The sequence below is a fragment of the Lepisosteus platostomus genome, chromosome 2, assembly GCF_059453375.1.
Source record: "Lepisosteus platostomus isolate fLepPlt1 chromosome 2, fLepPlt1.hap1, whole genome shotgun sequence".
NCBI classification, from domain to species: domain Eukaryota; kingdom Metazoa; phylum Chordata; class Actinopteri; order Semionotiformes; family Lepisosteidae; genus Lepisosteus; species Lepisosteus platostomus.
The window spans coordinates 3,729,685-3,801,773 of record NC_142612.1 but is presented as its reverse complement, the minus strand read 5'-3'; the positions used below and the strand labels follow the sequence as shown (position 1 = coordinate 3,801,773).

Genomic DNA, 72,089 nt, shown 5'->3' with positions numbered 1-72,089 from the left:
TGAGGGGCGTAACTGGAATTCATTTAACAAAGGTTGTGAACTGAAACTTGTAACTTAAAAAAAGACTCCCCAGTTTGTTCATACTCCTCAAAACACTGATAAAATATGGTCACCAATGAAGTATCAACCTAAAAATGTTTAAGCTTGCTTAAGAAAATTGCCCTTTTTTGAAAACAGAATCCATATTTGCCTCAAAATTTAACTTGTAGTCCAGACCAGTCTCTAAATCCTTACATTTATCCACCATTTCCACTGGTTTAATTGGGGGGTCTGAGGGTTCTTCATGAATTCAATTGCCATGTCTTTGGTCTTAGAGACATTCAGTGTCAAATGGTTTTGTTCACACCAAGTGGTAAACTCGTCTAAAGCTGGCTCATCTGCTTGCTTCAAACTAAGTGGTCACCAAATGTAGTTATGTGTCTGGAGTGGTGATAAGTGCTGAGGACATACGAAAACAGATGCTTGAAAGGTGCTCTGGTGGAGAGATACTCCCAATAATGCTCCAGCCGCCTACAGTATATGTCAATATTTTATAATATGTCTTTGTTGTAAACGTCTGTAATATGTCTGTAGATTTTATTTTACTTCTATCTTTTGTTTTGTTTAATGTAAATATCATTACTTTCATTTGCTTTGGCAACACTGATTGTACCCATCGGTCATGCTAATAAAGCACCTTGAATTGAATTGAATTTTTAATAAACAGTAGATCAGACCTTTTGTTTAAAACGTATTTTTTGGTAGATCCCAAAAAGACATTTTAAAAGTGTAGTGGTCTCCACAGTAAAACCAGGAATCTGGAAAATTCAACTTGAACCTGAACTTGATCTAAAATTGCCCACTTTAACACATTTCTGCTTTTCTATTATTTACAGTCTCAAATTCACCTGTTGATTATACAGTCCACATGGTGAAATTCATTATATAATTTTAGAATAACTGTTCAGTTCTTCGAGGCAAGGGATAACCTTCTTTTAACAGTAGTTTTAACTACTCCATTTTAATAATGGAAAGACAACCTGTTACAGAGACTGGACCTCTGTGCCGAATGTAAACTACAGCCACCAGTCAGGTCAGTTAAGTCCTATATTTCGAAACTGAGATTATACATGAATACAATGATAACAGGGACTGCTTCTGCATGTTCTACTTCCTGATATTCAATTACATTTTTTCATCCACTAACTGATGTTTTTGTTGTTGCAAAGCAAAGAAAAATCATATTAATGCACTTTCCCCAGAGTCCTAAGAGACCAGGCACTTGATGAACTCTTTGATGTCTGCCTAATTGCAACTAAGATATCTACTAATGAATCCCATGTTTGTTTCAATGCCTAGATGTACTGTATGTGTAAGCAGTTTCCCTGGCTCTGTATTATTCAATGCACCTGTGTGCTGTTGATTAGAACCAAGAGATGCTTTTTTTCAAAAACCTGTCATCCCTTGAATACTACTGTTTAATGGTTGTTCACAGGGAGATTGTAGATCGGTTAATAATGCAGTCCCATTTTATTTTCATATTTTTAAACTGATAGGTTCAATGTTTTTTTTATAAAAGTCTGAAAAATATTCAGATGTTTACATGGTGTATCCAATTCCAAGTTATGACAGCTATTCAATAACAGTGAAAGTTTCTTTTTATCATCCTATGCTGTAGGGTAAATACATTATTTTAGCTCCTGCACGTTGGCAATGTCAATGAATTATAATTTAAAAAGCGTGGTGCTGCTCTTGGCTTAACCAGTAAAAGTGCTTTTTTTGTACACATCTTAACATAATCCTGATGTGCTCAGAATAAGCTCTTGCAGAAGTCTGTGAGTGTGTGTCCACAATCCACAGTGGACAGTTGGCCAGAGTTGGCAGGCCCCTAACAGGCCAGAGCTTCCCTGACATTGTTGGCCCCTCAAGCATCATCCACCCTTGTGACTTGTGAGGCCCCCATGACCTTGCACTGCTCTCAGGAAGAGCCACAGAATTCTACAGCCCCTTTGAGGTTATCTGGGGTTTGTCGTGTCAGAAACATTAGATGGCACTCTGCATTTTTAGAATAGGCTTGGAAAAATACTAACAATCAGTGCTCTTATGGGGATTTGCTAAAACAGGATTCACTTGGCCTAGGATGAGAGCATCTCTTGTGTGTGGATCAAACCTCAGTTATCTAGAACGGCACATTGTCATAAAAAAACATGCTTAAAGTCTCAAATTGTTAGGAGTTCAGCTCTAGCTGGTATCATGACAAAAAAAAGAGTAAGGCAGAAGACCATCCCAAACCAACACAACTTGATTTTCATGTGGCTTCCTCAGAGTTAGAGCACACACATTGAAGGCCTGATCATAATTCACTGTCACCTTGTTTCATCCAAACCTGTCATCACACTACAGATAAAGGAGAGATGTGGACTGAAAAAGCTTTTAAAGGGAACTGTTATGATAGCAGACTTCCCGGCACATTCCTAAGGGAGTCATTTGAGTGGGATGGGTGAAGGCTGTATTAATGATGAAAAATATTGCCAAGATAAAAAAAGAGCAGAAAGTTACTGTGCAACTCTCAGCTGTATTTATAGAAATGTTAGAGAAACATATCTATCGTACGTGCACTTGAAGAAATGAAACAGCTATTGATCGGAAATGTGCAAAAACTTTTTTTATTATGGGGTATTTCCAGACATAGTTATTAGAAACTTCAGAAACTATTTCTCTGTCTACTGACATAGACTATAGACATTTTTTGTGAAAGCCTGTGATGTAGAGGTGTGTTCTACTAGTCCATGGTGATGAAATCCCACATTGTATTCGGCTCCTAAGGATTGCCAGAATTGTTCACTTCGTCTGGCACATGTTTATATCAATGGCTAAACACCAGTATAGATGTTCCTCTGCCCTGTGAGAGTGCCAGACAATCTGACTGCTACTGTATGTGAACTCTACATCAAAGCACTCTGAGCTCTACCAGAAACCTGTACTTCCATCCATGCCCAAAGATTATAGATGGAACATTTCATCTCACTTAAAGCAGCCTACTTTGCATAGCTAACAGCAAAGAAAACTAATGTGTACAAGACATTGAACATAAAAAGTGCATAATGTTAAATATCAACAATGAGCATTGTGTAATTATAATATGTTTAGTCTTTCATGATAACCTGGTGTGTTTTATGTTGATGAAGATACACGAAGATCTGATGGAAAAAATATTTCTAATTTGTTTTATATAATGAATGGCAAACAGGTTGTGTTGTGTTGGCTAATCACACAATTGCTTAGAGATTTTGTGTAACTATTGTATGCAGTAGCAGTATAAAGCTCTTCCACAGTTCTTACTTAATAGATGAGAAACGTACAAACATGGGTAAATTGATAAAACATGCAAGTGTACAAAACATTTTTTTTCTTCAAAGCTTTTATTATTTAGACAATGGCATTTACTAGATTATAGAACAGCAAATACAGTACAATTTCCATCTCAAACACTAATTGGAGATCACTCTATGGTACTTAATAGATATGCTTTGCTTCATTTAGACAGGTGTTGCACTTGTCTGATGAGAGAGCTCCTCATGTTAATCCACAGACTCTTGAAACGTCTAAGTTCACTGAAAAAAACCTAAATCAAAATAAAACCAATGTAGCATTCTAACTACAGAGACCATGAAGGAGTGGGTGAAGATACTAAAGTAAGTCCTTAAGTGCTGAATGGCACTTCCTCTTTAAATCTGGCTTCTTTCCATGTTATCTCTGTATTAGAGTGGTTTTCTAGATGTAGTATAAGTGGTGTTTTTTACTTACCAAGAAAACTTGGTGGGGACATTATAAAATTATAGCACGTGCATAAGCTTGGTATTATGGATGTCAGAGAGGACGAACTGCGGAGAGGCAGGAGAGCGAAAAGACCCTATGCGGAGCGGCGAGACGGGGCTTAGCCCGGGCTCAGCTGTTCGGGGAATGCCGTAGAGAAACCTATGCCCTCAGGTAGCGGACGTGGGGCGACCTGGTGCTGGGCGGGTTGCAGGACATCCGAACGTCAATGCTGAGCGAAGGCAGACTGAAAGACCTGGACGTATATAGCCCCAGAGCGAGAGAAACACCGGAAGGACGGCAAAGAACTGGAAATGAGAGGCAGGACAGAGAAGGAGCACCCGCTGGCTGCAGGGCCTTGGTGACACTTGGACCTTTTATCATACAATCTTAGCTGAAGTGTGAGGGAATACAGCCGGCAAAAGTAATAGATGTTCTTCACAGATTCGTTAAAACAGCAGTATCTCAGAATACATGCATTTATAGAGTCTTTCAATCAGATGCTCAAGAAATGACGACTTCATATGTATTTCAGCATACAGTAAAATTCAGCACATTTGCTAGCTTAAAACTGCAACTGGGACTAGTGCTACAGTTTCTTCTCCAGCTTTTTAAATGGGAATATAACTAGAGGAAGTGTGGCATTTTGTACTTACAGTAGCTATAAATTTTTGGTCCATTGTCAGCTGGGGGAAGAATTTGTGTAATGTTACATCCTGCTACCATAAAACCTTAAAGATACGTTTGAGTCTTATACTATATCTTACTGTCTTAGTTAAGCCACGAGGATACAACCAAAACCCTGACTGAATGGTTGTTGTTCAATGAATGGTTGTTCTATGGCCGTTCTGACCCCAATCCTAACCAGGAAAGTTTTCTAACCCTAAACTGGATTTAGGGTTAGAGTTTCCCTTAACACCTGGCTTCTGGTTGTCACACCTGTGGGAATACCAGCTCCCACAGCACTGTTACCACGGCAACCGCCTGGGTCTCCACGCGGTCAGCCAATTCATCAGTCACCGTGGTAACAGAAGCGGGAAGGTTATCAAAGCCGCCAGCATTTACCTCCCTCCGGCAGGTATTTAAGTCCAGCAGTAACAAAGGCCCAGTCAGGCCTTTTTCCTGCGTCCCAGCATTCCTTGTGGCTTTTTGTACAGTAGGCTTCCTCAGGTGTTTGACTCTTGCTCCATCACTCCCCATGTTGACCCCTGCCGGTCCGACGGCGGGACCTGGAGTTATTCTTAGTTTCCCTTGCGCTGCCTCCACTGCCCGCGGGAAGGAGGGGCTCCGGCAGCGGACAGCGAAAGGAAGGATAAGAGAAAGGGCAAGCGAAGGAACGACAGGGCTCTGAGAGCAGTAGATTAGACACTCGGCCCAAAACGGAGAGAGGCTGGGAGGAGGCAGGAGACTGAGCGGGTGAGATCCGGGAGAGAGAGGTGCAAAGAGAGGGACAAAAGGGCTGCAGTGGCTCAGAGCTTCTCAGAGGAAGGCTTGCTGACATCAGGAGACCTGAAAGAAAAACGCAGAGAGCATGTAGGGGGTTTTTGGTAAAAGATTTTGGCTGAAGAGGAGAGAAAGCAACTTTGGATGAATGCGATCTAAGATCTTAGAAACGTCTGCGACGAGGCCGGTTCCAAAGTGCAGGAAAAGATGTACGCGGGGCGGGGCTCGCTATAAGAAAGGGAGAACATTTCAGTGTTTAAAACGACACAATCAACATAATTAAAATCATGATGGAACCGATTTTTCACATTGTCACCATCCTACATAAAATTGTGGGACACAACCACAGACTATTAGGAAAAACTCTTATTCGTTTATAAATGCATTAAATCAGAACCAAATCTGTCAACACAGCTGCAGTTGTGTTCCTGCCGATGTTGCATCCAAACTCGAGTTATAGGTTGGGCTACTATACTAGAATTCAGCCATCAGGACCATTAAGATCACACTGCCCAGCCTCAGTCAGAATAATGTGAAACATCCTCGTTTATTCATCTTTCAAGCTATTCTATGGTTGATATATCAGTTCAGAATCCTGGCTTTCAAAGAAAGAGTTCCAGCTGAGTAACCAGTTTATTTACAAAGCCCAGATTAAAATATTTCCCTGCTTTTAAACCGTTGGCCACCTAATCTGTTTGCTTTTTAGAGATTTTTTTTTTTCAGTAGTCAAAAGTGTGTTGGGTTATTTTTTGTCTTGTAAATTGGGGATGATTTAAACTAATATAGAATAACCTAAGAGAACACATCAAATATAGATGTGTTCTCTTAGGTTATTTTTCACTGAATATTATGTATGACTCATACTTAACTACACTCTATTAGGACACTAAGCTTTTTTTCCCATTACTGCCCTTCATACTTTCTCTGCCTTTCCTTGGCTGCTATAAATACAAGCAGTCTATTAAATGTGTCCTTGGGTCCCTGCATCACACACCTGTGGACAGATTGTTCCCTGCCTTAAAATATACTTGCTAAATAATCCTCAATAATGATTCAACACGTGCTGCTTGATCATGCTCATCGCCACCAATCTTTATCTACATATTGCTACAGAAAAACATGGAATGTCACTCTTACAAGAATAAAACGCAATTAGGTTTTGTTTCCGTTTCTGCATTTGTGTGTGTGACACTATTACAGTATGTGTCAGACAGGGCTTGCTGCAGTGACTACTTCAGGTTTCACAAAACATTTTGATTTGTTTTGGGGTTTATACTGTATATGTGGACAAATCTTTCGGTCCAGCAAAAAAGAAAAATCTTAATCGGAAAATCTTCCTAACTACCAAGTGTGGTCTTCAACTTCTCGATTTGGATATGCCTTTGGTCAGAAACAATTAAATTCTGTACATCAAAGGCTGATGTATCTTGAAATCAACAATAACATAAGTCCAAAGTGTTTGTGATATCCTGTGAAAGGCCACAATTTTTACTGATAATAAACATGCTTAATGAACACAATTTCTTTTACTAATAAGGTTTCTTAGCAGGAACCATGACTCTTTTTTTTCTTTCATTGAATAAATACTGTATTTTGTCTGTCATATATTTATATTATATACAGTAGACAACTGCCACAATAAACAATACATAAATATTTAAAATAAACATGTCATTTTGTCATTGACAGCAGTAATTAGAATTAACACAGATTGTTTTTTTTATTTGTTAAAAAATTGACTGCACTTTGTTTTCAATAACATCCAGTCAAAATGGGGTTGGGATCCAGGTACTGGTCCATCATTAGCTGACTGTGACCCAAGCAACTGGTCTAGCAAAGCAAGAGCTGGGAACAGTGGAAGGGGTCATCTTATCTTCTTATGCTAGTTTACTACAAACAGTGAACCCTTTTACCTGCTACGCACAATGCAAGCTGGGGCCTGCAAAAAGACACATTCCTATTGCAAGAAATTGTATATGGGCAATAAAGTGATCTTATCTTACCTTAGTGTGGCAAATGGCTCTGAGGATGTGTGGGGTTCATCACCTCATCATGCTGGTCCGAGGTACGTAGACTCCAAACCTGTGGGATTGTGTGAGGTGGGAGTGAGTGGCTGGGAAAGACTGGCCCATTCCAAGCTAGCAGGTGCCAAGGGAGATGCCAGAGTTTATGGATACAAGTGGTTTACAGTATTGCCACTCTTCGCCTCTAGAAAGCAATGAGGCGAGGGTCTGTGAGACGCGTGGAGGTGTGAGATATGAGGGAACCTTTATCATTTTCTCCGCATTCTCCATTGCTATTTTACCCACTCCGAATTTCTAATTCAACTTTTAATGCATTTTTACCCAGAGGGTATCGGTTCTAGAAACCTCGGTTTCATGGTCATTACATTTCTAAAAGCTATTTTTTCTGTCTGTTACCAAAAGCAGAAGGGAGATTGAACTAGGTCCTGTATACACTATCGGACGATTCATATTTAGTTTTATTGGAAACTTATTTGGGAACTTCTTTTTTCTATTGTTTCTGATATTGTTTTATTATTGTATGTGTAATTCTGTTATTTTTAGGGCCTTTATATACTGTATAGTATATAATCAAGTTGTAAAACACTATTTTTGACTGATTTTTTAATAAAATACATATTTATCTTTAGATAATATACTTTGTATTTTAGCAAATGATTACTTAAACTATTCACTTCTCTTAAATTTTAGATTTATATAAAAACTCCATTTTAGAGGGTCACTTGTTAAGTTTTTTTTTGAAGCTGTTCCTAAATTATCGTCAAGTTTTGGTTTGTGAAATTACTTTAGGCAACAAGATTAGTTTTAAAATGGGTGAAACCTCGTTACTTCAATCAATTCCTTACGTGGTGTTCGGTAGCGCTGGCTAGTTCCGGAGTCCATTCCAACTTTTATTTATTTGATACTGCAGGGATTTTATCATTGGTACGATATTGACAGCCGTGGGAACTACAGCTATGCTAATGTCTATTAGGTGGTCTGTCATTAAAACCTGCAGACAGAACCTCTCCAGGCTGTTTCGCTGGTTCCCTTCTGGGGAAGACGGCAGTCTTTCCTTTTCCTGATCTACTCTGGGGTGTGGCTCACTCACATCTCCCTTGATCACCTTTCAATCGAAGAATTAGGCACTGGGGCAGGCGATCTGACTCACTCTGTTGACCCCGAGATTATTATGCTCAGTCCCTTAATCACTCCAGCAGCTTTGCTCTTCCCCCCAGCCCTTCTCTTCTTTATGTCGGCTGGGGGTCACGCCCCCCTTTTTATTTTCTCTTTTTTAAAAACGTTTTGCTCACCTTTTCCCTCCGGTCCGACCTCTGACCCTCAGGCCGCGTCCCCAGGCCACGTCACGACCTCTACCTTGGCCATCCAGACTACATCTAAAAGTGCTCCAAATCCTGTGCGTGGCCTCCGACTATATATCCTGCTGCAGAACCGTTTTCAACCTTCTGCAGAATTACAGTGTGTGGCCGTTTAACATCACACACAGGTGCCCTTGTTTTCTATGCCTTGCAGACTGTGTAGGGTTACCTGTGGCCAGTGATGTCACACTGTCAGAACCTGTGTATAACATTGAACCTTCCCCTGGCGAGAGGTCTTGCCTTTTGGCGTTTCAGAATTTCCCACTGCCTGGGGAGAATTGGACATGTCCAACCTGGAATTTCGAAACAGCAGTGAAGTAGACTTTCTAGTTCGAATAATTCTTTTATCGTGTGCCAGGGTTGTGATGTGCAAAACACACATTCCAATCCTGTATTCTCCGATTCCAGGTTTTTTCTTTCCCCAATGATATAAATGATTAATACAGGCATACAGTATATACAGTAGGTTGAAATGTATGGTTTGATACACATTATATTTTATTTGATACATGATATTGTTATGGCCAGTGTGTTAGTAGAGCTGTGGTAGCTCATATGGCAAGAGTGTCTAGCTCCTGACTGGTGGGTCCCGGGTTCAATCCCAGGTAGGGGCAAGCAACGTAGTTTGCTCTAATTCCTTCCAGATGGCTCCCGGTCCACTCAGCCTGCTTTCCAAATGGGTACCGGGGGTCAATCCTTCCAGGGGTAACCGGCTGGCTGGAGCGTGATGCTGACCAAATCCCCTCCACCTTCAGTGTTGGATGGTCAAGAAAGATGGTGTTTCCCCATGGGCTTTGATGGCCTGAAAAGGGACCTACCTACCTATTGTGTTAACATTTGCAGTTGGGGCTTCAAAGCAATGTATAGAGACAATGAACTGAAAACAAGGTCTTTACTGAGCATTAGGTGGCCTCAGAGGCAAAGATCAAAGGAGACTTCTGGGGAATTATTCCACTAGATGTTTAAGAGTCATCGATAGTCTAGAAACACAGGATATAAAGAGAGATAGGAAGACAGAGAAAGGCAGAAGAAAGAGACAGGGAGAGAGGAAAAGAAGCATGCCTTGTTTGAATCAAACTTAAATACAGACTCTAGCCGAACTGTATTTCAGTCTTGTTTAATAGAGCTTATTGTTCTGTTATTTTAGAAACTCAAATGTACTTTATAAGGAATCCCCAGGCTAAAGATGTTCTCTCCAAGTTAGTGGCGCAATTTTAAAATTGGGAGATTCCCATTCACTTTGGAGCATCCAGATTTGTAGGAAGTGTGACTTAGCTATGGATTGTATTCTGTTTTATTTTGGATGCAGGTTTATCTCTCTTTTTAGTCTGTAAGTCAATATACAGGATTTATGAGTACTTATTTAGCAGTCGGGGTTTTTCTGGATGGTCAGAACATCTGAGACACTTTGTATCTAAATACAGTAGAGTTATGTTTTATGTTGTATGTATGTAACATTGTGTGTTATCTAGTTATTGTTATTACTAATAAATATTTGTTTGTCTTAGTTTGCCCCTCATTTATTACTCTTTTGCCAGAGCTGTGTCAGAGAACAAAGAACTAGAATGCCTCTAACTATAGTAACCACTGAGGGTTGTTACATTTACTTTATTATACATATTGTGATAATTATTATATACTGGAACTCATAAAAAACAAATGCACAATGGTTAAATGATTTCCTTGCAGATAAAACCTTTGAAGTAACAGCTCATTTAAAGAATTCTTCATAGTTTGTGTCCTCTGCTGTTTTTGGAAGCAGAAAACAATTTCACAAAGAACAAAACACTGTGCTTATCACTCACAGGCCCCATGTAAATGCAAACACCAGCAGTGAAAACTTATTTTAAATGTTAATGCAAGAATTTCTTCTAAACGGAAACACATCCATGGTTATTCTGGAACAACAAAAATGTAGAAAATGGTACGATCTTGGAAATTTCAATTATAAGAACTGAAAAGACAATAAAATGGGTAATAGTTTTAATGTAAAATGTTGTTGTCCTCTTGGCTTGAAAGTAAAGAAAATTTGCTTAGCTATTTCTTGATATCTTCTGTTTTGTGCAAAAGTACAGCAGTGTGAGTTTGTTGAATACATTACATTAGAGGGTGTGTTAGACAACAGTGGTCAAATCATGGTTAGGAAGCGGTGAGATAATTGCTAAATATTTAGGGAAAATTAGCCAAAGTAATAGTGCTCTTACCAACTTGTGTACCAGCTATTTACCAAATACTAAGCAAGACCATGTGATTTTGTTAATTTTCTGTCAACAATTTTCTTGTTGACTAATAACAGGTAATAGCTTAAGGATAGTAACATTTATTACACAAAAATAAAAACACATGTGAAAGACCCCACTCTCAACTAAGATGGCTCCATGGATTAAAGATCATGGACATACAACTATTTACAGTACAATTTGATAACTTAAAAGTCTTCTTATCACATTATTTCTAGCCTTATAAGCTATACTTGACCATCTTCATGCTCAGAAGTTTCTTTGATGTTAATAAAGGAAAGGATGGCTTTCATACCATAATTAACCATCCACAGGTGATGGTAAACTACAGAGAGATCATCTAAAACACAGCTAATGTCTATAAAGTGTTATAGCTGATAGACAGATAATCCTGGTGAGTTTCAGCTGACAAATCAAAGCTGTTTTTGTTCAATTTCAACATAGATAAACAGAACTATAGCTATTTGAAAACCAAGACCCCCCAGAGCCACAGTTCCTTTCATCAGTAATTCACTTACTTCATAAACCCATTAGTATTCCTGATTTATACTCCACATCAATAGGTTTAAATATAGATGTTACAAAGTTCCACACCATTAATGGAGTTCCAGTTTACAAAACCACAATTTGCATAAAAGAAAGATCATATTTCTTTAATCAGTAGTATAATGGAAGCACATGGACTGCAGATAAAGAAGATACAGTATTACTTTCCAGTACTAAGTTTTGTTAATGAGTACCTTTGGCTTTTTAATAGGTAAACTGTGTTTTGTTACGAATGTGGAAAAAAATTAAAGCAATATAAAAAATATTAAACAAACTCAAGGACAACTGCAGTGATAAATGAATCTGATATAAATCACTTTGTAAAGAGCAAAGCTCTTATTTAGTTTTCCATGCCATATCAACCCATGAACAGAAAAACAGACTTGCAGAGTCCGATTTGCAAGAAGCTTTAGTTTTACTACTTTGCATTTTAAGAAGGATTTATTTTTTTCATCAAATTAAACTCACAAAGAGCAATAACACAGAAGCTGTTTGAAAATGCTTGGTAAAAGATGTAGCTTGTAGCAAATAAATTATATGTAAATGTCATACATGCCTTGGAAAAGTCTTCTAAAGCCTTTTATTGGACACAGTGATTAGTGGTTTTCAGTGACCGCTTGCTGATCGAGAAATTAATCCCTCAGTCACTCTGCAAGACCACTAAGTATTTATAGTAAGTATATGTTATATTACCAGGATTGAGTGACAGACTTCTCATCCCATTTTGTTTTACTTTTATTTTTTTCTACTTAAATAGCAGATTTGTTTGGGATTATTGTCTATATCAATAATTGCTACAGTATGTTGTTATGTATCATAAATTGCATTAATTTTTTCACCTTCAAAGGACCCACTCTTTTCTTTTTCTCAACCAGCAAATACATGGTCATCCTTTACAATAGATCTTGTGCTTTTCGAAATGCCATGATGGATTGATGAGTCATCTGGGGAGTGAAATGTGTGCACTTTACTGCTAACCTACAAAACAAGCACTCTGTTTTGGACAGTTTCTATTGGAATATTCTATAATCACTGATTGCGCCCGTCTTGTGAGTTAGAGCCTGTGGGCCAAAGACTCTTTTATATAGATGAAAACCTCCTTTTCACCAGTGTTTTCAACCTGACAGTTGCTGTGTTATACAAGTGACCTTAGACCAGTGACTCATTCGAACATTTCTTCTTTTTGGAAGAAAATGATTGCTTTTCAAAAGAATGTGCATTTGAAGTTGGGGGAAGAGCAGCGTGAATCAAAAGATTAGTAGCTCCTGACAGCAGACAAGATGGTTTCTCTTCCCTCTTCCCCCCCCCCCCCTTACTCCTGTGTTATTTGTTCTCCAAAATCTTTTGTTCGCACCTAATTTAAAACGAGAAAATCAAAGAGGTCTACTTCAAACTCTCCCAAATCCCAAAGCTGCTTTTTCAAACCCAGTGAAATGAATCTTTGCGGTGAAACCCGTGTGCCATCCAGATGGAACTGTTTTCAGCCTAGAAATGCTCTGGTTTCCTGAGCCTTTGCTCTGGATCTGTCTTTTTTCTGCCCTTCTACTTGTTCCAGTTCCAGCTCATGCAAGGCAAGGGAGGAAGACCTGAGCCCTCTGGCCTTGTGAAAGGACAGCGTCCCGCCCTGCCTCTCAGTGGCTTGGAAACCCGCGGTTGCCCCAGGAGACAGCGACATCCCCAAAAGTAACTGCGCTCTTTCTGGGGGTCCTACTCGAACACGCTCCGCCTGTCCATGCGCTCTTTCCCTCTATCAATCTGCCATCCAATCATCTCTTTGTTAAAATCTGGTTCTTCCTTTAAAAACACCACTGGAAAGGCGCTCTGTCATTGAGATACTGAGGCAGTGCTGTACTACTGCCACCCGAAACATGTTTGTATCCCAAAAGGAAGCACCCTCATTCCCACATCCATCTGCCCACACGAATCATCTTTTCTGACTCCTGTCCACCATAACGCATCCCTCTCCACCAGCCTCTGGTCAATACAGAGATTCTCCAATTATATTGCCTGCCTGGCTTTGAGACGTGTATCATAACAGACAGGTGTTCATCGGGACATCTCTGGTTATTGGGTTTTACATACAGTTCAGTTTTCCTTAAGGACTACAGCAGACATTGTGAAAGTTTTTTCATGAACCAAAGCTCATTCTCACTTTAGAAACCTAATCACTGGTTAGTCAACACAGTGTGACATTCTTTACGAACTGTATGCTTACTGTCTATGCTCATTGAACATTAATCTGATCATTTTAATACACATTGTAAAGCTTTCCTATTCATTGACATTGAGGAGAACCAATCCCAATAACCTTATCAGTGACAATGTGAGCCCATGTTGTTTCCAGTGGTAGTAGAATATAACAGAATAACTGGGTCACACTCTACTTAAAAGCTGCTAAGCAAGAAAAGGCCACACTTTCCACACATTTGATTTTTACATATAAGACTACATTTTCAGCATTAGTAATAGAAACCTCACCTCATTCCCATTGTTCACCTCATACTCTTATGAGGTTATGACTATGAACTCATCCTGTACAACGTGAAATTACACAAAGCATCTGCCCAGTTCTCAACTAGGGTATTTTACAGTATAGCTTGAAGCTATAGCTTGTAGCTATTCTAGCTGCATAGAATGATAATAGGATGACATTTCCTATTGACAAATTTTAAGCAATTTTCTAAAAAATATATGAGGCAGGCTGGACCATGAAGGACTCAAGCTCAAATGACCTGCTTCTGGAGGCTGGTAAAGTCCTGTATTGTTGTAAATATACACACTGGGTGATGATCAGTTAATTAATTGAATAATTGGTGATGAGTGAGAATTGTACATTGAGGTTAATTAAGGGCTTGTTTGCTATAAAAAGAGTGAGCACGGTGCTAGTAATGCCTATTTTCTTAATAGGGGGCTGTGCTGCGAATCTCTGCAATAAAGACTCCTTCACTGTATTTCTTTGTGTTTTTTTTAACACATTCAGACCCCCTGCAGCCACCTTATATAAGTTGGGGGGGCTTCTGCCACTACATAAATGCATTCTTTGAAGTTTAAGTAAGTTGGACTCTACAGAATACTGGAAAGCAAAGCCATAATGTGAAAAGGTAGGGTTTATAATGTCGGAGCTTTTAACAGATGCACTCTGTCAACTCCTGACGTGTGGCACTGTGCTGCACAGGTGAAATAAGGGTTTGTAGGCAGGGACACACTAACAGAAGGAAACCAGATTATGACAGCTGGGCAATCCAATATTTAAAAAGCTGTTGACTGCTTTATATTTCACCAGCATTTTAGGTCCTGTTATTATCAGTTGTTTTACATTCTGATGTTCTACAGATTCTTTTAGCAGGACTTCACTTATAGTAACAGAAACCTTAATACAGGTTCAGCCTCAGTAATAACACTATTACAATATTGTGTGCAGAAATGTTTTGTTCAATTCTTTATTCAACACAATGGTCTCCCTGTTGCACTATGGTAACTGATGTAAATGTATGGTATAAACAACACCCTGGGATATATAACTAATATGGCAATTGCTGAAAACTAGGAGCATGAAGAAAATAACATGCAACACAATCATACCTTGAATTAAAGTAATTTCCATCATAGAACAAGTACTTAACTCATAGTGTTCTAGCTAATATTTCTCTTTTTTATTTTTCTGCACTATTTCCATTGAACCAAATTGCCTTATGTAGCCTCCTTTTAACAAGCTGTTTCTAAATTATTCCTCCTGCAGATAGAAGTTTCCCTAAAACATTCTGTGAAAAATAGTTTAATAGCTAATGTCGGCTGAAACCTCCTAGTCTGAGAAATACTGTATTGCCACTGTTTGTGAAGCACATCAATCAGAAAAGAATAATGAACACCAACTCTATCTTCCTTAAAGCAGTTACCAAAGGCCATAACAGGGGCAGGGTTATGGGGGGAATATATTTTGGACTCAGAGATCTGAGACATCTGAGAACGCTCTATCCTCTGTAATCCCATTTGCTAAACTTTGTAGTTTTCTCCTGTTCTCCCTTCCTGTTCAAATGATCTACTGTGTTTAGATACAAGAATTAGACATGCTTAATACTGTCTAAACGGCCAAGGAATAGCTGTGGCCATTTTAACTTTCGAAAATTCAATATCAGACATGATTTGTCTGGCAGTGTAATGGCTTACAAAGCTTAGAATCTGCAGCAGTGTTGCCACCTTGTAGTCCGAGCTCATTAGAGACTAAGGAAGGCTGGGTCCTATCGTGGTTGTCCTCTAAAATCAACCAGGTTGGTGCTTTTGTCTTGTTGCTGGCTGAGTGGTGTCGGTGGACTAGGAGTTGGCACTCTTCCTTCTGCAAGAGCCCCAGAGAGTTTCAGAAAAATAAATTCAGATAGGAGGAAAAAATCCCTAACCCAGGTTGGGGCGTCAAATGACCATTTCCGCGATCTATATCTGAACTTTTCTGAGCATCGGATTTTGACCTGTTCCCCAAACCAAAAAGTATAAGCCAGGAAACAATCAAAACCATTGATCAAAGTGACTAAATGATCCTCTAGTTTAGTTAGAATTTGTGTCTGTATGACCTTACATATATTTTGAAGTGAAACTTACTGGTCTGAAATTACTTGGTTTAGGTTTTTATGGATGGAGAGTACATTAGCAAATTTTCTAGTGCATCTGTTTTACCCGTCTTGAGTAGCTGTTGGAAGAACTGGAGAAGCAATGTTTCTCTTCTCAACTTGATCTGTTGTGTAATGTTGCCACTGGTGTTTAATTTCTGCTGTCCCCACGTGGACACTTGATTCAGTTGTGGGTGAAGTTGGTCCCACCTGCATGTAAATTACTGCACACATCAGGATTCTTTCGGGATGTTGAGAGCAATATAAATTAAAGGAATTATTAAATCTGATTTTGCAATGTGAGTGTGATAAAAAGAGTTAGATGTCGATTGCATGAACACTACTGCAATAGCATCATGTAGCTCTCAACCTCACCTTGAGAAAGATTGATACATGATTTATAACTTGTTAAATGTAAGTTTCAATCTGGAGCCATCAATTCATATTCAACCTTTAATTTGAAATAAGAGTGATCGTTGAACCTGGCAATATTACAGGATGCAGTCCTGCCTGGGTGAGATGAAGACAAAGTTTGCCCTTCAGAGTTAAGAGATCCTGGCTACAGTCAGAGAAAGCAACAGCTAGGATTGGAGCCAATGAACTCCAGGTCACAGCATTTATTATCGGCTCCAAATATCTCTTTACAGTGATCTTTATGAATTATGATTGACAGGAAAAGCTGGTCCACTTACAGTGCTCTGAGGATGGCTGGGATAGATGGTCTCTGTGATTTTTTTTCTTATTAAAGATCAAGGCTTTCACAAATAATACAGTGGCATACTGTACATTGTTAGGTATTATGAGAAAATGAGGAAATGTTGTGATCATTTAGGATTCTCCTTTGGGCAAAGAGACAGAAAGGAGGTGTGATGAGGATCAACCCTGAGCCAAGAAGTTAATTATCGTTTGGGCAGACACCATGCTACCATATACAGTACAGGATACCAACTATGCCATATACCCACCTGTGTGACAACGAACCAGACCTTCACTCTAGGTATTGTATTGTGGTTGTTTTACGGCTGTGTTCTGCGTTAACTTGCCCTGTTACTTCTTGTGAGGTTACAGGCTATCACTCCAACCAGATGTGACAAAATGGAGTCTTGCCCTGACAAACAGGGGAGTCAGAGGTGGGGTTAAGGGTCTACAGTATATTGTAACGCATACACCCGACATTGCAGGTTGCTTACCAGCCCGTCACCGCCCTTCCCTGTGAATAGCAGGGACCTCAGCCATCAGGCTGAGGGGAGATCTCCCTTTAGCTCAGCTGGCTGGGTCCCTGTTGAGTGACGCCAGAGGCCCAGGTTCGAGTCCCCAGCGGTGGGGGGCCAACATGAGGCAGCAGCGGTGAGGGCGCATACCCACGTGAACCCGAGAGCGCTACAATATGTCGTCCTTTGTGCTCAACATGGGCAGTCTGCATTTACAGGTAGACTAGAACCTGTGTTGTCACAGAATGCCAAGCCTTCCTCCTACTGTAGCTGTTTTTCACTGCATAACAAAGTGCTTTCTGATTTAGTAGACTTAGCCTAGAGATTTTCACATTACATTTGAGAATTGTACTACCTACAGTACTGTACATGATATTCCCTGGAGCTACCACAAGCAAGTTTTATCCCATAAACTATTAATAAGGGGCAGCAAGAACACAGAAAATACACGATAGACACTGAACCGTATACAATTAAATTTACACACGCATATCGCTTTCATTTCGTTTGATGTTTTAGTTTGAGCTGATGACTTTGATGTCGAATAAACTAAACTGAGCTCCTTGTGTCTTCATAATGCCAAGATAAAGACAAAAAAGGAAAGGAAGGCTAATTTTGGCAAAGGACTTGTTATTGCAAGTCCTTCAGATGGTCTCCTTATGCAAAACAAGCTGTAGAATGAATCAGCTCCTAGTGTAAGGAATTGTCAATGATCAGTTTTTGGAATGGTTGAATCACAATGATTGTAATTATAAAGTCTTATGCTCTTTCCTATCAACAATCAGTCACTAAAAAATGACAAGAGCCATGAAAGATAATTAGCTCTTATTAGCTCCTACTGCAACAAGGCAAACATTAGTCATATTTTAATTAAACACTGAAAAGAACATTTCTTTTAAAATAGAATGCCATTTCAATAACATTTTCGCCACAATTTTATTTGTAACGTGCTACAAAACGTGTTCATGTGTACGACTAAAATTTCTATCCATATCAGAATGGGGAAGCTGTTTTCAGTATGCTGTACTGTAGCTTCAGATTTGGAATTCAAGGTAAGCAGGCAGAGAATACCTTCATCTATTTCAGCAGGATCCTCAGGGGTGCATTGCATAACATAACACAGAGCTGTGAAGAAGGAGGAATATCCCTTTATTATTAAGCTTCGCTCACACTTTGAAACCCTCAGACAGTTCAAATTATTTTTCTTTGCATGGTGTGAGATTCACTCACCCCTCACTGTACATGCAACAAAGAAGGACAAATCTTTTCTTCTTTCTTTGTTTGTGAAGACACTATGCAAGCTTTTCTTTTGCTGGAGGCCATATAACAAGAATCAAATGTTTTTTTTTTTCAATTCGAATTACTGTTACCTGAAGATGGAAGGTGGAGTTCAGTTGCTAAGATACAGACACAACATCAACACAAACACAAATGTCATGACTTTATAAGAAATGAGCTCAGGAAGTACTTTAGGTTTTTGCTAAAAGATGTATACAATACTCTATTTCACACCAGAAATGTGAATTACAATTGATATTCAGAGGTTCTAATATCGTCCTTTTATAATCCCTCATTTTGTTTATGCTTTTAGTGCTAAGCACATGCAATTTTACTTATTGCTCTCAGTACTTTTCTCTCAGGAAAAATATAATCTGCATTACTTTGAATTATGTGCATTTAAATACAATTGCTCGATGGTCCTTACCCTAAGTGCTGAACTTGCTTTAAACAGCTGAAAAAATGAGGGTTCTGTTTGAGATAATTTGCTGACTAGTGTGTTTAACAAGCACTTCCTCTGAAAATTTTGATTCCCTTCTATTTCGTTTAGGCAAACCTATGAAAATCACTTTCAGAATCATACATTATGTTTTAATAATCTGCATGACAGCTGTGGTTTTGCTTTTTAATGTCTTATCTTCCCTTCAGACTTTTTCATCAAGTCTTACCATATGTTCCTTCTTTACCATCTGTTATTATGTGACGCTGTTTCTGACGGTGTTCAGCACAGTATATGATGTTCATACTGTACATCCTTAGATCAGTACATTCTTTTCAGGAAGACGCATGTCTTGATGTTTCTTCTGTTTTTTACGCAAACGCAAGTTACTAATCAAATCTTAAAGACTTTGTGTGGTTTGTTTTTTTTCCTCTGGGGGTGGTGGTGATAATTGAAGTAAAAATGTATAGATTTTGTTTTTTCATAATATGAAGAAACTGCCAGATTCTTGGCAGACCTTAATTTGTATACATTCAATGTACAATCCCATAGGGGACAATTTGCCTTTAAATGGGAGATCTCGTTTTCCTCATTTATTCAGGAAATGAAAGAGCTGAAATGTAATTATCAGCTTCCTGCCATCATTTTGTGCTGTGGTGCTGCTGCAACTGCTGCTGCTAATGTGTAGGGATAAAACTCACCCTTTGAAATCCCATCTAAGCGTCAACCAGCTTTCTTCTAAAAAAACGCATAGGAAGTTTCATTGCAGATTTCCAATGCTTGGAATCTAAATGGCACCCTGATTCCCACCGTTCCCTGGCAGAGGAACACCTGGGGAATATGGGAAAGTTCCTGCCATCTGTAGTTTCAAAGGGAAACCCTCATGCAAAAATCTCTCTTTCCTTCCACATTCATTTTTATCTCCTCTCGCACACCTGTGGCTCAGTACGAACTTCATGGCTTTCCCACCTGGGGATTGAATTATGCAAACATGCAGCTGCCCTGATCTCAAGCCACGAGCGTGTGAGGCAAGTCTGAATTACTACAACAACGTTTTACTATAAAAAAGAAAGAACCTGAAATATACTTGCCCATTACAATTCTGTGATTGAAAAGTTCCAGCCACCCTGTATTAGATCAAGCGTTTAGAAAATGGATGGGTGGATGAATTTAAAAGTTGGAGATGGTTTCCGATTCCCACCTTTTTTTTTTCTATGAGGTTTTGTGACTCCCAAGGCCTGGTGTCAGTGCACTGCTAAGCAGGAAACTTCACAGCTGACTAGCAGAAAACAGAAACTCTTGTGCTGTAGCTCAGGCGCACAGCAAAATAAACAAATACTCATGCACACACAGGCAGCACATGGGGCCTAAATTCTGAGAAGGATGAAAGAAAAATAAATGAGTTTAATAGACAGAGGTGTGCAACAGAACTAGCACACACTTCTGTACATATTTTCTAATACAAATACGCGCACACACGGAATCTGGGGCTAAAGCATGAAAAGAGAGAATCCAGAGAAGAGTGTAGGAAGCTATGATAGAGGCAATTTCATGAGTGGATATAGAAGGATGAACTAAGAGTTTTTTATATCTCAGTAATGTGATACGCTAAATGGACTCCAAATTAGTTTTTTTTAAACTAAAATTTTTCTTTTAACCTATGCCCTCAGGCCATGGGCAGGAGTGACCTGGTGTTAGGCGAGTCTTAGGACATCCGAACGTCAAGGCTGAGCAAGTAGCAGAGCAGACACAGGAAGTAAATAGGCTACACAACAAGACACACCAGAAAGACATTAATTATCCCAGGGAACTGGGAACAGGACAGAAGTAGAGCGCCCTCTAGGTGTACTGGGCGTGACAAATACATACTATACGAGTCCTAATGATTTTGTGAAACTCCTACCACTACAGTTGAATGGCTTAAAGTTTTTATTACAAATGATATATGGTAAAAATAAAGTAAATATTTTTAAACTGCAATGAAAAATACAAAAATGTTGACTGCATAATGGCAGCACCCCTGGCAACAATAACAGCTTTGATTCTTTTTGGACATAAATCTCCACAGCTTTGCACACTGGGATGGTGGAATGTTCGCCCATATTTCTATGCAATGTGATTATTACAGTACATCACTGAAAGGATTAAAAATACATTTGCAAGGCACTGTATACTCTAAGCCTAAAACACATTAACAGGTAGAAGTTAATTTAATGCTGAAAAGAAGAAAAGCAAATGGTTGTAACTGTGCTTCCCACAGCTGACAGCAAGATGTGATTTCTTTCTCTTACTTTTCACCATGGAATTAACCTCTGCTTGTTCCTTTTCAGCTCACATACAGTACTGCCACAGCTGCCCTGTAAATAAAAAAAAACAGCTGTGTTTTTCTCCAATGCTATTTCTACAGTATTAATAAAAATTAATTCCTTTTAATATCTGTAACTAACTATGAGACAAAATGTATGAATTATGGAGAAGGAAATAATTTCTTAAAAGGTTTTGCTACAGTGGTTTCATACAGCAGTGTATAAACACTGGTCTAACAAGGGTCACTGTGCTTTCATTTGTTTACTGATACACAATACAACAGAAACTTTCCACAGGCAGGAAGAACCAAGAGTTATGACTGTACCTTAGGCTGTAAGTTGGATTCCTTAAAAATTCAAAAGAAGCTTGCAAATAGCTTCTAAGGATCTCAACATAAACGTGTGAGAACATGGGGTTAATACTATGTGAAAAAGATTGGGAAAGTATTTGAATAATGAACAATTTAATTGTCTTAGACCTTTCCAAAAAACACTATTGGAAAAATGTATTTCATCAAACCGTTTAAGCCAAGGATAAGCAACTCTGGTCCTTAAAGGTTGATGAAGTAAACTTTACAAGCAATATTTCATTTCGGTGACATTGTATAGTCTAATTAAGCCAACGTGTTTTTTCAAAGACCGGACTACAAAATGTTTAAACGAAAGAGAGTGCAAGTTTAAAGATAAAGGTTCTTACGTGTGGAAAGATGAATGGGTTGTTGGCTACGCAGGTCTGCACCTCCTCCTTCTTGCCAACTGGATACAGGTGGTGCTGCCTTGAATTTGTTGTTTATATGATCAAAACTTGGTTTAGCGTTTGATTTAGTTATTTTTCAGATCAGAATCTGGAGATCTAAGATGTTTTTTAGAGCTACTCTTTTATATGCTGTGCCATGGGATTGTTTAGAAATTCTGGTTTGAAGGTTGACTGCCTGCTGTTGGAGTGCCAGCACTACGTACAGTAGCAACCTGGTTTTCCCAGTATTGACAAGGCCCAGCCTTGTTTAGCTTCTGAGATCAAACACGATCAGACAGCAAGACCATAGCAGTGCTGTATAATAGACAGCAGACTAGGCACTTTTATCATGTTCAGAAGTGGTGCATGATTTGAAATTGTTGCTTAGGGTCATAGAGGAATGTAATCTTTTCAGAAACGAGAAGCTGTTTCTTCACTAAAATTAAGAGTTTGATACAGTACTTCAAAGGGCTGAGTGGTGTTGATAAGGTGTTTAAATGAAATAAGATGTGTGCTTGTGATCTAACCAAACACACTTTGTCTCTTTAGGAAGACAACACTTTAGGAATCAACACAAAAAAAGCTTCCCTTCCATTCTTGGAATAAATGTCAGCATTTGCCTTCTTGACTGTTGTTGAGAGAACCAGAGTTCAACAGACACATGACTTGGAGGGAAAGGGAAGTATCGGCATTTTCACATTGTTTCTGTCATGCCATCTGACCGGGAGCAGCATTGTGGGAAGACTCAAGTCACTCTGCAGCGCTGCTCTGTATTAGAGGAACGGCCCTGTGCGTGAAGATTTTATTAGTCTTCAATAAGACAAGCTTCCAGTTGTTGAACCTGAGCTGTGAGTCACTTTGTCAGCACTTGAGCACATAATTTTTCACAACAAGTTTGTGCTCCCCAGTAGCCAGCCTACGCCCACGCAGTCAGTCGTGACAGACTTGCAAACAGTGAAGCCTACTTGCAGGAGTGTCTAGGTGCAGATACTGTAAGTAAAAGGGTATTGCTTTGCCCAGTCCTTCAAAATCATTAATTTATTCTGTGGCTGGTAAAGGAGCTGTAACGAACAGTTCTTTCCGGACCCTATGCTGACGACACAGTCCGACGGAGTGGGGAAACACTGGGGAAACGTCATGCAGGAAAACGGGGCTGAAGACAAGGGGGCGTGTCAAAGGTGCGCTGGTGCACGGGGGAGGTGTGGCCGAGGCGAACAATCCAAAAGAGTAGTCCTTAGAGTATCCAAAACACAAGGGTAAGTCCAAAACCAGGAGATCCATCAGAACACGAAATTAAAACCACGAAGGCCGGGTCGGAACCGGCGGACCGGGAACAGGAACGGGAACCGAGATTAAAACCTTAACGGGACCAGGCGCTTCCAGGTCCCGGACTCGCACGATACGGAAATCAGATGTAGAGCCCGGATGAGCCTCAGCGCCTGGCTTTTAAGGTGGGCTGGGAATGGGAAACAGGTGCACAGAATAAGGTCTTGAGTGAAAGGGCTGGAGCACCCTTAAGGAGGGGGGACTATAATCGTGACAGGAGCACTAAAGTGATAAATACAAATCATATGAATCACAGGTGAAATATTGTAGGTGTTTTTTGTGTTGCTTTTTTACTACGGTTACGGCGCTTTTCATTTGCCCTGTGCTACATCTAAGGGTATCAAAAGAAGACAAGTGTAGAAAAAGAGGTCCTAAAGTTGTATTCATGTGGAAGTCAGTTTCTGAGACAATAAATCATTGGAAGAAAACACATAACTGAGATGTTTACTTAAGCTTTTGTCTTGGTTAACATTTTTCACATCTAAAAGGAAACTCCTCTTATATTTTCTTCTTATATTTTTAGTTTCTCATTATCAAAAATAGCACATCAGTTTTACTAGGTACAATATCTTTACTGTCCAGTTCATTTCTAGTACTGTATGGTGTTGTGCCTAAAATTGTATTATTGCTGTACATCTCCATTTATGGTTGTAAGGGTCCCTGGAATTCATATAATTTTTAAATGGAAAGAATTTCGCAGTGGTTTACAATGGATGCTGAAGTTTTTCCTAAAATCTCATAATAGTGAAATCTCCCTGATCGAAACTATTTTTGCACTCCAGTGTGCTAAATAAGGAGCACCTACAGGGCAGAAGATTTAGCTGAAGAAAATGTTTCCCAAGCGCGGTGGAATCAAATAATGTTGGAGCTTTTTCAGGATGACTGTAAACTGATATCGTTTTAATTTCTGCTCTTGCTCATACAATGGGGTAAACTGTTTGCTTCAGATCAGATTCATGAGACCCTTGTCCTAATTGCAGATTTCCATCTTTTTTCTATTCTAGACAAATATTTTCCTGTCAGAGGCCTGCTTCCATGCTTGACAGCCTAGAAATGGCAATCAGGCCTGTAATTATAATGTAATGAATTAAGATCATGATAATTAGATGTTAATATGGGATGACAGCCTGCAAAAGATATGACATGGAGCTGATGCACAAGAAATGTTAAACTGAGCAATAACTTAACAATAACAATAAAACGAAAAACGAAGACTTCAGTGATCCTTCAGGCTCTCTTCAGTGATTGATGCTGCCAGACGGAGACTCTTATTTTCTCTTGCAACCTCGAGAATAGTTTTTTAATATTATCGTTTTGAAATCTGTTTATCATATTTTTTATTGAAATGTGCTCATTTCTACCTATTGCCCATTGATTATAACCTATTACCCATCCTAAGTAAACTTGTATTGCTTCTTAAATAGAAAAACAGCAAGGGAATATTCCCCCAAAACTCCATTTCACTATAAATTAAATATCTTTGCAGCGGTGCGTCTTACACAGGTGGAATACTGCATGTGCTTGAAGTTTCTGGAAGCCGGGAGCGGTACACATCTCTACATTAGCTTTAATTTAAGCCGTGAACCAGGCTTCTACTATATAAACCTCCAGAGATATTTCAAAAAATTTGAGGGGACATCATGGCAGATGGAAATGGACTCTTTTTCCAGAGGCGAGAAAGCATTAACACGGACACATTTCCACACTACCCAGGGATCGCCCTGCTTATCTGTTCCTGCACCCTGCATGGAAATGCCACCTTAAACAGAATCAGTGTGCTCTGATGGGGTGACATATCTGTGTAACTATGCAGAATAACTCCACAGATTTGATTGACTATACCAGTGGTTAGTACACCTCTGTAGACAATGTTCTATTTTATAGGAATTAAAGCTCATTATTTGGTTCATCCTCTGAGTTAGATAGCTGAGGCAGTGTGGGGACGCCCTTTGTCTGAATTATTCTTTCTCCACAGCCAAGGTTTTTTTCTTGGATAATGAAAACAATGAGAACAGCTCAGTAAAGGCCTGGACCATTATCAAGTACATAATGGCCACTGTGTCAGATATTGATGAGTTTGTACACAGGCACACTTTATACTGCAGAGATAAAAACACATTTCTTTATAGAATCAGCGAAAGGTAATTTCACTGTTCGTCAGATAAGCTGACATATAGAGGAGCGAAAAATAAAAGAGCTTAAACAAAAGCATAAAAGTGATTAATACTATATATAATATGCTATATACACACACACATACTGTATAACATATTAATAATGTAGCAGTTAGTCAGTTGGTCTGGTTTCTGCTTTGGTTTGGTTTCATTAAGTATTATCAATAAACTAAATCTCTTCAGAAGTCAATTTAACCATTTAACTGAACTGTCGCCAGGTACTGTATGTTGATGTTTTTTTATTTCATTAAAGCAATTGTAGGTTTGTCTTCAAATTACAGTGAGGCTTGGGCTTGTGCATACAGTAAGTTCTTGAATTTGTTTAATATGTGTGATTTTTTTTTTAAAGGAGAATAAAAGCTATTATCCCAAACCCTCTACTTTAATAAATGTATCATCTCAGTGGTAAAAGGCTACATTATATTTATATGATATATTATACATAAGTATTGAAAACAATGCTTTTGAGTATACAGTACAAATCGGAAAAATCATATGCTATATCAGTATTTCCCAGATAATATCCTATGGCACAGTTTATTTTAGCTGTTGTTCATATCAGCAGTAACATGTATTCTAAATATAATATCACAGCCGGGTTTGAAAATAGTGACTTGTATTACAGTCATTCCACTGGCGTTGCATTACGTTATACTTGTTCAAAAGAGTTAAAAGGATTTGATAAAAAAAAATACAGCTAGACTGAACCAAGACACAAAATGTCATGCATTCGCAACTTGGGCATTAGGTAAGATCTCGGTCTGACCTCGCTTCCGCCTGGACTAACCACGCGTGCGGCCGAACGGTAGCCTTGAGGGTCTCCGGCATGACATTTTCTAGACGAAATAAGTTTCACTTAACTATACTTAGATCATTCTGGTAAATACAGGTGTACGATACGCAAACTATTCGCTCGCCATACACTAATGTTTGTTATTGTGATACACGTTTCCTCAACGAGACGAATCAATCGAGTGAAGACGGCAAAACGTTAAATGCGACACTGTAGTCGTTAAGCAATCATTAATGCACAAACTCGCTTTTTGATCCTTCGATGTCGGCTCTTCCTATCATTGTGAAGCAGAATTCACCAAGCGTGGGATTGTTCACCCACTGATAGGGAACGTGAGCTGGGATAAGACCGTCGTGAGACAGGTTAGTTTTACCCTTAAAACAGACCGTATGTTGGCCCCCTATTAATGAATTGTTTGGATTTGAAGTCAGACAACTGTATTGAGCCGACTTTCTAAAAATTTCCAAATCACATTAGACTTAATAATAATAAACTGGATGTTCCTACAGTATTACATAAGCAATGCATGCTTTTGTCTGTTTAAAAGTTTCAATAACATATGCATTATTATATTCTCAGCTGTGAATGCAAATATGACCCACAGTAAATACATAACTACGTGTGGTCATGTTGCTATTTTATTAGTTTTCTATTATTAATCCTCTGTTTTTTAATTGCCAGTTCAGTCGAACTGATTTGATATGATCTGTTGAGAAATTAAAATCAGTGTTACTGTTTTAGTGTTTTCATTTTCCATTAATTATTTCACCGTTGGTGAGATGTTTGCTTATACAGGTAAATATGGAAAACATTTTGATATCACCCTCTAGTTTTACTGCTTAATCAACTACTATAATCGGATTGTGATAATTCAGTACAGTATGAGAGTATTTTGCCAATATGCTTACTGACCATTTACTGTATGTCTTGATGCTTTTTACTGTGCAAAAATCGATTACTGTACTGTATATAGTACTGCATGTGACCAGCAGCCTAAGCTCTCATCAACTAAACTGTTTATATATAATATTTCCTCTAGGAGTTACTCAGAAATATTATCCTGATTGTCTAATTTGCCATGTGTCTTTTTATTTTCAGTTTAGCTTCATGCATGATTATTCCTCATGTCAGTAATTATTCCTATGAATACAGTGTGCATTGGTGGTATGTTGTTTGGTCATTTGGTCGAAATGTGTTAGGGGGAAGTGTACCCCTGCAAAGTAATACAATACACAATAGATGTGTTGTACTGCATTCATTTAATGTAAAAATCTAGTTCCTAGCAACAGTATGTAATGTAGAAGAATGTTGTCATGCCATTGGAAATGAAATGAAAAGTAGGTCACAAGTGAATCACACTTTCCCGCAATGTTTTTTTTAGATATTTTTGGGTATGCCAAAGATTAGCACATTGAACACACCCTCCCATCGCTCAGAGCATTGACGTTGATGCTCAAGAGACACTCCAGTTTGCTCAGTGTGTTAAAAGAATAGTAGGCACATCAGTGGTGACATATTTCATATATATATATATTTCATATAGTTCATCCATTATATCCCACACATTAAAATTAATTAATATTATGACAAATATGCACTACTTATTACATGTGAGGAAGCAGACATGTGTAAATTGCCCTTTTACAGTGACACATTGAGGCATACAGCTGTTTCATTGCTTTGGGTTTTTTTTTATTCATTTGTACTGATTTACTAGATTAGATTAACCAGTTTTATAGGCGGCTGTTTCCAAATCAAAGGGTTATCAAAAGCCATGTATTTCATCTTTATCTGTATAGGCACTGGTATTTTAATTTATCTTCATATGGTCATTAAAATTGGGTACAATTGCAAAGAGCATAGCAGACGTACTTGAAGTGCTCAGCTAGCCCACAGCTCATCAAACACACGTGTAAAAAGACAGCATTTAACTCCAGTGATACAAAAGCTCTTTGTGCATCACGTGCTTTAGTTCTGTACAGGATGTGTGTGTGTTCTAGGTGGCATGTGTAGCTAGAAAATGAATAGACAATCTCATAAGAACTGTTTCTTCAAATTCTGTACATGAAAAAGCAGGTGCAATAGTGTACAGGCTTGGAAAAAGAGGCGGTTCTTTATGCAAAGAAGTGGTGCTGGGGTGGAAGGCATCGTCAAAGTGTGAACGTGTGACAGCTGACTCACTGTGTCCCGCCAGAGGCGCCTGGGGGAATACACAGGCTGCGCATGATGCTCTAAATGACTCCTGACTGCTGTTAATGGTAATTGTAGAACAACACAAGACCGAAAATGATTAAAATTGTGGCTAAACTGAACCCACGGTATCTGTTTTGTTCATAAGTACTAGCAAATGAATCAATGGAACAGTCAAAATTGCAGTACACTTCGAATGCCAGGCGTCCCTACCCAGGTCATAAGCTAATGGGTTTCTTTCTGAAAAAAAAAAACACGGAGCTGAATAATCAGTCATGGGGTCTGTATCAGCAGTCCATAGGACCGGAAAGCAACTTTTACTTTCTGGCGTTGACTTGTCTAAGGGTCCCGACTGATAAGAGGCATCTTGAAAACGAATCTGACAGCGGTGTGCATACAAGACTTGAAGATATAGCTCATAATATAAAAACACTTCCAACTGCGAAAATTTAAATGAGCAGTTTAATCTGCAGATTTAATCAATTTAAATGTAAATCTGCAAATCTACAGGCAGTTGGAAAAAGCCATGTTTTAGGATTTGTTCAATACTCTTTTGAGACCTTCATTAAGAAGATGCTTTTGTGCATAGAAATTAAGTTTTACAACACCTGTAGTATGTGGGTACATTTATAAAGGTTATTGATATCAATTGTAAAGTATGCATAGGCATTTGTACAGATCTGTGGAGCGCGGGCCATGATGGTGAAACACAGAAGTTTTATAGAAACAATCAGAGAGATTTCACTGAAGTGAAGGCAGTGCTTTGTATAATTCTTCGCAAAACACCAGCAAACCAAAAGGATACAGAATTACATGATGTTCTTAATAATGGAATTAAATAATTAGTAACGAGACAGTCAAACGCATGTTTTCTATTTTATGTTCCAAGACAGATGCAGTTCATTTACAGGTACGCTGGTTCTCTTGTAAAGTGCTGGAATGTATTTTTGAACTTAAGAAAGATACAGTAGGCTGCCAATTTGGTTTGCCTTTTTGATGTTTTTAGTGCAGGGAATTCACCTGATTTGTCTTTTCAAGGTACTTATAAAAGTCCACTTCTTGTGCGTGATAAATTAAAGCTTTTCACCAGACGCTTGAAGTTTAGAAACATATAGTGAATGAAGTGACAGATACTCTACATTTCCCCTTTTGTCTGACTGTGGAGGTAGCACTTATGCAACCATTAAAAAAATCAAACAAAACATTGTCAGCCTCTTGTTAATGCCTCCTGCTTGCCTGCAGACACTCAAGAAGTTCGCCTGTTACATTCAAGAGTTGAATTCTGAGCCTAATGACTGGTTTGGCAACATTCTCACTGTGGACTTGGAAAAGCAGCTCACTTTGAATACTGTAGGCAAGGATGAGCTGATTGTACTATCTAGTGACAGTTCTCTGAAAGTGAGATTTCAGTAACTTGTGTTCACTACATACAGTACATTTTGGTTGGAGGTTAAGAATGAGTGCCAAGTGTCGTCAGGCAAAGCTTTAAAAGTAATTTTGCCATTTTATACCAGAAACAACGTGATTAGTGAAAGTCTTCTTTCAGAATTTGTAGTTCCAATGTTCAACTCCAGAATTTAATACCACACGGTACAAACATGAAATGGGAATAAAGGAAGAATGCATTAAGTCTCCATTGATATTGGATAATGGAAGCACCAAGAAAACAGTGACAAACTGCACAAATCACCTTACTAGGCAAATAAATCTGAGGTAAACTTATTACCCGAATCCAGATCATTGATATAAATTAGGAAGAGCACTGGTCTCAGTACAGATCTTTGGTACACCAAGTATTACATCATTGCAATTAGAGCATTCACCCCTTAAACATAAACTCTGTAGTCACAGAGACAATTAAGATTTTTTGGCAACAGATTATAGCTGGGGACTTTACGCATAAAACATAATGGACACTCAGGTTCATAAAATAGGATTCCTGGAACAATCCAACAGCAGCCTCTTCTGAACTGACCTCCTACTTTTTTTTACTTTAAATTTGCCAATTTTATACCTGCGTCTTTGTGTCTGCACTTCACGTGACATCCCCTGTACCCCCGCAAGGGGATAGGAGGAAGTGAGCACAAGCTCCTCTTGTCCACCCACCCTTTCCGAGCTCCTGGGGGTTTTGAACTGTTTGAGGCTCAGTGCTGAAGAGTGGAGAGACACTTCCCTTACTGACGTCATGTGGCCTACAGGTACCTGGTGTAACAAATACGCCCCTGCGTATCACAGGGATCTCAGCCGCCCGGGCTGGGGGAGCTCTCCTTTAGCTCAGCCAGCAAGTTCCCTGTTGTGTGACGCGGGAGACCCGGGTTCGAGCCCAGGCAGTGAGGGACGAACTGGTATGGCAGGAGCAGCAGGGGCGGGAACCCCAAGAACTGGTACACTGGGTAGTTGTAGGGGTTGCAGAGAGAGCGTAGCCAACTAATCCCAGTCCATGGCAGGGCTGAGCTCTGTGGTTTGGAGAGCCCTGATCAGAGTCAGAGAGTAAATGGGCCCAGGGTCACACTTGTTCACAACACCAGGACCAAACTAGATTAGTTTTACTGGTCAATCCACTCAGGATTGCCTGATTGTGTTTTATTTATTCAGCTAAAAGCATTAAGCTGGAATGTTGACATTCTTCCGACTTGCTGCGTTTTCTGATCTTCCCAGGCTGGTACAGTACGTCATGTAAGTGACATTATTATTAATTGAATCGCTTATCAAACATTGCTAGGTGAAGAACTCCTGTTCTTCAGAAATACCTGCTGTGCCACGTAAAACATTTTTTTTTTCAATAAAAAAATAATTAATCATGTCTTGACCAAATATTTTCCTGACGCTCATTATATTTGTTAATTTATCCATGGATCAGAGATCACATCACCCCCAAAAGGTTTGTCCATCCTCTGTCAGCAGAAGTTTTTGCCATAGGGCACTTTGTATGAACTGATTAAATCATTATTGTGGCTCTTTCTGCTCAACCAATTGCCTGTTCTGTTGTGTTTCTTACACCTGCTTCCATCGTTAACTGATTTTAATGAGAGATGGAGAGAGAGCTACTGATTGACAGCTTTAATGACCTCAGTAGTCTTTGTGGGGTGAACATTGTGTCAGTAATAACTATGGCCCATTTCATTTTACATTTCTGTGTCCATACTATGTTGCTATTTACACTTAAACTTCATCGAACTAATTCTTGACGCAATTAGTCGAGATGAGCATGGTCTTAAGACACAGCTGTCTGTCCTGAGGGATGGGGCTCTTTGTAGCCAGGTGCAGTTCAGATTTCACCATTGCCCTGCAGGGCCTGGCTGAATCTGGCTGCCATTGCATAATTTCAGTAGAAACAGAACACATTTTTACTGGATTGCAGAATTTCTTATATAATTTCAGATACATTACACAGCTCTTTAAGCCTTCAGGGAAACTCTTAATAAAAACCTTACTTTTAAACTCATATATTTGATTGTTACTGTTTTTGAGATACATTTGGCTCCAAATTCATTTAAACCCAATATACAATGTGACTGAAAGTTGTTTTTAGCAAAGAAAAATGCAAAATGTACATTCAGTATTTTTTGCGTAAGTAAATGAGAACAGGAATAATTGTAAGACTATTAGTATTGAATGAAACAAAAGCACAGCTGTTGAAAATAGCTGCATATTTTTCTTAATCACACTCTTAAAATATGTCAAAAATAAAGTGTTCAAATGGAAGCCATACAGTAGTAGTGTACATAGCTCCAGAGATTTCACAAAAGAGTTTAGAAGTCACCCTGAATGCCAAAGGGTGTTAAAGGAGACAAACACAAAAGTAAATCACTCTGTACCACATCATAATAGGGGATGTCAAGAATTGTCCAAAAATCTAAGATAAAATAATATTATACCTTGACAACTCAAGTGACAGCAATACAACATCTTTATCCAGAAATCTCAGTTTCATCTGTGGTGTCCAGCATCGACATGTTCAAGACTAATGGGATAGTTGCTGCCCCAACCGAGGAGGTGTAAGAAATATATACCCAAGACAGAATTGTGATAATTATGTTTATTTTAGGAATTTCCTTTATATTGAAGGCTACAAATTGATCCTAATATACAGTAGCTAACATTTGTGTATATCCTATACCTTTTGTTCTTAGCATAAGAAAGTTTTAAGGGTTCGTAATAATATACCCCCCCCCCCCATTATTCACATTTCTCAGTTGTTATATCCTACAGCTGGATGAAATAATATTACTTTATTTAGATAGATTTTTTTACAGAACCAGGCAGACCACATTATTAACATACAGGCTTGGTTTTCCCGCCGATATTTATATGAGATAACACATGCAACCCCAAAAAGTCCAGTACACATAAATTACATAACTAATTAATTTGAGCCTCATATTTGGAATGGTGTGGGAATTGTAATTACAGTAAGGGAACATCATGTGTTTAATTGCTGTTAAAATTATGTTAAATTGCTGTTAAAACAACTCTGATGGGATTAAACTTTATAGACCAAATGAGTTGTAAGTAATGTGCTGAGCATTTAGAGCACAACTATTAATTTATAAATTAGGGCAATACTGTTCTCCCTTAATGCCAAGCCCCTCAAATAATTACAGGGCTGACTTCTTGTATCCTGACTCATCAGCTCGGAAATAAAAAATCATGTCCTGTTTTATCAGAATGATTAAACGTGAAAGAAGTTCTTTCACTAGAAACGAAAGAGCAGAAGCAAGGCTGTAAGATAAGGATGAAGAAAAGTGACAATGATAGCAGAAATAAAGGTAAAAAAAACAAGGAAGAATCACATCTTAGCCTGTCAGAATTCATTCTATCTAGACAATGTGCGTGTCTCTTAGTTATTTCATTTAATCAGAGAGAACTCACACCATCCAGCCGGAATCCAGTTTTGTGAGGGAGATCTACAGTATAACCTCCAGCCTTCATTCTCCTCTGCCTTGCCTTCCTTACCTACTGTAGTGTCTTATGACTTCCCAATTGGTGGGTGGTCTCACTAGCTAAACGAAGGCAGTCAGCAAGGAATCAGAAGCCTGCCAGAGTGAGAATTCCCTATTTGAAGACTGCTTATGTTACGTGCAGTGCAAATGTTCTCCTTGCTGGTTGGGGGGCTGTCTCTAATGCTATACTGCGCTCGCAAAAGACAGTGGACCTGCAAATCAGTTTGCTAGAAGATTAGTATTGTGTGTGGACTGGCTGTGCTGGCTGCCGATATTTAATTAGCTCTCCACTGTTAGGGAGACTCTACTGCGCTGTTTAAGGAATCGCAGAGGAACATATGAAGAGTCTGAAAACACCGAGGTCAGACAAAAACAAGCTTTGAGAAGAGACCCACTTCGGCACAACTTGCACCCTGTGTTTAAGTTATGGAGCATTCAAGTGAGCCTGCTTAATTCCTTGCTTAAATTGTGGAGAGCTCCTTGTAAAAGAAGTCATTCATGACTCTGGGGAATGTTATTTGTTTTTTTTTCTAAAGAACAGCCGAACTGAGAGGAACTAATACTACCTGACATGCAGCTACAGAAAGGAAACAAGACCACTGGACACAGGCTTGACAGCTGTCAGAGACATCAGACTGTGGATTATATCTGCCATTGATCCTGTGTTTAAAAAAACACGTTTAATGACTGCTGGATCAGGTAGGGCACTTCTGGGCAATGAAAATCTGAAATACTCTGATGAGTTCAGGATACACTTTCTGTTTAAAGCAACACAAAATTTAGCCACCTTCTGTCTTTAGTGCAAATGGATTTTCTGTTTCGCAAAGGACAGACGTGTGTTTAAAATACAGGAGGAACCTACAGTATAACAACTTGTTTTTGCGATAAACCTATGCTGTAAACTGTAAACATACAATCTGCAGCTCTGCTTATGTGATGTAAAGTATTTCTTTTCTCAAACCATGTTCCATCTGAAGCCGACAGACATGTTGCAAATATCTTTCTTTTTTGCATCATATAATGTCAGTAAGTTATACAGAATCTTTATTACCTGGAGATAGGTGGGACGACTCAAGAGTCCTTATATCCCAGCAATATGCATTTTATCTCTGTCTCTATTTGCTGTGGAAGGATGACTTAGGAATGCATCCATGGGTTTTTCAAGGCAGTGAGGACCCATGGCTTACTTTTGTATGTGATCTGTGACAAAGGAGCGGTGATGATCACACATCCACCAGCCAGGAATGTGTCCTTTTGTGGTTCTCCTGCATCCTTCTCCAGGTAGCAAGCTCTGCACTCTGTCAAGCCTTACACGAGAAATATTCAAATAGAAAAAAAGTCATTAAAAAATGAACTTTTCGGAGGTGAGCAGTAACAGCTCCAACCTGACGTCCGTTTCCTTCGTCCCGCTGAACCTTGACCGCAGACCGCAGAAGCCGGAGTTCCTGCTGGGCAAAGCCAACGGCTCCCACCCCTGCAACACCAGCATGGACGCCAGAAACCTGTCGGACCTGTCGTGCGCCGAGGGCCCGGCGCCGCAGTGCTTCTCCATGGTCTCCCTCCTCGACAAGAACTGGCCGGCTCTGCTCACCATCGCCGTCATCGTCCTGACCATTGCAGGGAACATCCTGGTCATCATGGCTGTGTCCTTGGAGAAGAAGCTACAGAATGCCACCAATTACTTCCTGATGTCTCTGGCCATCGCCGACATGCTGCTGGGTTTCCTGGTGATGCCCGTCTCCATGCTCACCATCCTGTATGGTAAGTCCTTACAGTCGATGCCAATTAACATGCCTGGGTGCAGACAACTGACCCACACACGGGCACAGAGGTAGCTAGATATTGCCTGTTGCTTGCTATGACTCATTCATAAAAGGGCAGAGACGCACATTGCTCCCCCCCAGAGAAGTACACCTAACTACAAAAAAAAAACATTCATGTACTCAGCAGAGTACGACTAGCTTTAAATGGACCTTGCTTTCACTCTACTTAAATTGAATTTACCGGTCTAGACTCCATAAGGCGCACGTATCCTTATGGTGAGGACGTGCTTTCACATTGAGTTCTCCACTGAAAAATTAAAAAAGAGACGCTTGAACTCTTCCAGCCTATAATAATACTTCTGCATTCACAGATGACACACCGCACTGCTTTCTGTGACAGTAGATAAAGTGCATTTAGCTTCTTTCTTTATATACCTTCTTCGTAACTTAACCATCCTCGTCTGTTCATCTGGTAATTGTTAGATATCTCTTTAAAATCCAGGGACTTTCTCTTTGCAGTTTCAAATGTCAAACTGTGTTCCCTTTAACAGCCAGTACTCCTTGAGCTTTTAGTAGCTAGCTGACTTGCTACAAGGCACCAATGTAGGAAACCAGTCTAAAGATGTTGTGCTGCGAAAATGGCCATTTCACTAGCATAAAAAATCACCAGAAAAAACATAAAGGAAGCAAATGATATTTCACAATGATTAGACTTATTTAATATACTGTACTGTACTGTAGGTGGTGCACATGTTCTTATGTATGAGCTTTCTTAGGATATTAATTTACATCTTGCAATTGTTTGTTTAATTCCAGTTGGAATTCTGCAGATTTGTTCATAGTAGTTATTGTAAAAAAGGCAGGAACAGTTGTTTTCATTTTTAGATTTTGCTTCAGACATACGGTACTAGTGTTCTATTGCTTGTATATTACATTGCAAAATCAGCTTTCCAAAATATAATTATTGTGGCACTTGTCATTGTATTTTGTGTTTGTTACACAGTAAGCACATAAACCACTGAATCTAGTTTTGAAATGTAAGCTTTTGAAATTAAAATAAACTGTACATTGTCTTCACACTTTATGTGATCACTGATTGTATACCTTTTTTCAGTCATTACAAACCATGGGGCATACAGATTAGATTAGTTCGATTAGTTTAAGTTGTTACTGTTGATACAGTACTGTTGATATTAACACATAAGTATTGTAAATCACTCTGGATAAGAAAACCTGCCTATAATAATAATAATAATAATAATAGGTGGTGGCCTCTAGTGGTAGAATCTGCATACACACTATACAAAATTTAAATCTTTACAAAATGTTGTTTGTTTCAGCAACATCGGCCATCTTTCCTTCTGTCTCCATCTTGATTGACATCTTCAGAATGTTATATTTGCTTTCAGCAAACTATGAGGAGGCTCTGGACCAGCAAACAGGCCTCCAGCTAATTTACCACTCGGGCCTTGTGAGCAGACCTCCGTGTCCCTCTGCATGTGTAGAATGTCAAGACACTTGAGGCTCACATGTCTCCTGGGTCAAACGCCAAGCCTTCCACCCGCCCCGCTGACCGTCTGCCTGCACGTTTCACACTGAGTACAAATACGACACACTTGCACAAATCAAACTGATTCTTCCAAGTTCTTTAAGTAAATACTTGACACACGAAGCTCCAGGGGTTAGGACGTTCCTTGAAACCAGATTCTTATTCCTGAAGTTTCTCCAAACTACGCATTAAATACATTACTCATTGGTGAAGGGATGTTTTAAAATTCTATTTTCACTTCTTTTTTGTCCCAGATCCTCATTTCAAGAATAGCCAGAGTACTTGTTCATTTTGGTTTTAGTACTTCTTCAGTGCGATATCATCAGTACTGTTTTTCAGACTGCCTGATATTTCAGACTTGTATTGATGGTCATTGTACTCTATTTATTCCTAAAAGACACTTGAGAGTGCAGCTTTCTGGTGCAACACACAATAACCACAATAACACAATAAATACACAATAAATAAAACATATCATTTTTCACTTCCAGAACAATCTGTGTGGTTTCTTCTCGCTTGTGTTTTCTGCCTGTCAGTCTGCTCCTTCAGTAAATTGGTATGTGGATGCACTTTCATAACAATGTACAGTAAATGTAAATATAGTTGGAATGGAATGAAACAGTGGAGTGGTAATTAGCACTGCTGCCTGACAGCTCTTGGGTCCTGGGTTTAATTCTGGACAGGGGCACATTATGTGTGAAGTTTGCATGTTGTTTCCAGCTGTGCTTGAGTTTCCCTCTGGTTGCTCTGGTTTCTTCCTACTGTCCAAACACAATCAGTTTGGTAGGTTAATTGATCACTTAATTGTCCCTGTTAATTTGTTGCCAGCAGCCATATCACTCTGCAACCCACAACTGGCAGCTCACTGAAGCTCAGCAGGTGTGAGCCTGGCCAGTACCAGGATGGGAGACCACCTGGGAAAAACTAAGGTTGCTGCTGGAAGAGGTGTTAGTGGGGCCAGTAGGGGGAGCTCACCTTGCAGTCCATGTGGGTCCTAATGCCCCAGTATAGTGATGGGGACACTATACAGTAAACAGGCGCCGTCTTTCAGATGAGACGTAAAACCGAGGTCCTGACTCTCTGTGGTCATTAAAAATCCCAGGGTGTTTCACGAAAAGAGTAGGGGTGTAACCCTGCTGTCATGGCCAACATTTTCCATTGGCCCTTACCAATCATGGCCTCCTAATAATCCCCCTCTGTGAATTAGCTTCATCACCCCACTGAGAGCTGGTGTGTAGAGAGCGTTCTGGCGCACTATGGCTGCCGTCGCATCATCCAGGTGGGGCTGCACACTGGTGGGGGTGGATCCCCATTACCTGTAAAGCGCTTTGAGTGGAGTGTCCAGAAAAGCGCTATGTAAGTGTAAGCAATTATTATTATTATTATTATTATTATTATTATTATTATTATTAATTTGTGTGCATGTGCCCTGTGATGGACTGTCATTCTGTCCTGTCTTGCGATCAATATGTCCAGCTCAGGCTCTTGGTTACCTCAGCCCTTACCAGAAATGAGTGGCTTTTCTGAAATTAGATGGATGCCTGGATTTCACAGCTTTCAGTAGCTGTCACTCATGTGTTTCCTTACTGTGTCTTATGGTCACAAAAATGTGTGGGCACAACAAAAACGGCAAATGTATGAGGTGGATGAGAGACTTGTTTATTTGCTGTGTATATCACATTAAAATAGCCATACCATTTGGAGAAATTTAAGATCAGTTGTAAGGCTGAGCAGGCAGCTTTAAAAACATTGTCGTCAATTAAGAGAACAAATACATATTTAATAATTGAAAGAAGAAGAAGACATAGTCTGTATATCCTTGGACAAAACCTAATGGAAACATTCTATCTGAATCTCAGTGTACAGTGGAAACTGAAAAGCAACTTGTTCATTTTATCATCCTCTTCCTACTGAGGCAAACCTACATTTTTCACTTTCAGTGGAGAGCAAGCTGTTAATACTGTGCATTCTGAAGAAATGGAGGGGAGTTTTATATATAAAAATAAAAAGCCCTGCAGACTTTAAAGAATGGCAGCATCAGTTCTTTCCTTTCTGTAAATGATTTGCTGTTATTAAGGTTTTAACCTTAAGGTTTTTTTTGAGTCTTCAGAAGTTATTGTAGGCAGGTCGGTCCCTTTTCAGGCCATCAAGGCTCAGGGGCAATGGGGGGCAAGGGCCACCATCTTTCTTGACCATCTGACACTGGAGGTGGAGGTGATGTGGGCAGCATCACACTCCAGCCGGCCTGTTACCCCCAGAAGGATTAACCCCCAGTACTCTAGTGGAAAGCAGGCTGAGTGGACCTGGGAGCCCTCTGGAAGGAATGAGAGCTACATCACCTGCCCTTACCTGGGATTGAACCCGGGACCTTCCAGTCAGGAGCTAGACACCCGTGTGCTCACCTGAATTTTTTCTAAATGCCTGCATTGCAAAAACAAATGTAGGTACTTCCTTAACAAAACAGCCTGAAAAAATAGACATTGCATTTTATTTCTTAATTGTATTGCCCAAGACGTTTTTGAGAAAGCAGCAGATTTACTCTTGACTTGAGCAACCAATTTGAATTCTGTAAGACAGGAAATGGGACTGGATGATACAAGCATGATTCTATCCAAATCAAGTCAACGGTTCAACCAAACATGCAAAACCGAAATTTGAATGTGCCATTTGTGGGATATTTTCTGTTTGTCGACAGCTCCTGTGTCTGTTCCTTTGAAATGGCAGCAGTGAGCCATACTGGGACATACTCTAGACATATAGGTTAATATTCAATCATAGTTAATTTATTAATATATTCTGTTGCATTCTAAGTTTATTTATTCTGACTTGATTAGCTTGATTTAATTAGTTTAATGCTCTTGCTCATTATATGGTATTAGCAGAAATACTGTTGTACATATTCATGATACATAAAAATCTTTAGTTCAATTGCATTTAAAAAAAATAAATTACAATATTGAAAGTGTGTTGATTTAGTTCAAAAAGGAGACTTGCTGCAGGTTTCAGAGTGACACAACCTTACTACCTTTGCATTCTAGTCCAAAAATAAACATCTTAGTTGTAGCTGATCTGTTTTTTCACAGTTTTAATTACAATGATTTTGCTTTGAATTATTTTCTGTAATAAGGTTTCAAACAGCTCCGGAAAAGTCCGGTAAAATTAGATTCCTCACATTGGTCATACATTATTCTTCAATCTACCAAAACAGCATGTGCTTTCACCTTTAATCTGCATTTCTCAATGTTCGTCAAGTGGTAATTATGATATTGCACAAAAGCTCAATGCCATTTATTTTCTGCCCTATGCTGCAGTCTTCATATGAGCAAAACAAAAGAATTAATGCTCTAAAAATGTGTCCCTGCTGAACACATGCATTTACTATTTTATGAAAAGGCCATTGCTTCAAGTAATTTTGCATGATGAAGTCATTTCTATAACAACCTATTTTAAAAATGTAAAAAAATAGGATAGACGTTAACATCTCAGAACTGGAATTGGAAATCATCCCACATGAACAGATTTGGTTTATCACTCACATTGCAGACCTTCATTATAAATTCCTGTGTGCCACTTTTCAAAATACTGCACTTCCTGTGCCTGGCACCTGTGCTGGTGACTTCAGGAATTCAAATGTTCTTTCACTGATTCATGATTCAGATACAGTGGTCACAGCCATGACAAACTGCACCTCTGCTCTTATCTGACTCTACATTCAGCAGTGCTGACTCAAGCACTGATCTTTTCTTCAGCAGACTTTCTAGAGGAATTCCCCCTACACGCTGGGGAAGGTCTGTTGGCACACAATTACATACATCCTCAATCCGTTCTACATGAGCAGGTGGGAAAGTTAATCTGTTCATTTGTTGAATATGACAACAAAGTCCAGATGATATACAGTACTACAGTTCAGAGTTTATGCTGTACAGTATATTGTCAAGGATGTTAAGCTGCTACATTGCAACACCTATGGAGAGAGGAGTTTATTTGCCATTTGTACTGTACATGTGCATTGGGATTCTTATTCTCGCTGTTTTCTTGGGACGTACAGTACACAGTACAATAGACAACACCACACAATGTGCACAGCACATTACAAAACAGTAATTAATAATGACAGTTGTAGATGACCATTGTGCCAAACATAGCACAACAACATATAACGCTGTAGTACAGAACAATAAACACACAGGGCAATGAATATGTGATAGCCAAGTAAAAAGTACAGAGAGCTATTATACTACAGTATATATACCTGTATACAGTGTATTCAGTGCAAAACTAGAGTTGCATTACAAGCTGCCGGTAAATTTGTAAACATTCCTATGCAAATAGTGCAGATAGTCAGACACCTACTGTAGTTTACATGAAGAGCGTATTGAAATTCTTGGGAGCATACAGTAGATTTTTTATTAAATTATTATATAATTAAAAATGATGCACGAAGGGAGACGAAGGGATTTATACTTTATAAATAACACCGTGCTCTTCTTCCCAGGCATTCAGATTCTGAAGGTAAAGTTTCCAGCTGTGACAATATTTCCTATCTTAAGTAAAGTTAATATTTAAATTCAGCCTATGAAAACAAATAATTATGTTTAATTTATTTATTATTTGACTTGATTAGCTTAAATGCATATTGCTACGTTGTTCCAAGAATTGAATCTAGAAAGCAAAACACTAGTTAAAAAGCAGTGCCTTTCTTACTATGCAAATTCTTTTTTTCTAATATTTTAGGGGGAATTTCAGTAAGAACTGCAGGGTAATTCATGATAAATGGCTTGCTTAAATTGATTATGCATGCATAACATATCCATTTTGCCTTTAAACCCCACGATTATTATGTATTCGTATATCTTCACAATTATGCGATTTAGTCCTGCTTAGATATTAAGGCTATAAGCTCTGTTCATACTCACTTAACTGGAGATTCGTCACAAAACTATTGCTTATTATCATATAATTGTCATTCCTATAGTACTGTAGTTCCATTCCATTTCATAAACCACTTTATCCAATTTCAGGTCAAGAGGGAGCTGGATTCTAACCCCACAAGCAACAGGTCTTTTCCTGCCCCCGTCCTCTCCTGTCTTCCGTTCCGGTATGACCTCCCACAGCTGGAGGAGGAGCAGCCCTGCTCCTTTTCCCCCTGTGGGCTGACCATCGCTCAACACAGTTTCACACCCCACACTTCCCCCCTCTCCCCGTTCGGCCCAGAAATGTTACGGAGGCTTCCTTCCGAAGGCTGTTTCCTTTCCCCCTTTTCTTCACTGGCACAACTATCCGTATCCTTGTTCCTGTTCTGTTTAAACCTCATAACTCAATATGGAACATGGAAATCGGCATTATGGTGTTGTACTTGATCCTCTTGGGTGCTCTGACAGTTTCATCCTCTTAGCCAGGTGGTCGTTGTTTTCTTAGCTTGGTGAGTTATGCCGACAAACCAAGTTCATTCAGATGTCACCTTGACTTAGCTTTATTTGGGGTTTATCTGAACTACTGATATAATATGCTCACCAAGGTCTACACTCTAATGTTTTTTTTTGTAAGACCACAAAAGCTTAATGAAAAAAAGTTACAAATGAGAGGAGGCCTTTTGGTCAGGTGAATTAATTTGGTTGTTAATGAATCAGAGAATCTCATGTGTCCGGTTCTCGAAAGAGATCAGCGCATCAGCCTCTAAAGTTTGGGTAGGTATCTAGATTCAGAATCCCTCATCCCTTGGTGTGAAAAAGTGGCTTCTGATCTCAGTTTTAAATGTGCCTCTCTGTAGCTTCCTCTTGTGTCCTCTGCTTTGTGTTTCCCTGTTGGATCTAAAGAGGGCCCATCAACAGCGCTGGTAGCTTGTTCCACATCCTTCTGAGTGAAAAAATGCCTTCTGATGTCTGCTGGTTTTCTTTTAAAAAAAAAGGACAGAGTGTCTGTTCCCACAACATGGCTGGGTAACATGAAGCGGATTCCATTAATTTAACGTTCTCAGTAAGTGTTTGCTTGCAGTGTTGTACTACAGGAAGAGCAGAAAGCATATTCTTGTAAAGGAACACCACGCTTGTTTAATTCAAACTGACATATGGGTGTGGGTGGGATGAGGGTCTGTTCCTGAGCAGAATAATGCCCCTTAAACACGCAGCCAAAGCTGAAATCACTTACAAAGAACCACAGGTTTCGAAACTGATGTATTGGCCTCCTTCCATCACCAGACCTTAATTCCACTGAAATGTTCCGAGATAAACTTGGCAAAAGACCGAGAACTAAAACGGGAACCAGCTAAGTGGGATTAAACGGACCAAAACGAAGTTCTGACATGGAGTGCTGAGAGTATGGATTGCTGTGACCACTAAAAATGAGAGGGTGACTGAGAAGGCAAAGAAATGAACACTTCACATTTGTGCCTCCTCTGGTTGTACTGCAGTCAGATTCTCCCCCGATTCCTGTGCATACTGCAGCTCTCCGGTTGAAAGGACTGTATATGTACAGAGCTGCAGAGAATGGCTCGTAGGGAGATCAAAGGGGAGCTCCAGCGAGCACAGGGCACCGACAAGAACAAGTCTGGAAGGGCTTCAGGCTTCTGAAGCGGAACCATTCCAAGTTGTCTCCCTCCACACAGGGTCCGTGAGCTACTCCACATTTAGTAACATTTAATGAGCCGTCTAACAGTGTTATGAAATCATTTTTACGAGGGGTCAGCCATGAAGTGATTAAAATGCCCTACGGGGTTGGGATGTGAAGAGAGGATGAGCCGGAGTCAACGGAATGGAATGGCTTTCTCATCCCTGGGAGTGACTGCACATCAGAATGCACAGGGTTCACCTGGGTGTCTGAGTGCATAATGCAACTCCCTGATCATTTTTAAACTGGCTTGTTTCCACTGAAGGGGCTGTTGTTTTATGGAGTTATTCTGATTAACGTGTGGTTCAGGAGGCACCTTTGATGAAAAACTGCTCATTACCGGCACCCACAAATGTTAAATTGCTTAGACTTTTGCGTAGGTTATTAATCCAAATTACAAGGGATGCATTAATATATTCATGACAAAATCCTGCTGGAAGCTCATGAGCAAAAATCCTCTTGGGAATGAATTAAAATATATTTTGGTTCATCATCATCAGGAGGTAGTTTTGCTTGATCTCAATGATATCATTACGATTATTGTTACAGAACCTTAACTCTGATTTCGGATATGCAATGATGATCTCGACTGTCCGAATAAACTGGGTTAAAAGAGCAGCAGAACACACCTGTGAAAAGTTGCAGATAAACCTGAGCGCTCATACGCATTTAGTTAAGACAACTTTTGTTGGAGGCGCATACTGATAAGGGATACATTTTAAATCTGAAATCCAAATTTAATTAATTGAAATCCCTTGCTTATCCAGATAGGTTAATGGCGAACAAATTCTCATTTACAGCGATGACTTGGAGACCCTTTTGAGTAGCGGCACATTTCCTTGAGCAGTCTGAGAGAAGTAGCTTGCTCAATGGTACACAATCACAGTGTCACACCTAGGATATGGACCACAGCCTTCCACCTCTGAGTCTAGACCCCAGGCCACTACTCTACACTACTGCCCAAGTTGTCTGCTGTAGGCATTGTTGGAGCATTATGCTCCATAAGGTTACACTCAAATGAAGTTTAATATCAGGTGCCCAATTTAAAAAAACGAAAATGATTCCACCTGCAAAATAAGAGCAAATGAGAGTATACACTATACACTACCAAGATTCAATTCACCAAGGTCCCAAAGATGCTGAGCATCAAAACAGGGGTTTAATAGCTAAACGTGGTCTGAAGTTCCACATGAGATTCATTAAAAAGGTACAGTAGCACTATGTTTTCTGGCAGAGCGCTATTTTTCTTCCGTTATCTCTTAATGAACATCATTAATCACTAGGTCTTCTTTTCGTGAGTCTCTCCTGTTTTGACACATGGAGCTTCCAAAAGATTCTCCTAGCCTGCTGTGCTTCTTTTCTCAACGTGTAAGTATTTTCATAGCTCCAGTTCCCAGTCGTGCGTCTATTTGCCACCTCTGGAGACGTAAAGAACATTTTTCATGTGGAAATCACTTCCTCTAGGGAAATCCTTTTGATTGGTGAAATTAACTGTGATGACTAACCACTGTTCTCCAAGCGCCAGTGTTTTTTTTTCTTTATGCATTTGTTTCATTTGGGATGTTACAGAATTTGCAGACACATACTGTACTTTCATCACACCTTGCATTATGAATCACGAGTCATTAGAACTGAGGACGGGGCCAGTCTCATGATATTACATTGATGTTTTCCGTACTCCGTACTGAATAGGCTTTCCATTTCTATTTTAGTTCTCGTTTGTGAGCATGTGCCTTAACCACACTGTTAAGATAAAAAAGTTAAATCGTTTTATCCTTGCATATTCCATTGAATTTTCAATGAATATTCTTAATATTGCAACGCAAGCTATGACACCTGTGTTTGGTCATAATAAAAGCAATAGGAGAATTCTATTTAACCAAGGCAGTGCATTTACTTTATATATGCATGCATGTTCCTGCATCCCAATGAAGTTACACATAGATGAGGTATTATAGATGCACAGTGCAGTTCTCTGTGCAATTTTTGACAGACTTTCAAAACATAATATTTATGCGACATTGAAGGCTTTAAATTTAATGTGAATCAACAAACCTGTGTCAGAATAGCAATTGCAATCCCTCAGTTTTCATTTGACACTTTTTTTATGAATCAAATTTCGCTGAAAAGACATTTCTCCAATTCCCAGTTATATCCAGTGCAAATCAGTGTGAGGCATTTGGGATTAGGAGGTTAGAAAACTCTGGAGTAACCTGAGATTTAAAAACGTATTGTGTGAAAATTCATACACAGATTGCAACTTGAAAATATGAACCACAACACCTGGTGCTTTAGGCCCTGGATATTTTCCTTGGGCTCAAGGGTTATTTCTTTACTCAGCCGAGAAATACAGTACAGCAAGACACTTTCTAACCCAGCCTCATTGCACTGCTTTCTCTGAGAGCTGCTATGACATACTTGTCTAGGCTTTACTGCAACAAATTAATTCCTGAGATAGGATCTAACAAATATGTAGGCAAATTAAAGTCATTTGGTTAAAAAAAACTTTATCCGCTTATTGGATAAGTTTGTTTTTTTTTAAGTCCACTGCATCTCTAATACAAGTGAGAATAATTGGTTGTGAAGAAGTATCCTATGAGTGTCCCGCAGATCGATACTGTGCTGAATTACGAATGCTGTGTGATAACAATAGTCTTCAGCTCCACAACTGTCATCTTTAAAGGGAAATTAATTTCTATGAACCACCTCTGATTCCCAATTAACACATTGTGACACTTGTTAATTGTTCAAAGACTTTCATTTCCATTGCTGTGCAATGTGATACCCCTCATTTATTTTCTGCTAAATGAAGCAAAGTTAATCTGATTTGGCACCTGGTTTCACTTCATAAATCATCGCTTTACTGCACCTTTGATACCTGTCAAGAACTTTTGTCTGACAGCTTATGCAATACGTGTTTTTTTATTCTTTTCTAGTTGACGGGAATTCCTAACCGCGTTTTTTAGGAAAACGAAGCTTTAAGATTCTTAAGACTCAGAAGTGTGGTTCTGCAGTCCTGCTGCCCTCCCTCGTTAGTCACAGCGGTTGTTGAGCCACAAGCAAAAACCCGGTTCAAAGTAAAGACTGTTATGCCACTGGTGCGGAGGAGAGATATTTGTGTTAAAAACGGACAGTTCCATAATACTTCCATGGCACCAGACAAGAGCCGAGAACAACCCGAAGTTTAGCCAGAAATCACTCCTGCCTCGCCAGTGTCTTTGTTGTGTTTCCCCTGCCAGCGGGTTTGGCGTCGATGGAGACCAGAGTGACTGTTCAGGCGTTGCCAGTGGTGATAACAGCGTGAGCGTGCAAACTGAGGGCTTGTATACTGTAGGTAAGGAGCACGCTCTGGGGCCGTTTTGTCCTGCCTGGGCTCCCCTCCCCTCCTTCTTCAGACAGAGGGATGTTCATCAGAGCCACTGCGCCGGGCTCCCTCAGCTCCTCCGACCGGCTGACATCATTCCTCCGTCCTGTCTGCCGCCACCCCCGGCGGCCTCCATTCATCACACTGGAGCGGGAGAGAGGGGGCCCCCATCCCGCCGTCCCAAACACTTGACCCTCCCATTAAAACTCTTGCGAAATATACTGCCCCTTCTGTGCTAAAACATTTAACTCCCACTAGAGACTTTGGAAGAATAACTGCAACTGAGTTTTCTCTCCCTTTTTTTTTCTCTGCTTCTTAATCATCCATAAAGAGACCCCAGGAGACATCCTTAGGTCTTGTTATTCGTGCATGCTGAAATCTATCAAACGACAGCACAGCACTAACACGTGTCATTTATCTGGAAACCAGAGCTGTCATTTGACTCCCCTGGGCACTTAGCCCATAATGGGCAATGGTTCATAAATATGCACCCGGTTCGAAACGTCTGATGGATGCTTAATTGACTCGGTAGCCTGGAGCTCGTTGCGTGGAAGAAAACTTCAGTCTAGCGATTCTGAAATCTCAAACAAAGTGTACAAGAACACTGTTAGAGCAATTCTGGGAGCAAAAATTAAAATGTAACCCTTTAGGATGAGTTAGCCTCTGTAAGATTGACTTCCCTCGTCTAGATTTGAAAGAGAGGACAGAAGCCCAAGCCAGAATAAGACAAATTTTTAAACACTACAGACGATAAGAAAATGAGTATCACACACATCTTAAAATAACGCTTAGTCCTCTACGGATAGGAATAGTACAGGAGAAAAGTCATGAGTTTCTCCAAAGAATCACTGTCATGTCCCCCTGGCTGTAGTCTTGTTTTGTGTTGTCTTCCTTGTCTTTTCTCTCTTCCCTGAGCCACAGGTGGGTTTATAAACCCCACATCATACGATCTGATCAAAACCTGACAGCAGTATAATACTCTACAGAAGCTCTTGGACTGTGAAGTCTAAATTGGTCCTTTACTGATTCCTTGATTTTTGCTATGAACTCTAATAATTGGATAATTAATAATCATATAATGTGTCTGGAGTCTCTAGATGAAAGTCTAGAAAAGATATCAGATAACAACACAGGATTACATTCATAATAGGAATAGGAAAAATAAGAGAAAGCAGTAGAAAAGGGAATGGTAGGTGAGAAAGATAGAAAGGAAAGTTGATATAAAATTATTACATTGCAAAAATGTCTAATGACACTGTCATTTGTAAAATTTTTGATTTTATCTTAAAACAATCATCAGAGTGGTTTTGTTCCTCAGTAATGTATTCTTATGCAAGTATCCCATCATCTAACAAATATAGCCCTTGTTCTTTTGTTTTTATCACAGAGTGCTAAATTAATTTAATTATATGTTAAATATTTAAAGAAATACTATACTTTGGACTATACAGTGCCTTTACCTTTACAAGATATTTTGTACTCCTGGTTTAGATGTACGCATTATATAAACCTAGGGCACATTCAAGAAAACCCTTTACATTCAGTTTGCAAGCTTTCTTGGGGTGGCATTATAGTGCTTTGGTTAATGGTACAGCATTTCTAAATACAATACAGACTTTCTGCATTTCATCAAGAACCACTACAAGTACATTCAAGCAGTTCAGGATGAAGGCACAAAGTATAGATGCTCACGCTTCTGGCCACCAGTGAAGATCAACAAGAATACAAAACATGATGAACCAAATTAATTTCAATCATGCAAAGTACCTTCTCACCACAGCAACACTGAACTAGATGTTTTGATTACAGCCTGTACCCAGCTGTCTGAGGATTTTCTGAGGACTGAGAGCATCTCATTTTGAGGGGCTGTTGTCATGGTTATTAGACTTTATTCAGAACGTATTGCTCAGCAACAGACATGTGAATGTGCTACCCTTTGCCTGGCATGTTTTATTGCAACATTTAACTGTGGTCACCGCTACAGCCAGTATCACCATCTTACTAGACTCGGCAACACGGTTTCATTGTTAAGGGCCATGGGTCATCAATTTTCAGTGCAATAGCTCCCTAAATGATTTGATCATCCAGATAAAAAGCATGCTGTCACAATGTAAAATCTGGGAGACATCCAACAGACAAAATCACAGTTTCAGTTAACACTGAAGTCCTAAATCCTGCATCCCATGTTCACTGTTGATAAAAGGCAAAGGTTTACAAGTAATGTGACATTTGTATTCGTCAAGTCCAGTCCAGGGAAGGAAGACATCCAATGCTTGAAAGCTGTTTGCTATATACTTGATGTATATGTAAAGGGAACTTAGTCATTTTAATAAGTTTAGCATAATAAGAGGGCAAAGCCATTACACTGTAACAAGCGGCGTTGTTGTTCGAGTGAGGAACCCTATGCGGAGCAGGGGAGCCCAGGCAGGAGAGACTTCTGACGAGTCCAAAACGTCAGGCAGAGACGTGCCCGAGGGCGAATTCCGGGTTCGATACCAAAGGTTATCAAAACAGAGAGAGGCAGACGAGATCGATGTCAAAATTGAAGATCCGGGTTCGAGTATCCAAAAAGGCAAGAGGACGTTAATAATGAGAGGCAAGGAGTTCTGAGAAAGCTAACAATACCGAGCGCTGTTCCGTGAAACAGTAAGTAGAGGGTGTGTTAACAAGTGAGATGCTCAGATTGGATGAAGGGATAGATCAGCAGTGTTTGCTGGTGCTTAACTGAGACGAGACCGTTTGTGAGGAGGGTTCCGATTAGCAGTGGACGTGACATACTGTATACTACTGAAGTGATCAGTTGAACTCAGCAGTAAAAATGCTTTAGGATGTTAGTTGGCGAAATGTCACACAAGGCTTGGCAGCATGACTCACTACAAACTAATAAAGGACTCAGAATTTACCGTTAGAGACCAATCTATCCTGACATTCAAACAGCCGGCCTTGCAATCTCTCCTCTCCCCCTGCACCTCACATGTACACAAAGATAACTCAGAGTGTCTGTCAGTCTCACTCAACCTTCCTACAGAAGTATTGGTCAAGCATAAGGAAAATAATCAGAAAACAGAATAATCACCTCTTGAAACAGCTGCCTACACATAATAACATTTGTCAGTATTGCTGACAGCAAGACGTTTGAAATTATGTACAGTATTGTAAAGGAACAACAAATCTCTATACTGTGCCTCTGTGACACTATCCATGAAATCCATCTGTTTTGTATAAAACCATAAAGATCTGCAGCAGTGGGGTCTGTTTCAGGTATTGAAGATCCTCAAAGGCATCAAGAAAATGGGCCTGAGAACAGAAACTTGAAATGGTGTGACAGGCTTGCCTGTGTGTATTATAAACGCAGGATGAAATACAGCACATTTAAACCTGAAAACAGGAGGGACTGTTGCCGATAGTTGCTGTCTTTCAGGCAGACCGTCACATCACTTAGCTACTAGCAACCAAAAGGGGTAGAATAGAGGCGGAATAGCCTTCGCACATTTATTACCTCTATTACGTACTGTACACAGCCTCTTTCTTAGATCTCAGTTCCCAATTATCTTCTGGGTACCCTTTGTGGCACGTTGTCTCATTGAAGCAGTGTTATTTCCAAGGGCCTGTCATTGGAGAACTACTACCCAGAGAAACACAGCCTCAAGAACATCACTGGGTTTAAACTAATGGTATTACAGTAAACCTTCAGTTTAATGGACACCACTTTAATGAACTTCAGATTTAAAGTATTAACATCTGCTGAAGGGGAGTTTTGTCTGTACGAAACAGAAATACAGGTCTCTTACTGCAATAATGCCGAAATGCGCAAATAATGAAACAAAGTAAAAAGAAATACTACTGTATATACAGTCCGTTTGAAAGTCAGAAATTGTTTACAATGAGCGGTGGCTGTGTTTTGTATGGTTTTGTGAATTTTATATAGTACATTTATGACACCCTAAAATAATGAGCTTGTATATTTATGACAAAAAGACACAGGAACCATTTTCATTGACTGCATTGATCGCAATTGTTAAAAACATTAACAGATCTAGAAAGCACAAACACACACATACTGTATAGATATATTATATTTTATACCTCATATAATAGTAGATTTTTGGGCTGCAAAAAAGCACAATTCCTTCCTCCCCAGCAGGTCATTAAACTGAAGGTTTACTCTATTGAATAACTGACAAGGACTAAGCTTTCTCACATGGGTGTAATTTAGGAGAGTGCACATTTTCCCCTGAGCGGAATTAGTTTTGTGAATAATAGAATGTGTCACTGACCAGCTGGGGGTTAGAGAAGTGTTTGTTGTTGGGCATTGGAGAAGCACTTTACAGTAAAAGCCTGAGGTATGTGGGGAGGAGTTCTGTAGTTCAAGCATTGCTTTAGCAACTGAGGCGTGGTCATAGCTAATCTCTCTAAAACTGTGAGTGGTTACAGTATTACTTTGAAGACGATTTATGCTTTTAAGTCTTTTGTGTTATTTTTAGAGGCCAGAAAGCCTCCTGGACTAAGAAATGGCACCTGTTTGTGTTGTGTTGTCGTGCGCAAGGGTCCCTGAGCTGCCGTACCAGAAGCAGAAATATTTAAAATCCCTAATTAGGAGCCTGTGTTCCTGAGGCCTTGCTCACTAAACATCTTGTATATCGTTTTTTTTTACCATTCTGTTGTGTTTCTTCCTTTATTTTTGGTCATCTCAAAGATATAGCTGCAGGCAGAAGAATGGGTATCTTGTAGCTGACAAGAGGTTATTTGCTAATTTTAGAATTGTAATGAATAAATTCTAGGTTTTCCAAGCTCACCATTCAGCATAACAAGAGATAGCTAAAATATACTGCCTGCAATTATGCATTTCTCGCTGGTGGCACTTTGTATCAGTTTCGATAAGATTTTACGTATGCTTCTCATGAATGTTGTGTGATTACTCACTTAACAAGTGACTCACAAATAATTATATCTTGTTTTGTTCTAATTCATAGGGGATTAAATCTTGTTGTCTTCTAATTCACAGGAGACAAAATTGAGTCACTTACTCCATTTCATTTTGAACTACTCAGAGCACGTGAGATCTTGGCAAACATTTATTTAAAGAGCTGTGATTTCCCTTTCCCACAGTATTTTTGGTGGCTTTACTGCACTGTAGGGGGGTATGGGTGGAGAGCCAGGCACAAGCAGAATTATCAGGACGACAGCTAATGAGTACATAATTTTAGGGTACATTTAAAGTTGTCTCTATAAAAATAATTTATACTGAAACAACATAGGCGGAACAAGGAAATATACAAATTGTAAATTGTGTCAGGCATAATTTAGTTCACTCCCTGCAACTTGCTTTCTGAATTTGGAATCATGTTTAAAATATTGTTACATGTGAAGCGTATATTAGAGATTCCAATATTAATTACAATGCCCACAGAACATGCTGATGACCACTCACTGTGATACAGCTCATCTTCAGCCAGAACTAGAGCAATGAACTATGAGGTGTCTATACAGCGAAGGAGTCATTGATGATACAGCTGGCAACCCGCAGGTCTGTGGTCATGTGTGACCATACAAATATAAGAAAGTTTACAAACAATAAGCCATTTGGCCCACCTAAACCCATTTGGTAGTTAGTAGTTAATTGATCCAAGGATCTCATCCTGCTATTTCTTGATATAGGGTATTAACCACATGGCTGGTAAGCTTGTTCCATGCTCTTACAACCCTTCAGGTAATGAAGCGGCCCCTGTTCTCACTTTTAAATGCACATCCACATGGTTTCCACTGGTGTTCTCTGTCCCCACATGCAGTGGGGCAAACGATTCTGGGAAGTTACCAGCAGACCAGTGAGAGACACTGTAGAGCTACAGTAAGTGGAGGACCTGGTAAAAATGCCCTAATATGGTATAACGATCACCCGCCAGTAGGGAACGGCAGTCCAGAATATCCACTCGTTACATCAGCCCCTGTTAGCTCTTTTCTCTCTCTTTCCTGGAAAGAGCAACACAGTGTTTGTAGGAGCAAAATGTAAGAATTTAAGAAAGGGGAGTGTTTTCTCATGAAAATACTGTATTCACTTCATTTCCTTTGGTATCTACTCGGTGAAAGAAACCTACTGTGCATCTCACTTGTATTTTACTGCAGGGTGTGAAATACAGCACAGAGAAAAAATAGCTTGCAAGCTTTTCATTAAGTATGTTGGTTTTGTAAATACATTCGTTTGCCATTTGTGTCATTGCCTGCTTATTTAATCCGACACCATTCTGTGCTAAGGAACAAAGAACCACATGTCCGTGCTTGTCGTTTTCGGACAATAAGGGGGTATTATATTATATTATTGTGTTTAATTAATTTGATTGCTAGGCAAACTGGCGTCAAGCTGCAAACTCTAATTATACCTACATTTATTTACGCAACAACCCCAAAATATATTGATATGTGATTAAAAAAGTCTACAATCCCATTCCTTTTATAATACATAAAGGGGGCTAAACGAGCAAGTAAAATAGTGGAATGGTGCTCTCTCTCTCTAGAAGTCACAAACATTTGTGTTTATGATGTGCTCGCATCATGTGAAATCAGCTGTTGTGTTAATAACATTGTAGAGAGCGTTGATTTAAACAAGACATTGCAGTGATGCTACTTGTTACCAGTTTCGATGTTGCTCCCAGTTCATCAGCTTAACACTTTTATACCCGGTTTTAATGACATTTCAGATGTAATCAAGATGTGTTTCTTGTGCTTCTCTGAAAATTATTTTGAAAAATAACATTTTCTCCAGAAACTCTGTGCAACGTCTTAATAATACCTTTTGCCTGTGAAAGAGAATTATTCATTCATCTGGGGAACATTAGGCTCAGGAAATATTTTACAAGGAATAACAAAACCCAAGAATCAAATGCACTGAAAATGTTCATTGAGGGTTTAGTCCTACAGCAGGGAGGTCTGGCTCGACCCGCTTGTCTGAGAGCTGTGGGACCAGGAGGACGGGACCCCCCTACAGAGTGAGGGGTGACCAAGGGGCAGCTGGACAGGACAGATGGGCTGGGGGAGGGACGCAGGAGACAAGTGTAAAGGAGAGAAGGGATACTCATATGGTATTTCTAGTTTTTTTTAATTTGGGAAATGGCGTTGGGAATGATTGCACGTTAGAGCAGCTCAGATGAGATTGAACTTGGCTGCTGCCATCCCTCCAGAAATTGTGTCGTAGAGTCTGTTTGTTTTCTGGGTCAGAAACAAACGGGTCCTGACAGCCAGCAGGTTCATGAGAACCTCCCACTGTAGTGGGAGCGAATATTCACAGAGGAGTGTCACGTCTCCTGCTACACATAGCCACGTTTCCGCTTTTCTGTGTCTGCCTTATTGTATTTTCTTCAAATAATCTAAAAATATAGAACATTTTCAGAAAAATAAAGATGCCCAAGAGAGTAAAAAAAAACCACAGCCTGCCTTCTGAAATGTGCAAAATATCAGCTTCGGGGGCCTGCTGCCATATTCTAGATTTCTAAAAAAAAATGACCTGTTTCCCCAAAGCAGAAATGTTATAACCATTCATCACATATTCTTTGTTTTAACCTGATGTGTTGACTTGGTATCCTTCAAGCAAGACCAATGTTTTCCTCCTCAGGGTTTCTCCAGTCTTTTTAGTGGCTTAGTGGTTCAGAAGAACTGTCAGCACTCAGGTCCCCTTTTAACAGCTGAAAGACTTTCTTAGGACTGGATATCAAAACCAAGCCAATGAGAAGAGACGACAGGCTGTGTGTATTGTCCTTTTTATTTGTATTTTATTACACTTTGTAGACATAGCTGCAGTGTATGAATGCTGTTTACACTCCCAGAACCTTGTTTTGGGGTGGCTTTCCTTATACATTTTAGCCTGACATTGCTGTCTGGACACAGGTGAAACGCACATGCAAAACCCACTGTACAATGAAAGCAATATGCTTCAAATGAAACGATGTGATTTTCTGGTTTAATGTCATTGCATCAATTAGTTATTCATTTACACATTCACAGCTACACAGCTACGCGATAATGAAAACCATATTCCTCATCGTGACCGAGATCAAGTAATGACATAAATTCATTAGATTATCTGGTATTTTACAGTACATAGCCTCAAGCTACAATTCCCAAATTGTATTTTTACTAGTTTCTCAGTATTCTCTCGCACACACACGTCAGCGTGCACCTCTGCTTGCTCATTTGCTAAGACACACAATAAGGACAGTGACTCTTGTCAAGACGAGACCTTTTTGCAACAGTTCTAGAAGAACTAGAGCAACGCTGATAAAAGAGTTCACGGACTCGCAGAGAAAAATAGCAAGGAAGCTTGGGTACTATTTAACAAAACAGAACCAGTGAACTTTGTACTGCTGTGGAGTGCTTTCTTTGTTGTTATGTTCTTTCTTTATTTGTTTGACTCAGCTCTCTATTCATAAAACAAAACAAAAAAACAGAGAGAAAAAGCATATAAGATAACAGATAGACTTCTGTTGTAAAGCTCCCTATCCTAGGCAGTCAATGTAAGGGCTGTCACTTTGCCCAAGCCTAGATCAGCAATACGAAAAAATCGTATTATGGACGCTACCTTAACACCATCAGATGTATCACTCAGACCCCATTAAAAACAATAGAATAAACGTATAAACTAAAACATCAGTGGTTTATTTAAATATCGTGACATACAAATTCAACCTCTTCATCTAAGATTTAGTAACACAGAGATAATTGAAGAGTGAAAGGCATGAGCACATTAATGTTCAAACCAATTATTAATACAGACTTGTAAAGTCTATTCATCTGTATTGATAGAATAGTGACAGCTGTTGTTAGCTACTGATATTGCATTAGACCTACATGTAGTAATACCTAAAACCTCAAGTTCAAAACACTCTTAATTTAGCCATTTAAAGCACAGTCAGAAACATTGATGGTAATTCTAACTCTTGTGCAGCTCCAGATACAGTATATCCTCATTCTGAGTGCCAAATGTGCTTAACATAAAATCCAAGCTACAGTAAAACATTGTCTTTTACTATTAGCACTGTTTTTGTTATTTACTATTGTTTTACAATGTTTTACATTGTTTTACTATGGGTTCAACTGCCATTAAGATGGTTTTTCAGTTGTTCTGACCCAATATTGTGATCCTTTGGAGTAAATTTTGAAATTAATGTTCCATATAAAGGTTACTCAAGTGTAAGTTTAAACAGCAAGCTTAAATGTATGCTTTATTTGATATTATACCATGTTTTAGGCAGGATTAACAACATAGAATGAGTGACATGTTGGTCTTACTTTAATATTTGTTTTGGATGATATTAACTGTTGATATTGTATTTCAGTATGTCCAATATTAGGTAGATATCAAAATGGACCCTTTTTAAAAAGTTTGAAGCAAACCCCCAAATATGGAAAGCACAAACATATTGGTCATAGAAGTCAAACTTCATAGTAATATAGTTGTGTGTATTACTGTGTACATTTATTTACCCATTGTGACTTGTATATTCACATCTAACAAATAAACATTAATATTACTAACCAGCACCCTTTCACTATCTAATGCTGCCGGTATTTTTAACTTTTCTTGTAGAATACAACTTAAGGGAGATCATACTGAAACTGCACAATAGTTTCAATCAGATAAATCAGATCTGGAATTCTGCATATACTGTAGTTCTTGTCCCCACATTCCAAAAGGATAAAGAAGCCTTAGAGAAAATTCAGACAAGACTCACTATGTGCCTAGGACAGACTGAGATTCAGTATACAGTGCACTATGACAGCAGTTTAAGCTTGCTTTCACAAAGATACTAGAAAATACCTTACACAATCTTTCAATATTAAGCTTGGTATTATACACTATCTTCCACATAATTGTTGTAATTTGTACCTAGACACATGAATTGATTATTTCTGCTGAAACAGCTTTTGGAAAGATTTCACACACTGAGAAATTATGATGGGAAAGTAAATTACACAGTCACACATGTCTTGTGAAATCTGTAAACTAATTAAAAGCAGAGAGCATATCTGAGATACTTCATAAACACCCTCAATTCAAGCTGTGGTTGTGTCTCGTACAATATGTAGGTACAGAATAATTGTATATCTGCAGCAGGCATAGGTAATTATCGAATAGGCGATGCAAAGGGTCAGAAAGTGAAATACAGGCAAAGTGCAGATACGTTGAAATCTTTTCATTTTAGCAGTGGAATGGAGTGAGGAATGCAAAAGAAAAGGAGGGTATCGCAAAGGTTCCTCGGTACAAGGTGATTTACGATAAACACCGTGGGTATTTGTGAGAGGCTTCAAAAGATACTCATTTCACCAGCTTCCAGTGCTCTAAGCATCAATGCTCATACCGCTGCTGTATCTCATGGGTGGCAAATAAGGCTCGTTTGGTTAGACTCGGTTACTGTACAGTAGGTGTTTCAGTGGGTGAGCAGATTAAGAGACAGATTTGGCGTCGACACTCTCGGCTCAGGGAAGGGAAGTCTGGCCCCGAGGTTGGTAAGAAAGGTTACAATCGCCAGGGAGCCATCCCGTCCATCCCACCAGTTCCGAAGTCGTTCTTCCAGTAAAATGGGTCCTTGAGGTGTGATCGATTTTGTCCTGAAATGATCAGAATGTTCTCGTCGTCATTTAAATGAACAAATCGCTTGCCAGCAATCGCCAAGAAACTGTCACAAGCCTTTCGAAGCTCTATATCGTTTTACTGTACACATACACTAATTGTTCTTTTCTTTTCTTTTCTTTTCTTTTTTTTGGCAGGATATATCTGGCCGTTGCCTTCTGAGCTCTGTCCGATCTGGATTTACCTGGATGTGCTCTTCTCCACTGCGTCCATTATGCACCTGTGCGCGATCTCTCTGGATCGTTACATCGCAATAAGAAACCCCATTCACCACAGCCGCTTCAACTCCAGAACGAAAGCCTTCATGAAAATTATCGCCGTGTGGACTATCTCAGTCGGTAGGGTTGGCAAACCTTTCGATTGTTATTCGCTTGGATCTCACACATACTGTACATGTCTGAGGTAGCCCGTAACTATCTGATCAGCTGTTTGAAAACCGGCAGCTCTCATCCAGAATTGCAGAGCAGTTGGGAACATGCCTAAAGGATTTTAATAGCATGATTCCCAACCTCGTCCCTTTTCAGCAAGTTCTACTTCAAAAGATTCTGGTTCAGTGTTGACCAGAGGAATTCGTTCTACATGTTTATTATTAGCTAATTTCACGTTCGTTAAAAGAAGGGGAAATTGCTTTTTCTCTCATTTTTTGAATACTTAACATATAAACTCCTGCATGGAAAAACAAATAAAGATCGGAGTTTTGGATTTCGGGGTTGGGATGTTTTTTTTTTTTAAAACACCTCTAACTACTGTCAATCAAAAACAATCCGGAGAGTGCCCAGGCCCTCTGGAGTCCTGCTGCATGCTGACCAGATGCTTTTTGAGTGGTGTGAATGAAAACCTGTGTATTGCCAGAGAGCAATTGATGGTAATCAGCATGGGAGCAGCAATAATGGGTACTCAGAGTTTTGAGTGATTTTAAAAGCATGTTTAACTGTTTTAAATGAAACGTAGGCAGAACAATCAAAATCCCTGATTGCCGAGTTGGAATCGTGCTGCCATTGTCAACCGTGCAGTGCTTGATGAAGGGCAAATACCTTCCTCGCCGATGCAGTGTGGGTTATGTTAGTCTGCAGTGCAATAATGAAGAGCAAGTGTTTCTAAAGGCCCCATTCATGGCACCTTAATGTCTCATTAATCAGAATTTCTCCAGTGGATGGGATGTCTTGTTTCAGATGTATTACGTATCAATTGATTTGTGTGAACTGTTACTCAGCATTTGCAATGCAGAGCACTTTGAATTCAGAATAAGTATTTACTCTATCGACACTTGTCTGGGACTGATTTTGACAGTGAGTCATCTTTCGCACCTGACACTGGGAAGTTCACATGATAAGCTGAATTCAACGTGTGAACCGGTAGTATAATGGTATCCTGCATTTCTCATTTTGAAAGCGAACAAACAGGACAGAATTCAGCACCCAGGAGGGGGCACAGACAGAATATGTTTTTGCCAGTGTAACAATTACAGTGGCACAAATTACTCACTGTGAAAGTAATCGTGACTTCCAGTACATACTGTAGGATCACTGTGATTTTCAAAATGAGGCACTTAAACATCATATTGCTTAGTTAAAACACCCAAAAGGGTATTATGTTTCAATTTCAACAGTACCATGATGCAATGTATTTGACTGAACTGGGTATTTTTTATTGGAAATGAAATTTCAACAAAATGCAATGCATCATGGTTTTTGATATAGTTTTGTTTCTATAATATTCACGATACAGGCACCTATAAGCTGTACGGATTCAAATTTGAGAACTATGATATACAGTAATCATTGCAGATTTTCATACAAATCACTACCATATAATTTTTTCATATACTGTAAATCACCTTATTTGCAGTATTAACAAAACTGAAGATACATACTGTAACAATATTGGTGTCCTAATTTTTGGCAGTTCCCCAGAAGATCCTCCTAAGCCTTTCAACTGAACCTGCTCAGAGAGAGATCAGATCAGATTCTGGGTTGTGCCGTTCAGGCACATGCTTGAGAAGTTGTCGAATTAGGTAGCTCTGTTCCGCGTAAGTTGCCACGGGACAGAGTCAGTGCAGCTCAGAGTTAATGTACAGTAGTTCTGAGCAGAGCATGCTTGAGGACAGCAAGATCTAAACAAGGTTCAGGGCTGCTGTAAAGCAGTTAACCGGAATTGGCAGACTTTTCTCATTTAAAAGGCACATTTTATTTCTTTGCTTTTCTTTATTAAAACTGTAATACAGAGTGATCTAGTTCACTTTACATCGAAGTCCTGGCTGTTCATATTAAACCTCCTCCTAAGATCATGTGCCCCCAGAATGGCAGCATGACATTACAGAGGGCATATGGAAGTTACAAGACCTCCAGCTTATTCCCTTGTCAAAAGTCACTCATACCAATAAGCGGTGTCCAACACAACCAATTTAAGATCAAACTTCACAACATAACTAGTTTCCGCTGAAGTACTGTATGTTTACCTCCCAAACTCCCCTGCAGTTTAAAATCCATGACCATGGATGACATGTAGGAATAGAAAACATAACTCTTTGTGCGAAAATGACAAATGCAAAAGTCTAAAAGGGAAGAGAGGTTTCTTCCATAAATAATTTGTGAAAATTGAGTTAAATGGTAAATCATATCATGCTGTTTCAATGCACAAATTATTATTTTTCATGCACATGAGGCATCAAGTTATGAGGGAAAATAATTCTGTTTTTTAGTGTGAAGGCAGACCTGGGCGTATAATTATTTTCTCTTGAGGACCACATGAAGAATGCACAGTGCCTCTGGGGGCCAGATGCAAATGATCACAACCTATTTTAAGAGAAGACGGCTGTCTATTTCTATGTCCTGAACAGCTCGCACAAAGCCCAAGAATCACAGACCGCCTTAAAGGCTCCAGGATCGGAGAGATGTTGGTGTGTGTGATCCCCTGCTGGGCTGTTTGTATAATATTTAATGAATTGGATCTAGAGGAAAGATTAAGGAATTCTCCATCTCACTGCAGACACAATTGATCCCTTCTCTAAGACTATCATCATCAGCACAGAACAGTCTGCGAGACGTGCAACTTGCTCTCCCGCTGAGAGATAAGGATCATTTCAGCTGGCTACTTCAACGCCGTGATGCACATTCATCCACACTCTGTGCTGCTGCCCTCGAACCGGCAGACACTAGCTCCCTTAAAAAACCCACAGTCATTTTGGAGTAAAAATGGAGGGTAAAATGAGTATGGTATTGAGGGTTTTTAACACGGTCCAATGTCTCCATGTAGTCTGCGCTGCATTGCTTGCACTCTGTCAATCTGTTTTCAAAGACACAACCCTGAAGTTAGGCTACCGAATTTCAGTTGGCTTGTACCTGTCACTGACTTCACACTTGAGAAGCCAGCGTTTTGTCTGAGACAACACTGCCCCTGTCACATTAAGCTAACAAACACAGTAAATGCTAACATTTCACTTGAGCTTTTCAGGGTCAGTTGTTGCTTTAATAATTCCCTTCATGTTCATTTCTGATGCCAAGATCTTGAACCGATTTAAATACTGCTGTACATATATCCAATAGGATTCCGGGGGTGAAAATGAAAGGTATCTTTCTGTGTAGTACAGCAATATGTTGATCAATATATTGCACAACAGTACTGTGTAATTGTGTGCTAAACAATATACTGTGAGGCTTTACACTTCAGCACAATCTGCTTTCATTTTAAAGACCATGTACAGTATACTCAAAATATTTTAAATTATATAATAAAATATGAGATTTGTATTTAAAAATACAAGGCCTAGAATGTTTAAGAGATGCATCTATTTTACATATAGCACTGGATGCATACATACAGCACATGGGCCTAGTAGCGAGAATCATGACTGGTTTTGATCCATCACATTATTCTGTTCACAAAGACGTCAGTTTAACGTATACTGTATCAAAATTTCAATTGGAATTTAAAATACCTTTACAGAGTACCCAGTGCAGTGAATACTAAGTGTGTCTGTTACTGTGTAGGTGTATAGAATTAGAGCAGTGTTTATGTTGTATGTATGACAGGATTGAGCTACTTAGCTTTTGTGTTTGGCAGAAAACAAGTTTAATTTAGCTTCCCCTTCCCAACTGCCAAATGCATGACAACACACGTACAAAGTCTTGAAGAAAAGCCCGAGGAAGGGGAATGAAACTCATTTTGTTTGGAATGGTATCAGATTCAGCAGGAAGACTGAATAACTGTTCAGCATGACCACATATAAACACCTGGCCCATTTGTTTAAGCTGTCATTTTTGAATGAGGACATTAGCTGAAGAGAATTAGCCTCTGGAATGGGAGCCAGGAGCTCATAAACATTAAAAGGCGGTTACTGTAATATTTCGACATTTGTCTGGGTCATAGCATGTATTGCCTGATCTTGTTTCTTTAAAGGGACAATGCACATCCTGTTTTGTTGGGTTCATGTGCATTGTGGTAGTTGAGAACTTAAGAAGAGTTAAAAAGGAGAAGAAGTCATTCGGCCCATCTAGCTGGTTTAGTAGTTAGCAGCAAATGAACCCAACCGTCAGGAAACCTCAATGAAAAGGCTTGCAGATCCTGTGCAGACGTGGGAGCGAGTCGATAGAGAGACAGGCAAACAATCCGGGACGTCAGGCGAGATCGTAGTCGTTAGGCGAAAGGTAGATTCATAACCAGGAAGTACAGAGAGAAGCAAACAATCCGAAACAGAAGGCGAGGTCCAAGGCCGAGAGGGGCGAAAGGGAGTTCAGTATCCTGTAAGCGAGGTTCAGCGTTAACACGAGGTAGAGTCCTCAAGGAGTAGACTCAATACTGAGCAGCGGGAAGCGGGATAGGATGGTTTAAATAGCGCTGCTTGTTATTAAGAACCCGCTGCTGGTACTGGTTAGTTCTTCTGGGAGTTGATCTCCGCTGGCTGGTGGTCGTGACACCAACAGTCTCATCCAGCAGCTTCTAGAAAAAAGACAAGGTATGAGCTTCAACACCACGGCTGGGTAGCGTGTTCTGTACTTTCTCAACCCCTTGTATAAAGCAGTGCCTCCTGTTTTTAGCTTTATATTTACTGTACATACACCTCCACATATTTGAGATGGCTAGCCAAAGTTAAGCATAGAATTGCCTTTAATTTCCTTAAGCATGCCTTAGAATGTGTAATAACCAATGACCACCAAGGTTTAGACAAATTTAGGAATATAGTACAGTATACAGTATGTCCTCATTTCTGTCACATCAAATGACGAAGCAAAAAACGTGTAGTATATTTTAGTGCAATAGCAAACATACTGTAGTTTCGTGCAGCTATTGCACTGAAAAATAGATTTTTGGGGGGAGACAAAACTGTAATCTTTCATTTGCCAGGGGTCTTCCCAATCTTCTGTGTTGTGTTTCTTTCCATAGTATATTCCATAACTCCTCAGTGAACACCCATGTGAAATATTTATTTAAAATATTAACATTTTCATTTCAGTGTTATCAAATTCTCTTTTTCTCTTAATCTCATCTCAGCTAAGGACTTTACCTGATCCGCGGTGCTCTTTGGCTTTTGAACCACTGGATGAACTGTTTTGTATTAGTTTTAACCTCCACAGCGATTTCTTCATATCTTTCTTGACTTGTTCTTCCAGTTAGATGTGCTCTCAGGCCATCAAAAACTATAGTCAGGATACAATGAAATGTTCTATTATTCTGAAACTTGTAATGCCAAAAAATATAGCTGCATTTAAAACAGGAAAATATGAATATTGCTGATGGGAAGAAAAATTGAAAGTGTGACCTCAAGAGATACAGGCACCCTACTGAATAAGACCTCAACAAGCTTTTGATCTCATGGTAATTGGATACATCAATTCATGACATTAAGATGTATCTCTATTTTGAAAAGCAACAGGAAACTAAATGAATGAAATACTATGTTAGTGAGGGTGATAACGAATCAGTTTGTGTTTCGTTCAGTTTGAGAAACTAAGTGCTAATAAGATATGTTCTTTTAGAATAAAAAAAATTAAGCTCAGCAGATATCTTCAATGCCTGACCTGTATCAGTAACAAGAAAAATCTGGAAACAAGGAATTTAGACATTTTAAAGCAGGTGCGATTTAGATTCTAACAAACTCACACCGACTATGAAATGCAAATTAGATTAACTTTGATTACATTCTGCACTGGAGACCAAACTCATTGTAAAGGAAAGGAAATCTGCATGTGACCCAACCTATGAGGTCCTGACCGTTTACAAAAGATCACAATGGATCGTGTCTTGTGGTTAAAATAAATTTGCTCTGATATAGCTGTGACTGTACCTGTTTTTGTTTTTATTTTGTTTTTTTTTTCTGTCTTTTTTCTTCTTTCCTCTTTCACTCTTATTTTTTTCCCTTAACTCCATTCTTCATTTCTTTTTCTTGCATTCATTGTTATTCTCTTAAAGAAATGTAAAAGTTTAAATATTGATGTCTCTGCTGTGATATTTAATAAACATAATTGGAAAAAAAAATAGATTGCCTGATATAACAGCGTCCTTTGCTCTTTGTTTGCAGGGATATCCATGCCAGTCCCAGTGTTTGGCCTTCGGGATAATTCAAAGGTCCTGAAGGATGGCATCTGCTTCCTCGCAGATGACAACTTTGTCCTCATCGGCTCGTTTGTAGCCTTCTTCATTCCCCTGACCATCATGGTGGTCACTTACTTCTTAACGATCCACGCCCTGCAGAACGAGGCCACCATGTGCCTGGATGAGCTGGTGCCCAAACCCAGGTGGACATCCTTCAGCTTCCTCCAGCAGAGCTCTCTGTCCTCAGAGAAACTCTTCCGCCGCTCGCTGAGCAGGGAGGCGGGGCCGTACGGGCGGAGGACGATGCAGAGCATCAGCAACGAGCAGAAGGCCTCCAAGGTCCTGGGAATCGTGTTCTTCCTGTTCGTGGTCATGTGGTGCCCCTTCTTCATCACCAACGTGCTGGCGGTCATCTGCAAAGACACCTGCGACTCGAACGTCATCGGAGGGCTCCTCAACGTATTTGTGTGGATAGGCTACTTGTCCTCTGCGGTCAACCCACTGGTTTATACTTTATTTAACAAGACGTATCGCTCTGCATTCTCGCGCTACATCCAGTGCCAGTACAAGGAGGAGAAGAAGCCCTTGCAGCTCATACTGGTGAATACCCTTCCCCCACTGGCTTATAACTCCACACAACTGCAGCTGGGGGAGTTGAGCTCCCTGAAGAACAGCAGTCGAATGGGGGGCAAGGATTACTCCTTGGTTGCTATAGGAATTAACAATTTTAATACTTCAAAGCCCCTTTCAGGGCAGGCCAGTGAGAAGGTGAGCTGTGTGTAACTGTCAGTGGCTGCGGTTTTCTTCATCCCAGAAGGACAGAAACCATGGAAAATGGAACTTGCCATCAATTACACATTTGCCACTGAGATGGATTTCAATAAGGGTGCTCAAAAATAGAATGTAACAGCACAGGCAGCAGAGTGTGCTTTGAGACTTCTTCTATACTATTAAAGAGTGATACTTGGATGAAAATATAGAGAAGAAAAAAATAAAGGGAAACAACCAGGGTTTGGTATGTTCGAAAATATCAGAAAAACACGCTTGTTTTGATTTACAAAGCTGATATTGTCATGCCGAAAAGAGATTTTGCACATTTATCTGTTTATGACGTTATTATTTCTTTTCTTTTTTTTTGTCAATTATCTTATGGAACACGTGTTTTAGCTCCAGTGCTCACTTCTGAAAAGAAACAAGCGTTCCAATAGTAAACTTAACAAGAAAACAGAGGGAAACCTGTTTTTGCATATTAGAAAATGCAATAATTGGAGACCTGGAGATGATTTGCACTGGTGTGTCTTTGTTGAAATGCATTGAGCTTTAAACTGTAGAAATATAAAGTTAATTATTGCAGAGCTACAGGCAGTACACCCACTCAGCACTGAGAAGAAGGTATTTCTTTTCAACTTAAAGTGAACACCAGCAGGTCTCACAAGTTTACTTTTACTTGCTTATTGGGTAGTTCCGATGAGCTCAATTTAATGTGTCATTCAAATGTAAAAACAACATTCGAGCTGATAAAGACTTTTTAGATGCCATACTGACTCTAACAAGCTTCTAAACACATTGATGTTGGTCCTAGCTTTTCTGTTCACTCCCCCTCCTCTTCACAGAGGGCTCATAAATTGTGTTGTTTGTTTTCAAGGTTCATTCACTGTAATGTCAGTTTCGTTTCATGCAGGATCATTCATAAGTGCAAGAGTTTCCTGGGTTTTTTTTTCCAATGAACTTAAAGCAGAGAGAATTTATGGATTGTTGTGATTCACTAGCTTCTCTGGAGCCAGATACTTTCAACTGATGATTTCAAAACAGGCTGTGTGCTACCCAGGACAAAATCTGAATCAGTAATGGTGTCAAGCCCAGGTTCATTTAAGAAATTTTATCCACCACAGCCAACAGCTTATTTCATGGTGCGTCTTTATCTACCAGTTGTATCTACCCAATAAATCATTCCTGTCAAGAACCAGCTTTCAGATTTGTGGATCTTTGGTGGGATGGCCATTTAATTTAAACTGGGCCAAATGTGGTTTGAAAGAATGAGAAAACCTGAGGTGAAACAACTGGGTTAATTATTATAGAATACATCGTGATTTATCGTTTTTCAAGCTTTGTGGGCAAGCATTTCTTTACTACAGAAATTCTGTTTTCACAGAATATTAGCATTAATGCCACAAAATCTTATCCGTGCTAAACATTTTTCATTCTTTGAACACCCAACACTATTAAAAACCTAAACGTGTGAAAAATTACGCCATTGGTCAGTGGTCATGGATATTGAAACCATACACTCGTGTGTGTAAACATTGAACTGCTGTGTGTGTTAATTACAGTAGGTAAAGAAATTGAATGTAAAATGTCACATGCCTTTTTGCAGTGAGTGGCTGTTAGACTCTCTTCTCTTGCCATTTTATATTATGTGTGGTACATGAAATTCATCAATAAATTCAGACAATCAATTTCGCTCTTTTTGAGAACTGTTACAGTGTCACATTTCACGGTTACAAAAACACCAAAACAAAAGAGTTTCCAGTAAACTGGAACTCTGATGTACAGTACATTGCTTTGGAAGGATGTTTATTGAGTAAAGGTTTGTTCCATGCTGCAAAAAGAAGAAAGGAAACACCATGTTTTCAGCTGTGGAGTCTTCTGAAGACACTGATGTGTTCAAGGTCTGAATCTCCCATGTCTCCATCATGAAGGCAAAGCAAAACAACCTGCTTTGTCACAACCACTTATTTTCAGGAAGTACGAAGCCATAGATATGTGAGTCCTTGGGAAATTTACCTTAATTCATTAGTGTTTGGATTGCAGATCTTTGATTGCATTATATCTCTTTCTATTTTAAAACGGGCAATAAGAAATACAGCTTATGTGCTGTACTCTGTTTCATTGCCTTTTTCAATCTAGCAGACTGGAAAACATAAAAAATGGAAACGTGCTTGTGCTAAAATGGATAAAATATTTTTAATTATTCCCTTTATGACAAGATGTGTAGCATGACTAGTGTGTTGACGGTCCATTATTTACTGGTAAATGGTAATTCTTGGCAAACTTAGGCCTTGCCATTACACCCGATGAGAGGAGAAGTCTTTGTTCTGTTTGTTGTACCTGCCTGCTAATTTGGGGAGGTTAAGATAACTTTATTGGCCGTATACAATTTCTTGCATTAGGAATTTGTCTTTTCACATACCGCAGCTTGCTCTCCATGAGACACACAAACAGGGAGAGAAGCTTGGGGTCAGAGCACAGGGTCAGCCATTTATACGGCGGCCCTGGAGCAGCTGGGGTTCAGGGCCTTGCTCAGGGGCCCAACGGAATAGGATTCCTCTGCCGGCTGCAGGATTTGGACCGGTAACCTTACAGCCACAGATGCAGATCCTTGGCCACAGTACCACCACTCCGCCCAGTTCTAGCATAAGCCATGGGAGAGGGAGGATAACTGAGCTCAGAAAAGTTCCATGTCGTTACCCACAATCCCCCCCTCCCTCCAGTACAAAGTAAAAATCCAGCTTGGGGGACAAAGACCTCCCTCCCCCAGAAAGGATCTCACTTTTCCCTCAAGCCCACCTCGGTCCCCTGCTAGGAAGAGGGGGAAACTGGTCAGCGACAGGAAGTGTCTCTGCTGGTAATTGTGACACAATTCTAAAGAATGCTTACATTTAAATTACAAGATTAAATAAAAATATGTTAGTGTTAAATTAGTTCAGAAAGGGGATGGGAGGTGGGTATGGAGTTCAGAAAAATAAGAAAACATTACCATACATATTTCTATTGCACAGAAGAAACAGAACAGGTTAACATTCAGACAGATATTGATTGTGTTTGAAGTGAACTGAGATCCGGTATTCATGAAGCCTTTTACAGAATGTCCTTAATGACAGATTAGAGTGAGTCATGCTATATTTTATTCAGAGAAACAGACTCATTTAAATGGCGCACAGTTCAAACCCCATTCTGCTTTCAGTATGTAAACAATATTTAGCAATAGATATACGTTGTACTTGACAAATGTTGAGCTATAAATCAATTGGTTTATAATTTCAGTGATCATGATATATATTTGTAAAGGTTGTGCAAAAGTACTAGTTGTTTTTTGCAAAACTCTTTGAACAAACATCGTGAAATGCCAGTAGGCATGTCTGCCATTTTCTGTATAGTTCAGGGTAATTATGAATAAAAATCATTAAGGAGAGAGTGCATCTGTGTCACTGTTCAGTATCATTAGTACTGCACTAGCCTTTAATTAAGTCTAAATGTCTTGCTTTAAATTTTTTATGTTTTTTTCCTGTTGTTGGAGAGTTGTTTTAAGATGCACCTTTAGTAATATTGATCATGAATTATTAAAACATGCTATATCCTTTTAATATCTACGAATTATGAATATGTCATTGATATTACTAATAACATCAAACACTGGTAGTTAAGTGACCTGCATAATCCAATAAAGGAATCTCATGAGCTTATATCTAAAGTATGTTCATTTTTCATGCAAATAATTTAATATTCAGAACCGTCACAGCATTCTCTAGTAAATAACCATCTAAAAATGATTGTCAGTTCTTAAGTATTACAAAGCTTTGAAAAGAGAACTGACCTATTGTTTAACATTAATTTATAACACTTGAAAGTGAATTTATTGTGTTTTATTTTTAGGTTTTTAGATTTTGACAGGTTTTTAGTTTTTTAGATCAATGTTTACATGGAAATACAAAGTCAAATAAAATATTACTCAGTGCACCACAGATCAGTCTATTGGTTTAACATTTATGCATGTAATTGATTTTAAAATAAGTTTCTCAGATGAGAATTAATCGTTTGACTATGAGGAACATGCTATGAAATGATGCAACAAGGAGACAGGAGAAACACGTCTGTAATCTTTTTTCGTAAGCTTCCCAGAGGAAATGCACAAGAGTCTCAATCATGAGCCGTGAACTGTGTGTTTCTCCTTTCAACCAGCTGTCTCAAAAATAACACAACATCTCACAATACATAGTCTGAGAGGTACAGCAAAGGTTACAGACGGACTGTGACAGGTTCAGTCTTCAATGAGTGTTTATAGATTAAATTCTTTGCACATGCTGCATTTTCTACAATGACGCACTCTATGAAACCTATCCATCTTTTTTCAATAACAACTCAATTCAATACAGGTTTGTGGTGAGCTACCATCTAATCCAGCCTACATTGGAAAAAAGGCAGGACATTCCCACACAGAGGCGCCATTTAACGTACGATGTTTTGGGACTATGGGAAGAAACCAGCGCTTCCGGAGGTGACCACAGAGAGCATGCAAACTCCACACGGAAGACATCCCAGGCTGTCATCAAACCCCGAAACCAGTAGCTGTGGGTCACCACGGTAACAACCCCACCACTGTACCCCCTTCAAAAAAAATCTATTCGACAACAGGATTGTGATGTTGAAAGTACTTTAAAGTTTGAGGGGCTTCATCTAAAAATTATGAAAAGTGAACATTTTTCAATGTCACGTTTAAATTATGCGACGGTGTTTCTCTCCGTTTTATTATTTTTCATTGGCATTGCCTGTCAGGCCTGTGAGCTGCCCCACCCCTGACACAGATTAAAACTGAAAACAAGCCGTCCGTCATTCTGCGAAAGGGGGACTCAAACTGAGACAAATCCAGACTGATGTAATTAAAGGTGAAATGTGGATAGGAAGTGGAGATCTTTTTCTATTCAGGAATATATTTACACTGTAATTACAGTATATAACACCAATGTACAGATATCTCTTTAAATTTCCGTGTTTAATAGAGTGATTGGACTATACAGTTTGACCACGTTTGTTCCCAATGTAGTGTCTCTCGTTCTCATGACAAATACATACTCCTACCTTTATAAATGTACTATATACCAGAGTGAAGGCACAGTGAGGAACAGTAAAGCACTGTGAAACTTTACTGAACGTGTGGCAAGGAAGGGTTTGGTAAAGCACAATACGAACAGCGAGGAAACCGTGGCAGAACAAGGGGAATTCACGTACTGAGATTTCACAACGACCGACTTTAAGGACGTATGCAAATAAACCAAACAAGCGAGCAACGAACAACGCTGTCTTTTCCACGCAGTTTGCCATTCATGAACTGTTTCGCACTTCATTATACAGTGACTGCAAGTTTTGTAGCCTGTATTTCCAATGGAACTGACTTAAGTGTTGAAGAAACAGTGTGCAAGGCGATGGAAAATAACTCTTTCCATGTCCGCCTTGTTCTACGGTACACGTCTTTCTCGTTTTTTGTGCCAGTCGTACCCGAAAGAACTTTTTTACAGAAGACCCACTAGCTGGACGTTTTTTCTAAGGTTCAGGAGGGATAACAATGACAAGCCAATCACACACAGCTGTACCTAATCTCCATCATTACAGTACAAAGTCAGCTATACATACTGAACTCAAACATCTCGCTTCGAACTCGTAAAGCATCTGTCTTCTGCTCCATCTCTAACTTGTAGCTGTCCCTGGTTCACTGGTTCACTCAGGCTGAATGGGTTTTGAGCCTCTCGTCTTGTCCTGTGGCCAGGGGGCTGCCCATTAACCAAGCAGGTGCAGCCAAGCTGATCTCGCCAGGTATTTCAAACTCACAAAACAGTCCGTTCTTCTCAGCTGAAATGCGACTTGGTAAATTACTTTTGTTGTCACTTTGTGTCACTTGCTGTTAAAACACTGCAAACAACTGAAATATACATTTTCAGGGGATCCCACACCTGCACTTTAAGAATGTCAAGGTAAAAAAAAAAAGCCTTATTTTCATTAATTGATAAATATGTATTAAAATCTATTTAAAATACCATCAGTGACTAGATATTGAAGGAGGTAGCAAGCTTTTATGTTATAAGAAAACTCTCTGCTGAAACTTGACTACCTTACAGTTGCTAATATGGCCTTGGTCTGCTTTTGAGCCATTTCTTCACCATTCATTTAAAAAAAAACATGACAAATGGACAAAAAAGACTTTTTTAACTGGATTGTTTTTGTCATTCCACAATTCACAAGATACATTTTTACATTTGTCTAAAAATGATGTTACTTCTCTTCAGAAATTAAATGTTGAATTTTTATCTGTTATATGTTCATCAAATTGAATGGATAACTTCATATTACCCTGAAATCTCTCTTTTATAGAGCTATTGATATTAGGAGTCCTTGAAGGGCATATGAATTGCAAGAAAGCTTTATCTTTCAGATCAAAGAAATTAAACAGATGTTTGCTTTGTCATGAATTAAAATGCCGACGTAACCAATTTCCAATATTCAGCCTTGGTCCCATTAGTAATTGTTCTATTTAAAATCAGTGCAGGCTACAGGAAGATTCAGATTTACTTTGCTTGATTAACCTGTGTAGTCAGAGAAGTATACATTAGTACTTGAGCAAAAGACAAGCTCACCTTAATTTCCTGTGGGCATATTTTTGTGAATTCATGCTTATTTTTTCCAAAAATTCTGCCATGTTTTTATGTCTTTATTATTAGAGAATTCTCAGGGTGCCAAAGAGAGTTTTTACATTTCTCTCCTACTGTAGCTAAGCTGAGTGAAGGGCATATTTGTTTTTGTGACACATTCCTGTGTTTTCACAGTGACTCACACTCACCCAGATTGAAATGCAGATGCTCTATCAGTGGCACAGCTCCTGAACAGCCCGAGCTAAATGATAACAGGATCGCCTCAGATGTTTCACCGGCAAAAAAACGTGTTTATACCAAGTGTTGCTGTTAAGCTGCCTTGGTGTGAAAAAGTTATTTTTGTCTAAATAAACTGGATGGAATCACAGCAAAATAAATGAAAACTAAGAGTTTTGCTGTGGAACAGGTGTTCTTGTTACAGAAACATTTTAACATTTTTTTTTGCCAGATTGAAGCTTCCTGAGTTAGAACTGCATAGAGCATTTAATAGTTCAATAAACAGGCAATAGAGGCTCACAACGAACATAGTCATTTATGGGACTGGGTTTCTTCTGATGTAATAATTACTAAATAATAATGCGTTTTTATTTAGGAACATTTTTCAAGAAAATCAAAGCACTGTAAACAGGACACATTTAATAGCCATAGTAGCCAGTGAGCTGCGATGGAGTCATTAATCGTTTTAAGAATTTCATCCAGCCGTTTTGTGAAAGAGGCTCGGGGATCATATTCAATTGCATGGCTGGGCAGCTTGTTCCACACCCCCAAAACCCTTTGTGTAAAGAAATTGTTGTCATGTGATGTTATTCATAACCCTGGGGGAAAACAGTC

At 39.3% G+C, this 72,089-nt stretch overlaps 1 protein-coding gene across 3 annotated transcripts; it reads left to right on the top strand.

The window, feature by feature from the left end:
* Positions 1 to 33,328: 33,328 nt before the first annotated feature.
* htr2aa (5-hydroxytryptamine (serotonin) receptor 2A, genome duplicate a) lies at positions 33,329 to 68,029 on the top strand. Of its 3 annotated transcripts, none has more exons than XM_088646447.1 (4): positions 33,329 to 33,842; positions 33,940 to 35,164; positions 57,444 to 57,644; positions 63,824 to 68,029. In XM_088646447.1, the coding sequence occupies exons 2-4, from the start codon at positions 34,753 to 34,755 to the stop codon at positions 64,618 to 64,620; spliced, it is 1,410 nt and encodes a 469-aa protein (XP_088502573.1). In that variant the 5' UTR covers positions 33,329 to 33,842; positions 33,940 to 34,752; the 3' UTR covers positions 64,621 to 68,029. The 3 variants fall into 3 exon arrangements, with proteins under 3 accessions (XP_088502573.1, XP_088502583.1, XP_088502563.1); XM_088646457.1 differs by having other exon boundaries at positions 33,329 to 34,102; positions 34,830 to 35,164; XM_088646437.1 differs by having other exon boundaries at positions 33,329 to 35,164.
* Positions 68,030 to 72,089: the final 4,060 nt, after the last annotated feature.

Coding starts and splice junctions, on each gene's coding strand:
- htr2aa (XM_088646447.1), top strand. CDS start 34,753: ATGAACTTTTCGGAGGTGAGCAGTAACAGCTCCAACCTGACGTCCGTT. Junction 35,165..57,443: donor CATGCTCACCATCCTGTATG/GTAAGTCCTTAC, acceptor TTTTTTTGGCAG/GATATATCTGGCCGTTGCCT. Junction 57,645..63,823: donor CGTGTGGACTATCTCAGTCG/GTAGGGTTGGCA, acceptor CTTTGTTTGCAG/GGATATCCATGCCAGTCCCA.